Here is a 71,570-nt window from a genome sequence, read left to right as displayed (position 1 = left end):
AGGGAAGGTCTCTCGTTTTGTAATAGCCTAACGCTAGAGGATCACCTGTGTTGAATCATCAGGGTCATATCCTGCCTTCCTCAGTAGAATCCAGTGCATTGAGTTGATCATGAGACTGGACACCAGGAGGTGCTACTCAGCAGTCTGAATCACTCTGCAGGCTTGGGGGAAAGAGCATGTCTCCTTTGTGCCTCATCCTTCCCACCTGGGAAATGGGGAGAGTAGCACTTGTCTGTTTCATAACCAGGGGTTATAGGTCATTCATGGCCATCAGCTTGGGTTCCTGACTCATAGGGGTTTGTTTTAAGGATCATCCCATGTGTGTCCCAGCCCTACCACCCACCACCCACCTCCCAAGCACCAGATTCAGGTATCTAACTGGCAATATGAAAGGTGTTTTTCCAAAGCAACATTAGTTTATTTTTCAAAATTAGCAATTCATCACAATAAGCTGTAGTTTGGTCCAGCAGCTCAAACTTCACAGATCTTTCTGAGTTGTCTACAACCAGTGCTATTTTGCTAGAGAAAAAGGTGCTGGAACTCACAATGAACACCTCCCTTGTTCTCTTAGAATGGCAATGGCGCCCACCTGAGAGATGCTGGAAGTGACTTCCAGCTGAGAAAAAGCCCTGTCTACCACCATTTAATTTAATTGATCCTTATTAGTCATGTCCATTAATTTTAATGGGCTTGCTCGTGGCAAACATTGGCTACAATCCTGTTTTTTGAAGAGTTAAGTGCTGATGTCAGCCTCAGTCAGTGCCCTTTAGCCCTTCAGGTAGGAATTAGGTAGGAAGATGAGGCAGATAAGAAGAGGAACAATAATTGTCCATCCAGGAAACCATCAGAGGGCAACAGCCAGGCAAGGGGGAGTTGGGCCTCTTCTTTGCAGGGTGCTAGTTGTTGTTGTTTAGTTGTTTAGTCATGTCCGACTCTTCGTGACCCCATGGACCAGAGCACACCAGGCACTCCTGTCTTCTTTGATCTTCTTGCAGTCCATGGGACTCTCAAGAGTCTCCTCCAGCATCATAATTCAAAAGCGTCAATTCTTCGGCGATCAGCCTTCTTTATGGTCCCACTCTCACTAGGTGCTAGTAGGCAGAGGCAAAGGCCAGGTTTAGTGTTCCAACATGATATATGCTGAAGGGAGGTCTTGGGAGTCACTTAACAGCAAGAAGGAGAAGGAGAGGCAGAACTCCAAGTGAGCTGGGGATGATATATCCCCAGAGGCTTGAACACTGAGATACAGAAGATGGCTTTTTGCTGTCCTTTGAAGTAAATACTGCACTTATGGGAGAAGCAGCCAGAACCTCATAGCACGTGAATGCTCAGAAATCCCTCCATCTAGGTGCAGGTTGTATATATGTGTAAATAAAACCATGTATTACAAAGACTCACTGCAGATGGTGACAGCAGACACGAAATTAAAAGACGCCTCCTTCTTGGGAGGAAAGCAATGACAAACCTAGACAACATCTTAAAAAGCAGAGACATCACCTTGCCAACAAAGGTCCGAATAGTTAAAGCTATGGTTTCCCCAGTAGTGATGTATGGAAGTGAGAGCTGGACCATAAAGAAGGCTGATTGCCAAAGAATTGATGCTTTTGAATTATGGTGCTGGAGGAGACTCTTGAGAGTCCCATGGACTGCAAGAAGATCAGACCTCTCCATTCTGAAGGAAATCAGCCCTGAGTGCTCACTGGAAGGACAGATTGTGAAGCTGAGGCTCCAATACTTTGGCCACCTCATGAGAAGAGAAGACTCCCGGAAAAGACCCAGATGTTGGGAAAGATGGAGGGCACAAGGAGAAGGGGACGGCAGAGGACAAGATGGTTGGATAGTGTTCTCAAAGCTACCAGCATGAGTTTGACCAAACTGCGGGAGGCAGTGGAAGACAGGAGTGCCTGGTGTGCTCTGGTCCATGGGGTCACGAAGAGTCGGACATGACTAAACGACTAAACAGCAACAACAACAACATTACAAAGACACCACAGTCTCTGTTACACCTCATTCTCAAAAGGGAACACAGACCCTGGCAAGTGATTCTGCAACCCCTGGAATCTTGCACTGATCATGGAGCTTGGGGTTGCAAGTAGCAATACACACGCACATGCCTGCAGCACATTCATCTACAATCCTGTGTCAGGTAAAATGCACTTGTGCAACAAGTACTAATTAGCTAAACTTCTGCTAATTACAGGGAGGAGCTATGACCACCCCTCCCACGAGTGTTGGTGATTTCATCAGTGACAGCTCACACATTTCTTTCACGAGGGCCAGAAACTTGAGCAGTGAGTTTCTCAAGATTGCTGAATTCTAAGCTTGATATCAAATGCAGTGCTGCCCTGACCCGTTGCATGGGCAGAACAACTTCTGTGAGTCCCCTTATCTTGCAAGAAGCAAGCGGGTGCAAACTGAGAATGCGCTCAAGCTGCCTCCAATTTTGAACAACCCTGTGCAAAGTTAGAATCACAGATGGTGGGTTGGAGCACTGGTTTCGTAGCCTCAGTTATTAGTATTGAACCTGTTGGCTGATTTGAGAAACCTTGATTAATCACTGAGGATCATATTCAAGTAAGCTTCACTCAGAGTCAAGCCATTGAAAATTATGGACCAAACTTTGTCATGTTCATTAACTTCAATGGGTCCACTCTGAGTAGAACTTAGTTGGGATACTACTCTGTTTTAGTTGATTAACTGTTTCATTGATTAATCCTGTATCCCTTTTTACCTGTCAAAAACTACAAAAGGTCCAAAGTGAGGAGAGCATCCTTTGTTTATAAAAGATGGACACATAGCGGCACTTAAGTTGTGGGTCAAGACAACAGTGTTGTTAATTACAGGTGTGTGTGTGTGTGTGTGTGTGTGTGTGTGTGTGTGAGAGAGAGAGAGAGAGAGAGAGAGAGAGAGAGAGAGAGAGAGAGAATATAATGCTTCTTTTCATATGTCACCCAGTCACCCATCTCCCTGTGTTGCACAGTTATCCATGCACATGTGAGTGCAGGCATCATATTAGAAGAGGTTTCCTCTCTGCTAAAGGAAGAGGGAATGTCTTTTCTTGGAAGAGACTGTGCTGCGTGGGGTTCTGTGTATGTGTCACAGCCTGCATCCTCTCTCTTCAGATAGCACCCTCCACCCCCCACCCCCGCATTGCCTGTAGGTCTCACAACAAGCCTTGTCTATGAAGAAGCATTCTCTCTTCTAGGGGAATAAAGCCTCTAAGACAGGGCTTGTCGCCTGAATCTCTTTCAACTCACAATAGTCAATTAATTTTGTCATTAATTGATATGGTTCCATGTTTATTTTATGATTTTTTTTATTTATTTTTTTGCTAGGGGCTAACAGCTCTGCTTGCATTACTTCCCATGAACGTAGCCAGGATTTTTTTTGGGTGGGGGGACAGGCCTTTTGTTAGAGGGGGCAAAAAGGTAAAGGTAGAGGGACCCCTGACAGTTAAGTCCAGTTGCGGATGACTCTGGGGTTGCAGCGCTCATCTTGCTTTACTGGCTGAGGGAGCCGGCATTTATCCGCAGACAGTTTTTCTGGGTCATGTGGCCAGCATGAGTAATCCGCTTCTGGAGAAACCAGAGCAGCACACGGAAACACCATTTACCTTCCCACCAGAGTGGTACCAATTTATCTACTTGCACTTTGACATGCTTTCATACTGCTACGTTGGCAGGAGAAGGGACCCAGCAACGGGAGCTCACCTCATCGTGGGGATTCGAACCACGACCTTCTGATGGGCAAGCCCTAGGCTCTGTGGTTTAGACCACAGCGCCACTCGCGTCCCAATGAGAGAACCTCAGTTTGTATTTTTTTTGATTGGCAGGCAGCTGCCCCTCCCTGCCCCCCCTTGGCTGCACCCTATCTCTTTGCTATCCCCTCACACCTGGCCAGACCTTGCTCCCTTTACACCTTGCCCACTTCCTCACCTATTCCCCTATTGCTGGCTTGGCTTGGCCCAAGCTCCACCACCCAGCCTACCTTTAAAAGACCTGGAGGTGCTTCACAGAGTGGCTTGCTAAACGGGTGTGTGTAGTGCCCCCCTCACTCACCCTGCTGCAGGCATATTTAACAGAGGTTTGGAAGAGGCACATCTCAGCATGCAAACCACAGAGCATGATGGCACCTTAAATTTATATAGTAAGATAAGAATGTTTGTATACTGCAATTTCATTTATTTTTTAAAAATGTAGCTAACAACAATTAAAATAAGAGCAATGCAAAAATTAAGCAAGCCACCAGCTGACTGTTACAGAACAGTATGTTTTTCTTAATTGTCCTCATAATGGTCATATAAATCAAACCGAGTTGCTTCCTGGATTGTCGAATTAAAGTTTCAAAATGATTTAGTATTTGAATGTTATTGTAACAATTGACTTGCATTTTTATTGCTCTGTTGTCAGTCACTTTGAGCCTGTTTATAGGGAATGTAGCATTCAAATTTAAATAATAAATTAAAAGTTTCCCACATTCATCTTAATCATTTGGGGGGAGGGGTTTAAAAAATGTTTATAATTATCTGGGAGTGATTCTTAGCTGATCAAAACTTTTTAAAAATTGATGTTGTTGGACTACAACTCCCATCATTCCTGAGCTCTGGCCTTGCTGGCTAGGGGTGATGGGAGTTGTAGTTCAACAACATCTGGGGACCCACGGGTTGAGAAAGGCAGGCTAGCTGATGAGCCAGTTCCAACATGGCAGCTTTCATTCCTTTACGTGTCCCATGTCATGACACTGATAGATAGCAGACCGTTCAGAGCTGACTCAGGTGAAGAGATGACATAATCTGCCATCTCTTGTGGGTCACTGTCTTGTGGGTTGTGACATGGTAGGAGTGTGCCCTTTGTAACTGGGCCACACGGAGAAACAGGTTCCTCCTGCGTCACCTCACGAGAGCCCTCTGGCAAACACAGTTGTGAATTCTGGAAATAGACCCGATCATCCCTAGTTGTTATTCCATGCCTACTCCCAGTCCCAGTTAGTCCTACCTAAGGAAGAGCTACTGAAATTTATGGGCAACTAACTTAGGTTCATAGGAGATGGGTGACGCTGTGGGTTAAACCACAGAGCCTAGGACTTGCCGATCAGAAGGTTGGCGGTTCGAAACCCCACGACGGGGTGAGCTCCCGTTGCTCAATCCCTGCTCCTGCCAACCTAGCAGTTCAAAAGCACATCAAAGTGCAAGTAGATAAATAGGTACCACTCCAGTGGGAAGGTAAATGGTGTTTCCGTGCGCTGCTCTGCTTCGCCTGAAGTGGCTTAGTCATGCTGGCCACATGACCGGGAAACTGTATGCCGGCTCCCTCGGTCAATAAAGCGAGATGAGCGCCACAACCCCAGAGTCGGTCACGACTGGACCTAATGGTCAGGGGCCCCTTTACCTAACTTAGGTTCATGAATTCCAGTGGGTCTGCTTTGAGGAGGACCTAGTTGGGATACAAATCACAGCTGCTCTGGAAGACGAGGAGCCTTGGTGCAAAACCAAACCGTTCTTCCAATGTAGGCACAGAGAGCCTGAATTCAGATTGAAGTCATAGTCTCTCTGTGTGTCTGTGTGCATGAGAGAGAGAGGAGGAAGGATGAAAGCTCCCTACCACCTGGGACCTGATATACATTGGGGTTTGTCTACTCCCACTATTTGCCTTTTTAAAATTCCGTGCAATTGCCTTGCATACATTGGTGGAAAGGCAGGGTAGAAATCTATTTTTGTTATTAAGTAATATTAAGGTTGCTGCAGACCCATGACAGAGCCTTCTCAGTGGTGGCTCCCTGGTTGTGGAATATCCTGGCTAGTAAGATGTGCTTGTTTCCATTACAGTCATACCTTGGGTTAGATGTGCTTCAGGTTGAGCACTTTCGGGTTGCGCTCCGCGGCGCTTCTGGGCAATCTTCTGAGGGCCACATGCTAGGGTTTGGCAGAGCAAAAGGCAAAAGTGAGTGGAGCAAATTAATGCTAGGACCAATGGGTGTGGCCTAGCAAGAGTTCTGAGGGATACACAGACAGGCCTGGAAGACCACATCCAGCCCTTGCCCTGAGCTTCCCCACTGCTGCTCAATACTGTGCTACCTTTTCCCTGATCACCAGAAAGCTTTCACACAGCTGTTTCTTTCGGACATGTGCGTTTATTTTCACACTTTGGTCACAGCCGCATTAATTATGGTGTCCGTCTACATTCCAGCTGCTTGTGATGCTCCTCTCAGATGCCTTGTCATCGAGAGCAATCTTCAGGGGCCAGCCATAGACCTAATGTGCATATCTGCAAGTTTTTGCCTTGTGTGTTCAGTCAGATGATTATCAGCTACTTTCATCACTTGACGTGCAGAGGTGACTAAGGAGAAGAGGTGTGTAACCGTGCACTTGACAAAGAGCCTTGGCGGCTCAGGATTGATCCGCAAGGCTTCGGTCCTGCATTCCTGGACTTCCCCCTGCTTTGTTTGTGTTTTGTAAGGCAAACCTGCTTTGTCACCATTCCTGATCACTGCTCATGTAAAAAAAAAATATTCCTGGAATCATAAAATCAAAGGCTGTGAAATGTCTTCTCAGCAAAAAGGAAAGCACGCTGGTTGCGTCTTTTAAACAAGCACGCCTGAGTGTTGTAGAACAGCGGTGGGGAGCCCTCAAGGCCACGTCCCTCGCCACCCTTGTCCCACCCACTTTTACATCTGGCCCCGCACATCGCTGGATTGCAGCCCCCAGTCTATAAAAGTACAGTGGTGCCTCGCAAGACGAAAATAATTCGTTCCGCGAGTCTTTTCGTCTTGCGATGTTTTTTGTCTTGCGAAGCACAGTCCGTCGCAACTGCGCCTCTTCAAGCGGCTTTAGGAAAAAAGCGAACAAACTCGCAAGACATTTTTGTCTTGCGAAGCAAGCCCATAGGGAAATTCGTCTTGCGAAGCGACACAAAAACCGAAAAACCCTTTCGTCTTGCGCGTTTTTCGTTTTGCGAGGCATTCATCTTGCAGGGCACCACTGTATTCCATCCCTGTTGGATTGAGAGGCTATGTTTGTTCCCCCCATTATTGCATCTCTGCACTGCAGGGGGAATGTCACCGTCAAATAATCTATGCCTCACCCGAGATATAAGAAGAGGCAGTGCGATTTAGGGGTTGGACTGCTAGCCTATGTTTGCGAAGTCCTTGATTCACAGCCGCACTCACATGCAAAGTTTGCAGGTTGTATGTTGCTGAGCCAATCACTATCCTTCAGCCTAGCCTACCTTGGAGGACTGTGGTGAGAATAAAAGGTGTATGGGAATAAAAAATGTGGCGTGTGCACACCTTCCCACAGTCCCTCCCCCCACATTGTAATCCCTCAGCAAGAAGGAGGCAAAATTAAAATTAGTTGGCTCCGCCTATTCTCGGCTCTGGCTCCACTTCGTGTTGGCTGCCCTGCCTTCTGCCCTTATTAGTCCCATATAAAACTGCTGAGTCACCCGTCACTGAAAGCCCTCTTGAAAAATAAGTTCTGCAAAACTAAAAGCAAAAATGTTAGACAAACTTGTCTACATTTGACCAGGAGCTGATCCCATAGAGATGGAGCCACCACACCGAACCCCAGTTTGCAGAATTCTTAACAATACTGCTATGGAAGCGTACAGTTGCAGGGCAGGTGCTTATACAGTGGTACCTTGGGTTACAGTCACTTCAGGTTACAGACACTTTAGGTGACAGACTCCGCTAACCCAGAAATAGTACCTCGGTTTAAGAACTTTGCTTCAGGATGATAACAGAAATTGTGCTCTGATGGCGCAGCGGAAGGCCCCATTAGCTAAAGTGGTACTTCAGGTTAAGAACAGTTTCAGGTTAAGTATGGACCTCTAGAATGAATTAAGTTCTTAACCCAAGCTACCACTGTAGAGGCAAGTGGGACCTTCAGGTACCTGGCCCCCAAGTTGCAGTGGGCTTTAAAAATACTGTGCTGAAAACAAAACATTGAATTGAGCCCAGTAAAGTAGCAATTAAAACAAACAAATGTTTTGCATGCCTCTGTAAGTGTGCAAAAGGCAACGGGTTGTATATAAAGCTTGTTCTATGCCACGGAGAGCCATTGATAAATAATGGACATGGCCAACTTAGATCAGGGTCTACTCTGAGTAGAACTTAGTTGGAGACAACCCTAAGTTTGCAGTGGAAAGGGCAGTCAACAGTAGGCTATTTACACACACACAAACATCCCTACATTACCAGTTTGTTTCCAGGACAGGTTCAAGGATTTTGTGTTAATTCCAAAAGCCCTAAGCAACTTGGATCCAAAGTACATTATATATATATATATATATTCTACCTTCATTCTCTGATGGGGCACTTATGGGGTTCGCTACACTCCTCAGGGTTTGGTTGACCTTTACTAGGTGCCCTGTGGAACTCACTGCCACTAGACGTTGGGCAGGAACCGTCCCTGCCTTTTTTCAGACATCCTCTGAAAACTATTGTTTAGACCTGCCTTTGCTATATGAATTTCTCTTTTTAACCAACTGGAATCTACTGATTGTTTTTTGCTGTTTTTCAAAAAATTAATTTTACAGGTATTTATATATCGATTTTATTCTATTTTGTAACCTGCCTGGAGATTATAAAGGTGAGATTATAAATATTTAAATAAGATATAGACTATATAAATATAAACTTAGGGATGCTGCGGTAGTGGAATTCCTACATTGGCTGGGGGGTTGCTAGATGACCTCTGGATTCCTTCCAGCTCCCTGATTCTGTCTACCATGTGCCTAGCTGATCTCTTTTCAATCTTTGCTTCAGCTGGGTTCCACTTGGGAGAGCTATGAAAAAGGTCAGAGGGTGGGAAGTGAGAGAGGATGTCCTGACCCACAGGCCCAAAGGAGGTTTGATGCAAGGAAACGAAAGAAGGATGTCAAAACCACCAGAATGGCCAGTTTTGGGTGCTTTATTAATGAAAGGCGTAAACCTACAACACAGCCCTTTACAGACTCCAGAGGGATGCCAAAGCACCAAGCTGTCGCCATGACTTGTCTGCTAGGTGCCATTAAAGATCCAGGGAGGTAGCCGTGTTTGTCTGACGCAGTCTAAACAAATTAAAAAATTAAAAAAATGCCCAGTAGCACCTTAGAGACCAACTAAGTTTGTTCTGGGTATAAGCTTTCGTGTGCATGCACATTTAGGTGCTGTTAAGTTACTCATTAAAAGGTAAAGGGACCCCTGACCATTAGGTCCAGTCGTGGCCGACTCTGGGGTTGTGGCGCTCATCTCGCTTTATTGGCCGAGGGAACCGGCGTACAGCTTCCAGGTCATGTGGCCAGCATGACTAAGCCACTTCTGGCACACCAGAGTAGCGCAAAGAAACGCCATTTACCTCCCCCCCCCCCCGTCGCGGGGATTCGAACCGCCAACCTTCCGATCGGCAAGCCCTAGGCTCTGTGGTTTAGACCACAGTGCCACCCGCATCCCTTAAGTTACTCATTACTTATACAGAAAGGCTGGCATCATTAACCCACCCCTGGCTTAGAGGCCCATTCCCAGCCCTTCATCCATCTCCCAGATAAGGGAGTAGCTACTGGCTCCTCCCCCACTTACCTAAAACTAAGGTTTCAAAGCAGGTAAACGTATATGAGCTCATTCTTGCAGCTCTTGACTATTAAGATGGCATTTATAGGCCTTCTGGAACATTTTCACCATTTGGTTCTACACAGGGGACCACTTGCTTCTGTCAAAATTAAGTAATTTATCCATAGGAGGGGTGTGTTATTTCACCCACTCCTCGACTTACACCTTTTCACTGCAGTAAATGAAGAGAGAGAGACAGACAGAGAGAGAGAGAGAGAGAGAGAGAGAGAGAGAGAGAGAGAGAGAAAGCGAACGTGTACGCTTGGCTGCACTTCATGTGGCTAAACACTCTTGTTGCCGATAACCACCGGCCACTAAGTTCCTGGAACATGAATCAGTGCTTTGAGCTCAGGAGCCTGTCGTTAACCGTGACAGAGGAAACAGCTCTGGGATAATGTGCAGCAGGCTAGATTTTCTCTTTAATGGGGTTACCAATGGCTTGTGTGCCATCATGGCTTACTCTAGGGGCAGGAGAACCTTTTATTTTCAGGTGAAAAAGTGCACCTGTATAGCCACAGCTCTGGCATCACGATTGGCGTGTTTCCCTGCTCCCTGGTGTCCATTCCCACAGCCCTCGCGCATGGTTCCAGGTTTCGTGAAAACCTCCACATGTACAGCTGTATGCTCAAAAGCCCCCCTTCCCTGCAGTACTCTGCACTTTGCAAATGACATGAAAACCATGGCTGCTTGGTCTGGTTGCTTCCAAGCACTTCAAGTCTTTGTGAGTGCTATAAAGGTAAAGGTAAAGGGACCCCTGACCATTAGGTCCAGTCGTGGCCAACTCTGGGGTTGCGGCGCTCATCTCGCTTTACTGGCCGAGGGAGCCGGCGTACAGCTTCCAGGTCATGTGGCCAGCATGACTAAGCCGCTTCTGGCGAACCAGAGCAGCACATGCTTAAGCCATTCTAATGCTTAAGAAGTAATTTTAGAAATCACTCTAAGGCTGGGGATAACAAGGTAAAGGTAAAGGTACCCCTGACAGTTAAGTCCAGTTGCGGACAACTTTGGGGTTGCGGCACTCATCTCGCTTTACTGGCCAAGGGAGCTGACGTTTGTCTGCAGACAGTTTTTCTGGTTCCCGCCAGCGTGGTACCTATTTATCTACTTGTACTTTGACATGCTTTTGAATTGCTAGATTGGCAGGAGCAGGGATCGAGCAATGGGAGCTCACCCCGTCACGGGGATTTGAACCGCCGACCTTCTGATCGGCAAGCCCAAGGCTCAGTGGTTTAGACCACAGCGCCACCCGCATCCCCTAGGCTGGGGATATGCTGGTTCAAATGCCCATTCACAGCAGGAATTAAGCTTGCTAGGGTGCTTTGGGACCTGTTATGCAAGCCTAATCTACCTCACAGGGTTATTGTGACAATAAAATGCAGTTGGCTAGGGGCAGGTGGACAACAGCGACCCTATACCCTAATCCTGAGGGCCAGTGTGGTGTAGTGGTTAAGAGCGGTGGACTCGTAATCTGGTGAACCGGGTTTGCTTCTCCGCTCCTCCACATGCAGCTGCTGGGTGACCTTGGGCTAGTCACACTTCTTTGAAGTCTCTCAGCCCTACTCACCTCACAGAGTGTTTGTTGTGGGGGAGGAAGGGAAAGGAGAATGTTAGCCGCTTTGAGACTCCTTAGGGGAGTGATAAAGCGGGATATCAAATCCAAACTCCTTCTTCCTGAGCTCTTTTGCAGAGATGGAAGCATAGCAGCAGCAGCAACAGATGCCAATGTATGTGGCTTTTTAATGTGTTTTTTGATATCTGATATGTTTTAGGCACACACACGACACACCCCATAGGGAACTGCATAGTTCAATGGGTGGAGCAAATGGTCTGCATTCAGACGACCCCAGGGTCACTCTCCAGGAGGGGCTGGGATAACACTTCTGCCAGTCAGCAAGTCAATACTCGGCTAGATGGACTAGGACTCAGAATAAAGCAACTTCCTTGGTTCCTTTGTTTTGCCCACAGAAAGTGTAAGACCCAAAATCCCATTTGGATCCTACAATAACTTACAGAAGGAAATACTCCTTGTTCCTTCCCATGGGCATCCAAAAAGTATAAAACAATGCAGCTGCATAAGGGCATGAATAATTCCCAAAATATTATTACAAACGAGCCTCTTAAATATGTAAAAGTATGCGTTCAATGAGAGGCGTGAACTTGCTTTTGCTGGGTTATCTCATTTATACCAGGTCTAACTTGAGACAAACAAACTCTCATCTCCTCAACACAAACAAACCTTTCTGTTTTCTGATCCTTAATATTTGTCAGAATTGAAAATCCCTGTTCCCAACAATGCATCATGGAGAACTATAGAAGAATAGCCAATGCTCTTGGAAAGAGGCATGGGTACTGCTTCCATACTACATGGGAATCTTTAATGTTTCTTTGATTGTCCCTGAATCTTCCTGCCACACTTACCATCCTCTCCTTCCACACCAGTGTGGGGCACTGCACCCTTAAAAACCACTATAAGTTTATAGTATAGAGAAACTTCCAGCTCTGAATGGCTGGAATGTAGTCTATTGTAGAAAGGGAAGAGGCACATTCATTGGCCTGCCCACTTTTGCCCTTGACCCTGCCCATCCATGGGCATATGGCCCCTGGAAGGTAGCTCACAAATGAATTTGGCCCTCGGACTGAAAAAAGCCCCCACCCCCAATGCACAGGATACTGACTAGAGGGACCGATGGTGTGGCTCAGTACTAAGGTGCCCCCAACCCCCCCCCCCGCAGGAGACTGGGCGAGATAGGATGGCAGACTTTACTTCTGTTAACTGGTTAATTCTGTGGTTTTCTGAAGCTGTGCAGGGGTGATGATTGAGAGATTCAGCAGGTATCTTTTGCACTGGACTGGCGATAGACTGCCTCCGAGCCGGGAGGCTCTATCCTCAGCTCTTCTGTCTGGAAGATAAACCTGCACAGCGTCTTATGAATGCGGCTGATCCTGATGAGACCCAAACATAGACCCAACTTCCAAGATAAACCCATCATCTCATCTCGCGGGGATGAAATCCAAACGCGTAAATAGCGGCGGCGCGGGGTTAGTGTTTCCTTGACTGGCTGCCTCTGAAGCTGAATGCCAGGATTAAGGAAGGCAGGAGGAGAGGAGGCGGGGCCACGGGATGGCCCTTTAAGGGGCCGGCCATGCGCAGGCCGTCCCCTGAGCAAGCAGGTAGAGAGCGAACGAGAGACGAGCTGCGCCTTCCGCAGTTTTGCCCGGAGAGGCGGAGAGAGCAGAGCGGAGCGTAAAAGCGCAGCAGGCATCAGCCGCCGCCGACCGTCGTCCCGAAGCAGGAAAAAAAGAGGAGCCCGTAGCGACAGCAAGAGCGCAAGGCCTCCATCGTCCGACCCCTTCCAGCTCCGGCTCGGCTATGGGGAAGATCCAGCTCTTCGAGATCCGCCTGGGCGACAGCCGCGTCGTCTACAGCCCCGGCGAGCCTCTGACTGGCACGGTCACCGTCCGCCTGGCTGGAGCGCTCCAGTACCGCGGTGAGCGAGCAAGTAGGGAGGGAGCGGGAAGGGAGGGGGACTCCGTTTCCCACGTCCGTTCCACTACCCTCTCCACGTCTTCCTATTCCCATTAACCCTCTGCGCGAAGCCTGCTTGCGAATAGGTGCAGGGGTGCACAGCTGTCGGGACACTTTTTTTGGGTGGTGGGACCTTTCCACTTGTCGTCCACCTTCTTTCACTCTCTAAGCCCCTTTGCAATTAGGCGCCGAGGCTCACAGTCGCACCGTGTAGCGCCAGGATTACTTTCTTCTTCCCACTTTATTTCGTGGGAGAGAAAGAGGAGTGGCTTTGATGTGCGCGCAGCGGGGGGAAGTTTAATTACGGTTGAGGAAAATATCCTCTGTCTATGCTCAGGGACTGTGTATTGTATCTTTGCCTGGTTTGAGCAGCGAGACTTGATTCTGGGGCGTTGAAGGAGGCCTTAATGTCAAATAAGCCACACCCCACAACTACCTGTCTGAAATGATAACTTTTTTCCTGTTGTCTGTGGCTCTGTCTCCCTCTGCCCCATGTCTTTGCTGCCATGTAGGTATATTTCTCTCTGTGTCTCTTCTGCAGGTCTATGGTGGTAAAAATCTTAACCCCATCCAGATCCACTGAAGTGGTGGGATGAATCTTAAAATACTTTAGGACCTACATTTTTATTATTGTAAGTTGTTTTAAACTGTTGTTGACATTTTGTTTTAGTGTTATAACCTGCTCTGGGACCCTAGGGTTAAAGGCAGGTAATAAATTAATAATAGTAATAGCCACACACAAGGAACCCCCCCCCCCCAATTGTCTGGCTAACTCTTCAGCATTCTTTCGGAAAGGAGTGCCCCAGAGGCTTAACTCCTGAGTGAGTGGTCAGGTCTGGTAAAACCGCTTTCTGTATGCTTTGCCTTGTGACATGATTGTGTTAGGAGCTTCTGAACATGTGGAGAGTGCTTCAAGTTCTTAGTGCTTGAGTAATCTTAAGCATCTGAGCTCAATGGGCTCATTGCTTCCAGATTTGGTGGAGTAGGAGAGTGACAGGCACCCCAGAACTCTCTTAGTAGAACTTAAGTGTGTTCAGCACAGTTAGGGAGTTTGTGTGAACTGGGGTGGGGAGTGGTCTTCTGGAAGGGAACAGTGTTCTGTTGGGTTTAAGGCGGGGTGGGCAGGAGACAACCTGTGGCTCTTCAGATGTCACTGAAGTCCAACTCCCACCAGTGCCAACCAGCATGGCTATTAGTAGAGGATTATGGGAGCTGTGGCTCAGCAACATCTGCAGTGCCACAGGTTTCCCCACATGTATAAGAAGCAACCCTGAGCATTCTGAAATATTGGTTGCAGGGGAGACAACTTTTTCTATATTCAGCTGAGCCAGAATGAATCAAATATACCAAAAGTCCAAGTTGCATCCATCCTTGTTGATGGTTGACTGAGGCCACAATCCTGTGCATGCTTACCTGAGAGTAAGCCCTACTGAGCATAAAACAACTTGTTGTAGACATGTATATCATTGCTCTATCTGTGGCATAAACTCCGGACAAACCTTTTTCTGCACGAGGAGAAAAAGGCTGGGTGAGATATATTATTACATTGACTTCTTGAATTTTATGGCTTCCCACCAACCTTGCATGGTAGGTGGGTGACTGGCCCATAGTGACTAGGTGAGTTTTGTTGAGTGAGGACTTGAACCCAAAGCTCCCTAGCTCTGATCCAATGCTCTTAGCCACTACCCCAGAGGTCGCCAATGTGCCCGCCAGATGTTGCTGAAGTGCAACTCAACCGTGACCATTGGCTGCACTTGACTGGGCCTGATGGGAGCTGGAAGTCTGGAAACATCTGGCAGGCACCAGTACACCACTAGCTATACCTGCACTATTAGCCGCATGAATAGCCTCTGGAGGCAGAGTGACTTGCTGTGCCCTTTGCGTGGATGCGCATAATGTGTGAAATGTATGTAGCATTGACATCTGGAAATTGGAACATATGGTGCACTTGGATAAGCAGGTTAGGCTTGGGTGTTGTGTGGCCAGGTGGTGGTTGGGGAAGGTGCAGAGCAGAGCTTTCCAAACTTTTCATGTTGGCGACGCACTTTTTAAGACATGCATCATTTCACGACACAGTAATTCAGTTTTACTAGCAAACCAGAGGTTAAACTAACCCCTTCCCAGCCCTTGAAGGGAGTGTGGGGAACGTTTGCGTGACACACCTACGCACTGCAGCCTGACACATTAATGTGTCGCGACACACGGTTTGGAAAGCTCTGGCACAGAGGAACCTGGATAAAACAGATGCCTACATTGGGAGTGGATTTGGAAGTAGATTTCCTTCAACTGTGCAGATCTGCAAGGTAGGGATTGAAGCTTCCAGTTTTCTTGTTTTCAACCTGTCCCAATGAGATATAATGCCATGATATTCATCAGCAGGTAGGGAAACTTCTTCCAGCCTGAGGTCCGCATTCCTTTCCTAGGCAGTGTTCCAAGGGTTGCATGACAATGGCGGGCACAACCAGAACCCAAAAGTAAACGGAACAATGGCTTGTACAGTAGGATATAGTACACCAAAACCAAGATCAAGTTCAGTCTATAATTTTTATTATGATGACCCACCCTTTAGCAGCAGGTCCCAGGGCAGGTTACAATAAGTTAAAATTCAGCATTAAAAGCAGTGAAAACAGACTGCAGTCACAGGAATGGAGTGAGCCTTGAAGTCACATAGTTCAGGTTTGCGTATACGCACAACCCTCCATTCTTCAGTCACACAGAAGCACTCAAGGAGGACACAAAGTGGGAGTGGAAAGGGGTGTGGTCTGAGAAGAGGGGTGTGGCTTGCAGAGGAGTGGCCTAGGAAGAGACCCAAGGGCCACATCTGGTACTGGCCCCCTTCCTGATACTTGTAGTGCAATTCTTGAGCGCTCAAAGTGATTTTCTTATATCTCCAGTTGTTCTCACAGTAGCCCTCTCAGGTAGGCTGATGATATTAACCACATAGTGCACCTTGTGTAGGTTGGACTTGAGTTGTTATTATGTTGTTATTATTTATTAAGCTTATATACCACCCTCTACCCATGCTTCACAAGATAAAATCACAATATAAAAACGCAAAATGCATAATCAAAATAAGGCAGCTCAGTGAAGTCCCTGTTGGAGGTGAGGTTCCAATGGGGAGGGGTACTTCTTCATCATACACAGCAAATACTTCCACATGCTTACTGGGGGAGTAAGTCCCCCTGGGGCTTAGTAAATTGACTTGGTATAGCTCAACCTCAGCATGTTTACTCACAAGTAAGCCCCTCTAAGTTCAGTGGGAATTCCTAGCAGGTGTACTTCAGGCTGCAACCCTAATATCTCTTGGCCACCTTTGTTAGAACTTTTATTGCAAAATATAACCTATATTTCTTCTGAGTATGCCTAGTATCTGAAATGGTAAGTATCATTGCAATGGCCCTGCAAAGAAGTAGGATAGACTGAGAGGTGGTGATTTGCCCAAGGCCACCCACTGAACTTCAAAGCTGAGTGGGCATTTGGACCTGGTGTGACACTCTAACCGGAATGGCCCATGGTCAGAGAGGATGAGAATTTTAGTGCAAGAGCCAGCTGTGCTGTGGTCTGTTGTCAGAGACCTGTTGCTATTTCTGCAGCAAGGTCCCTGCTTCCAGCATTCTAGAGCCGCTCTATCAGCATGAAAGGGGGGCTTTTTAGCCACTGTGTACTCCAAATAAGGATGCAGGTGGCCCTGGGATGCAGGTAGTGCTGAGGTCTAAACCACATAGCCTAGGGCTTGCCTATCAGAAGGTCAGCGGTTCGAATCCCCGCGATGGGGTGAGCTCCCGTTGCTCAGTCCCTGCTCCTGCCAACCTAGCAGTTTGAAAGCACATCAAAGTGCAAGTAGATAAATAGGTACCACTCTGGCAGGAAGGTAAATGGCGTTTCCGTGCGCTGCTCTAGTTCGCCAAAAGCAGCTTAGTCATGCTGGCCACATGTCCCGGAAGCTGTACACTGGCTTCCTAGGCCAGTAAAGCGAGATGAGTGCCGCAACCCCAGAGTCGTCAGCGACTGGACCTAACAGTCAGGGGTCCCTTTACCCCTTACTCCAAATCTAAGTATTTAGGATTACTGAAAACACAAGGAGCTCCATTTTCAAGAGCATGGCATGCAAGCTCTTTTAGGTACAATGAAACTCCACAGGAATCACAGTTCAAGTCATTCTGAAAGAAGATATTGGATTACATGCCTACTGCCCCAGGAAATTATTTTCTATGAAACATTCCAAAATTACACCAAGCTTAACTCTGCATTGTCATGCAAGGCACTGTCAAGAATACTGCCCTATGCCAATCATAGTGTACATAGTGTATTTAGAAATGTATAAGGCGCTGGGGGTATAAACCCCACACTATGTTTTGGGCAACCAGAAACCAGACACTTGCAGAGCTAGGATAGTGTTTTCCCTTAGATGTCCCAGTGTTGTCTCTAGGTCAACACTAATTTCTTTCCAGGGTAGGGAACCTTTTCCAGCCTGGGTTCCCTTCTGGGAAAGCTTCCAAAGGTCAGTAGTGGGTGGGGTCAGAGGTAAAAGTGGGTGGAGCAACTAATGTAAATCATTTAACGCACAGTAGCCAAAATTCTACACTCACTTGCATACCCTTCTCCATCCTTCATCCAGACAAGGAAGAGGCATGATAAGAATTCGGGGACATACAGTGGACGCTCGGGTTGCGAAAGTGATCCATGCAGGAGGCACATTTTCAACCCGCAGCATTCGCAACTCCCAGCGTCGCATCTGCGCACGTGCAGGTCGTGACTCGGTGCTTCTGCACATGCGCAAAGCATGATTTAGTGCTTCTGCACATGTGCAAGCGCCAAAACCCAGAAGTAACCTGTTCTGGTACTTCTGGGTTTGGCGCGATGCGCAATCTGAAGTGTCTGTAACCCAAGGTATGACTGTATTCCAGCCAGGCAAAAACACTGAAGAAAAGGGATGAGGCATGTGACCTAGGGAAAGTTCTGAGGACCAGATAGAGAGGTATAGAGGACCACAATGGGATTCTGGGTCTCTCTGTTCCTTATCCCTAATGGTTCTTGGGTCTGAAAAGGTTGAAGACTCCTGCAGGATACATTCTTGGTTGTGTCTTTGTAGGATAGGATGCTGTTCAAAGCTACGGGACAAGGATAACTGTGACTTTAAAGATGAATGGGAACCCTTTACAAAGTATTTGAAGACGCAACAAAGAGAACTGGACTCCTTGGCAGGTTTTGAATAAACATTCACAAACTTTTTATTGATAATAATCAGCTAAATAGTTTGAGGATCTATACAACTTTGTAACATGCAGAAAACAGCATTTTTAGAGAAATCAAAGACTGGAACTGAGGGAAACCAGGGGGTGGGGGCAGGTGGGTTCTGTGGGGGGAGGGAGGAAAAAGGGGGGATAAGGATGATATGTTTCTGGATAATATGTTTTGTTTTAATTTTGAATAATTATTTCTTTTTTAAAAAAAGGATGTTGTTCAAAGCTTAGGGTGCATCCCTCCTCTTCCTTACTTTTAAGTGTGTTTTGGGGTCACCCCAGATTTAATAGCATAGAACTAACAAACACGTTCTGCCTGAAGATCGTTCTTCTGCGTTGCACATGGGACAGGTCCTCAATCATGGAGGTGTATTGGCTATGGGATAGTTAGGTCATACAAGCATCAACTTTTAAAAATGTATTCTTGTTATTTCTGAAATACATGCAACAGGCAAACATAGACAACAGCAATCATACTATGGCTGATCCCTAAATCGGGATGCATGGATAAAATAACAGTCTTGAAAGGTATCAGACATGTATATTCATTTCTTAAAGAATTCAGTCCATAAGGTGACTTGAAGGCAATTCTCTATAGTTAACAGATAAAACAGTGCTATTATATATATAGCAAAAAACCAAAACCACCATATCCTCTTGAGTTTTCCTATAAACAAGTGGAAAATCTGTGGCTCATCAGGTGCACAAGAATATTAAGATTTGATTGGTAATTTTGCTGATAATTTTATAGTTTATATTCCTTTTGTAAATTGATTTGAGATATTATTTATTTATTTATTTATTCATTTATTTATTTTTACAACCAAGTGGCATATAATTGTATGAAACAAACAAACCAAAAATCCACATTGCTGGGGGAATACCTTGAGTTTTCCAGAACTCTTCATCAGGTGTGATCAAGGTTGGGGAGCCTCAGTTCCCGGGGCCAATTGTGGCATTTCCAAACCTTTCTGTTTGGCCCTGGGATGCACCCCAGGGCATCATCATCATCATCATACCCCACCCAACTGATTCAGTTGCCCCAGCCACTCTTGGGGGCTGTGGAGATGCCTTATGCTTTTCTGGAAGGAGGATGGTGAAAGTATATATTTAGCTGGTGGGGAAGCCATCACTGTCTGCATCTTGGGTTAAGAACATAAAAATAGTCCGGATGGATCAGGTCAAAGGTCCACTTAGTTCAGCCACCTGTTCTCACAGTGGCCAACCAGATGCCCCAATGGGAAGCCTGCAAGCCACACCTGAGGGAAACAGCAACGTGATTCCCTGCAACTGGCATTTAGAGGTATATACCGTATTTACCAGGGGAACGCGGGTGGTGCTGTGGTCTAAACCACTAAGCCTCTTGGGCTTGCTGATCAGAAGGTCAGCAGTTCAAATCCCGGCGACGGGGTGAGCTCCCGTTGCTCAGTCCCTGCTCCTGCCAACCTAGCAGTTCGAAATCACGTCAAAGTGCAAGTAGATAAATAGGTACCGCTCCGGCGGGAAGGTAAACGGCATTTCCAGGCACTGCTCTGGTATCAGTGTTCCGTTGTGCCAGAAGCGGCTTAGTCATGCTGGCCACTTGACTTGGAAAAATGGTCTTCGGACAAACGCCAGCTCCCTCGGCCTGTAAAGCGAGATGAGCGCCGCAACCCCAGAGTCGTCTATGACTGCACTTAACCGTCAGTGGTCTTTTACCTGTACCTTTTTACCATATTTACACAAATCTAATGCACTATTGAATCTAATGCACACCTCAGTTTTCAAAGCCTTGAAACCAAAAAAATATTTGCTGGCGAATGTAAATGCGTCCTCAAATCTAATGCACACCCTAATTTTCACGACATAATTTGGCCAAAAAAGGTGTGCATTACATTTGAGTAAATATGGTATACTGCCTCCTGTACAGGAATTGGTCCACAGCCATCAGGAATAGTAGCCATTATCCTCCTCCATGGGTTTGTGTAACCCCCCCCACCCCCAATCCTTTGCTAAAGCCATCTTAAGTTGATGGCAATCACCTACATTCTGTGGCAGCAAATTTCCAGTGTATAATTCTGTGTTGTGTGAAATATTTCCTTTTGTTTGCCCTGGATCTTCCAATATTCAACTTCATTGGATTAGTGCAGGTTCTAATACAATGAAAAAGGTAGGGGGAGAAATGTAACTCTGTCCAGTTTTATGTACCTCTCCTTACTACCTTTGTCTCCTTACTACCTTTTTATACAGACTAAAAAAGCCCCAACTGTTCCTCGATTGGGAGTTCCTCTCACCCAGTGATTATCTTGGCTGCCCTTTTCTGAATCTTTTTTTCCAGCCTTACAATGTCCTCCTTGAGATTCAGTGACCACAGCTGTACACAGGATTCAAAGTGTGGTTGCACCATAGATTTGTATGATGGTGTTACAATATTAGCAGTTCCTTTTCAATCCTAACGATCCCTTACATCGAAATTGTCTTTTCAGCAGTGGCAGTACACAGGACCAGCATTTCTGCCAAGCCACCCACCGTAATGCCATAGCCCCAATATATTTCCTGGTGAGTCACACTGCCCTTTGCAGACCCTATCAGTGTATATTTGAAACTGGGGTGTATTCCCCCCCCCCCCCAGCATTGCTCCATGCTTCCTGACATTGCATTGCATTTACCTCTTAATGCCCATTCACCCAGTCTGGAGAGATCCTTTTGGAGCTCAACACCAGGACAGTTACATATATGTTGGAAAGCACAGGTCTCAATACTGATGCCTTACCCCACTTCTTAACATCCCTTCTTTCTAGGCACCATTAACCATGCTGGTTGGGAACTGGGAGTCAGATAAAATAGAGGGGCCCTTGATATGGCCGGCTGTAATGACAGATAAGCCTTTCTCAGTAGTCACACTCAAAGTAGAATTTATTTCCCTTTTGAGTTTGGATGGCTTCCTCTTTAACTGCCTTCCAAAGGCTAGTGAAGGCAGTATTAGTAGTAGATTTTGCCCAGCCGGGCATATCACCATCTTTTTATCTTAGAGTTTTGTTTGTAATCAGTTTTGCCTACTCGTGTTCTGTATTGTATGGTTTTAAAAAATACGTGTGTGTGTGTATATATACGTGTTTGCTTTTATAATGATGCTGTGAGTTTAACTGTTATAAGCTACCCTAAGTGATGCATCTGCATTAACAGGGTAAAATTTTACATAGATACACATATATTGCATTTATATCCCACTTTTCCTCCAATGAGCTCAAGGTGGCATACATGATTCATCACAACCCTGGGGGGGGGGGGTAGGTTAGGCTGAGAGACAGCCACTCACAAGAGGTTACCCAGTGATCTTCAGCATGGCTGAGTGGTGATTTGAACCCTGGTCTCCCAGTTCCCAGCAGGGGCCTGTAACCACCATACCACTGGCTAATAAATAGGTAAATACCCTTGGGGTGTTTCCGTACCACAAATCTACATGAGTTGTTCTGCCTGGCTTTGCATCTGGCCCACCCACAATTGGCATATGGCTCCTGAAAGGTTTCCTAGAAGGGCATGTTGCCACAGACCGAAAAAAGTTCCCCATGCTCTTGATTTGGAGCAATATGAATGGGCTTCTGAGTTCTCAACTGGCTAACGAGAACCAAGGAACCTTTATAAAGCAGGCTGCCAACTGAGGCAGGGAGCCAGGACCACCCTCCTCTCCTACACAGGGATGGCCTTGGACAAATGCAGATGCCTTGAAGTTGGGAAGGGACTGTTGATTCAGCAGCTCCTGGAACATCTTGGTCTTTTCTCTGGCTGGGGGCTGCAAAAACAAGGGAGCGGGCTGGCTTGCCTCTTTCAGCATGCTATGTTCTGTTTCTCTCTCTAGGATCAGAGCTGTGAATATTAACACTTTGGGTGGTGTGGTGGTGAGAGAAATTCTCTTGGGTAGGCTTGGTGAGAAATCGCCAAAGCAGGCAAGAGAAGCCCTCACCTCATACCCTGGCTTCAGATTTTTGCATTCAGTTTGCATTTCTGCCCTGCTTTGTAGCGTAGACAGAGATGGCAGGCTAGGCCTGAGGTCATGCATGGGTGTCACAGCGCAGGGGGCTGAACCCCTGTCCCAACCCAGCATGGTTCACTCCTCTTGTCGCAGCAGCTAAGGCAGTGTCTGGTTGGCTAGGGTGAGGTTTGCCAAGTTGCCTTGGTGGTGGTGTGTGTGTATATATGAAGGTGTTTTGGAAAGAACACCCAAACAACTGCCAACTTTTTGGGAGTCGGAATGCTGGAATTGCTTTTATAAATAGCTTTTTAACGCTGCCTGTGGCAATTATTCTGGAGTAAGAGCTAGCAAAGGGACACGGGTGGCACTGTGGGTTAAACATCAGAGCCCAGGGCTTGCTGATCAGAAGGTCGGTGGTTCGAATCCCTGCGACGGGGTGAGCTCCAGTTTCTCTATCCCTGCTCCTGCCAACCTAGCAGTTCGAAAGCACACCAGTGCAAATAGATAAATAGGTACCACTCTGGCAGGAAGGTAAACGGCGCTTCCGTGCGCTGCTCTGGTTCGCCAGAAGCGGCTTAGTCATGCTGGCCACATGACCCGGAAGTTGTACACCGGCTCCCTCAGCCAATAAAGCAAGATGAGCGCCGCAACCCCAGAGTCGGTCATGACTGGACCTAATGGTCAGGGGTCCCTTTACCTTTACCTTTAAAAGCTAGCAAGAAATTGGTAGCAGGTTCCAATTTTAATACCTCACCTCTTCTCCCCATGATCCCTTGAGCTGGAACAAAGGCCTTATGTCAAGTCAGACGACTGGCCCCTCTAGGTCCCTCTATACCAGGGGTCTGCAACCTTTAAGACAAAAAGAGCCACTTGAACCCGTTTCCGAATAATAAAAAAAACTGGGAGCCACAAAACTCATCATTATTAAAATAACTTTTTAAAAACTTTTTTATTATTTCTTTGTTTGACCCCTCAGAATTACTCCTCCTCATAGAAATAAACGTTAAATTAACATGTTACCTTTTTTGTGTGTGTGTTCTTCACTCCCTTTCAAAACAGTGACCAGCGTACATGCCCCTTACAATGTAGCGGGCAGGCAGGAAGGTGATGTTGGGACGGTGCGTGACTAACGCACGCACCGCCCCCATGCGACGTCACAGCCAGTACAGCGCCCGCCACAGTGGGGAGTGTTGGGGTGCACAATGCGCCTCCTCCCCTCGCTAGTATCCGCCCCGGAGCCACGGCAAAGGTGTAAAAGAGCCACATGCGGCTCTGGAGCCGCGGGTTGCAGACCCCTGCTCTATACTGACTGCCATCAGCTTTCCAGGATTTCAGACAAGAGGTTTCTCCCCACCCTATCTGGAGATCCCAGGGATGCCGGGGGGGGGGGGAATGAGTGTTTAGACCCCTGGGCTCTCACTTGTGGGTTGCCGCAGGGTTCTGTCCTCTCCCCCATGCTTTTCAACATCTACATGAAGCCGCTGGGGGGTTTGGACTGGGTGTCCATCAGTACGCAGATGATACCCAGCTCTACCTCTCTTTCAAATCAGAACCAGTGAAAGTCCTGTGTGAGTGTCTGGAGGCGGTTGGAGGATGGATGGCGGCTAATGGATTGATGTTGAATCCTGACAAGACAGAAGTACTGTTCTTGGGGGACAGGGGGCGGGCTGGTGTGGAGGACTCCCTGGTCCTGAATGGGATAACTGTGCCCCTGAAAGACCAGGTACGCAGCCTGGGAGTCATTTTGGACTCGCAGTTGTTCATGGAGGTGCAGGTCAATTCTGTGTCCAGGGCAGCTGTTTATCAGCTCCATCTGGTACATAGGCTGAGACCCTACCTGCCCGCAGACTGTCTCGCCAGAGTGGTGTATGTTCTAGTTATCTCCTGCTTGGGCTACTTCAATGTGCTCTGTGTGGGGCTACCTTTCAAGATGACCCAGAAACTGCAACTAATCCAGAATGCGGCAGCTAGACTGGTGACTGGGGGTGGCCGCCGAGACCACATAACACTGGTCTTGAAAGACCTACACTGGCTCCCAGTATGTTTCCGAGCACAATTCAAAGTGTTGGTGCTGACCTTTAAAGCCCTAAACGGCCTCGGCCCAGTATATCTGAAGGAGCGTCTCCATCCCCATCGTTCTGCCCGGACAATGAGGTCCGGCTCCGAGGGCCTTCTGGCGGTTCCCTCATTGCAGGAAGCAAAGCTACAGGGAACCAGGCAGAGGGCCTTCTCTGTAGTGGCACCCACCCTGTGGAACGCCCTCCCATCAGATGTCAAAGAGATAAAGAACTACCTGACATTTAGAAGACATCTGAAGGCAGCCCTGTTCGGGGAAGTTTTTAATGTGTGACATTTTAATGTATTTTTAATCTTTGTTGGAAGCCGCCCAGAGTGGCTGGGGAAACCCAGACAGATGGGCAGGGTACAAATAATAAATTATTATATTATTATTATATTGAACCTGGGATCTTCTCGATGCAAAGCAGATGATTTGTTACTGAGCTGCAGTTTAGGAAGGTTGTTGGCAAACTGGAAGGTGTGCAAGATGATAAAAAATCTGGAAACCAAGCCTTATGAGGAAAAGTTGAAGGAGCTGCGTATGTTTTGCCTGGAAAAGGGAGAGACAGAGGAATTATGATAGCCGTCTTCCAATGTCCCAAGGGCTTTCACATGGAAGATGGAGCAAGCTTGTTTTCTCCTGCTCTGGAGGGTAGGACTCAAACCAGTGGCATCAAGTTACAAGAAAAGAGATTCCAACTAAACATCAGGAAAAGCTTTCTGATAGTAAGAGCTGTTCGGCAGTGGAGGGTCTTCCTCAGGAGGTTGTGGACTCTCCTTCCTTGGAGGTTTTTAAGCAGAGGTTGGATGGTCGTCTGTCATGGATGCTTTAGCTGAGATTCCTGCACTGCAGGGGGTTGGACTAAATATTCCTCAGGGTCCCTTCCAACTCTACAATTCTATGATTCTAAGACTTTTGCTGCAGAAAGGTTTGTGGTTCTCTGCGCCTAACCCCAAAAGAAATCAATGGCTAGGACATTTGGGTAGTCGGTGGAGAATTAGTTTGATGTCCCAGGATGTGGAAACTTGTTGAAAACTGCATTTAAATGGGGGGGGGGGCAGCACTCAAACCTATGACTTGCTCCACGTGCATTCTAAAGTAATGTTGTACCACATGCTCTATTCCTGATTGTGTGGGTCCGCTTGGTTGTGCATCATCTGAACACGGTGCTAAGCTGATGGGGCAGCAACACTTAAACATTCTGACGGTGGGGGAGGAATTTGTGATGACTTCACTCATGTTTACCATTGGTGACTCATGAACATGCATGATGTGTGAATTGGACCTTGGAACCTGTGGCAGAAGAGTGACTCAGCTGCACCAAAGTTTCCAAAGGTGCTTACAGGTGTGGACGTTGAACAGTGTCCCAATTATTGCTGCTCTCCTTTAAGCTGTGAGTGGAATAGCTACTCTAGTTCCATATTTCTTTAATTCAAATAACAGCCTTCCCCTCATTAATTTTACTGGACAAGTCAACAGCTATTGCTAATTCACGTTCAGTTACACCTATATTTTCAGTTTGACTTGTGTTATGTTGTGTACCAGCATTCTCTGGTACTAACAACCAGTCCTTTTTTTCTGGGGGTTCTCGAGGGTATGTAGTACCAGCACCTCCCCCCCCCCATGTTACAAGTGCCACACTTACTGTAACAACTTCATGGTACCAGCACCTTTTTCCCCTTAAAACAAAAACAAAAATACCACTGCCAACAATGGTACCCAACTAATGATTCCCCACCCCCACCCCCAGCTGCACTATACATTTAAATCACTGAACAGGTGAATATGCTCGTGATGTCTTGCAGAAAAAAGGGAGCCTGGCAATTCTGTGTTGAGTACCCAGTGTAGAAGTAAACCTAGATTGTGGGTGGAGAACCTCAGTCCCAAGGGCAAAATGCAGCCCTCAAGGCCTCTCTGTTTGGTCCTTGGAACTCACACCTCACCAACCTGGCTTTGCAACCTGAGAGCTCTTTTGCCTGTCTGGAATGTGTCCTTGAATGCTGTGCTTGCTTGCCTGGGTGGAGATAAAGAGGTGTGTGTGCATGCATTTGCATAGAAAGTAGCCGACTGTACAAAGGTGAAATTTACATCCCTTGCTCAACCCATTTTTATCTCTGACCCCACCCGCCCTCAGGCACTGAAAAAAAGACTTGAAAAGGTTCTCCAAATCACCAGTCATCACAATTGGGGCAGGATAAGAAACTGCACTCCAGCCTAGCTACATGAACAGGCCTATGAGTGTGTACAAAACGGTTTCCTTCAGACTTGCAAGATAATCATGGGTGGCTGGGGAGCTTGATCTGTCCTGGTGCTAGGAACTGATAATAGGAGTAGATGGGTGTGTGTGGCGGGGGTGTGTGTCTCTGTAGAGCAGTGGCTCCCAAACATTTTTGGGCCACCGCTTCTTTGGTTCCACAAACTCATCCCCAGTGTCCTCTACCCTATAAAAAGCATTGTTCAGAATAGCAGCTTGCATGACCCACTAAAGAAGATAGCAACACAGGAAAATACTGTGTTTTTTGCTCTATAAGACACACTTTTCCCCTCCTAAAAAGTAAGGGGAAATGTGTGTGCGTCTTATGGAGTGAATGCAGGTTGCGCGGCTAAGCTAGAAGCCAGAACAGTGAGAGGGAGCGCTGTTCTAGCTTCTGGCTTAGCCGCGTGAAACCTCCTCAGGGCACAGGGAGCCTTCATCTCACCGGCCTGAGGAGGCTTCACACGGCTCTTGCTGGCGGTGCCCCTCTGTCCCTTCCCCCACCACCTGGAAAAGGGATGGGCTGCCCTTCTCCCTCCTTGGGGAAAAGCCTGCAAGTGCCATACACACTCTCTACATGGCTCGTGAAAGGGAGCGCTGAGCAGAGCCTGAGATGCATACAGGCTCTACTCAACGCGCCCTTTAAAGATTTTTTTTTTCTTGCATCCCCCCCTCTAAAAACTTGGTGCATCTTATGGTCAGGTGCATCTTATGGAGCGAGAAATACGGTACTCGACAATAACCAATAATCGGAGATTTATTCAAAATTCAATTAAAATGATTCAGTTTAATTAACTCAACAAAACTGATGGACTTGACTCAGTCATACCAGCTTTTCAAAGCCTGATAATCACTTACACCTCCAGTGCCCTCTTGCTGCCCCCTTGCCTTTTAGCTCCCCACCCCACAAGGTAATCCTACTGTCCCCCATGGGACAGTACCACCCCTTTCGGGAACCAATGCTTTTAGACCTTTGTGACTTCTAATGTCATGTTGGATTAGTGTTTTGTTGTTAAAGCTGCACAATGGTGTCAGTGGAGCCGTGGTGTCTTGCAGTGTTGGTCCTGCTGTTTGAAGATAATCTCTCTCCCATTTGCTCAGTGGATTCTGAAAGGTGGGGGGAGCTTAGGCAGAGAAAGAGAAGCCAAATATCGAAGCTGGTCAGCAGATCTGTTCTGTGATTGTGCCCTGTCCCTTGTGCTCAGCTTCAGTTTGCTGAGATTTGAAGTGGGTGAGTGTGGAATCATAAGCTTCTGGCTGCTCATTGCAATCTCACAAAACCCCTCCAGTGTCTTGTGAATGCTGGTCATCCAAAGAGAAATGAGTTGATTAAAATTGAGGAATAGCAACTTAATATTGAGGCGTTGCAGGACTAGACAATTTATTCTGTCAAAGAAGTGGCAGGTATCTAGGGAACTAAGAATGCATTAGATTAATCAGCTCCAGTCTACCAAAGCTGGTGCCACAATAAATTGCTGTGTGTTTTTAAGAGTGTTTTATGGGTCCTCATTGTTAAGCTGCCATTTCTCATGTTTTTATCTACTCTCGTTTGACTGTGCTTAAAATTTATTTCATTCATATAAACTGACACATGCCACTGTCCTGGACCCTTGTATCTTATTGATAACCAATTGTTGTTAAGAACATAAGTAGAGACCCTGCTGGATCAAAGCAGTGCCCATCTAGTCCAGCATCCTGTTCTCACAGTGGCCTGATGCTTATTATGGGAAGCCCACAGACAGGACCTGAGTGCAACAACCAGTACTTGTGATTCTCAGCAACCTTGGTAGTTGTGATGATTTAGAGTTCCATTCTGTTAAGTATCTGGTGAAGACCTTCCTCTTTCAGTGAGCCTTTTAAGTAGATGTTTTCCCCAGTCTTTAACTGTACTGGAACTGTGTTTAGATTAATAATAAAAACAATTTGTTACCTGCCCTTCACCCTAAAGTCTCAGGGCGGGTTATAGCATTAAAACACAATATTAAAAATTGTTTTCAAACAACTTACAATCACAAATGTTGCATGATATAAACTTAACTTATATAGGGTGATAACTTATACACTACAGGGGTGCCCAAGCTTTTTCAAAGAGGGCCAGATTTGATGAAGTGAACATGTGTGAGGGCCGACCAAAGTTGAGTTTTTTTTTTTTTTTACAATTCTACCCTAAAGTTGTTGAGCTTTTTCTAGGATTTAACCCCAAAGCTGTTGAGCTGTTTTTTAGGATTGAAGCTGTTGACCTTTTTTGTTTTTGTTTACAATGCTGAGCCTTTTTTAGGATTTTACACCAGGACATATACTGCCTGTTATGCAGGGTGTCTTTTGGGATGGTACCCAATCTTAATTCTACTCAGAGTAGACCCACTGAAACCAATGGACCAAAATTAGCCATGCCCATTAGGAATGACTTGGATACAACTCTTGGAACTAGCACTCTTGAGAGGACTTTTTGAAAAAGCCTTTGGGGACAGCCCCAGAACAGATTGTTTGGGGATCAGACCTGAGTAGCGCATCAAACGCTTGATCGGTTCTCTTATCTGGCATAGAATTGGTATAAAGTTGCTCCGCTCCCTGTTTGGTTTTGCACAATGAGCTCTGGCTCTCTGTGATCCCCCCTGTGCCTGCGTTCCAAAGACAGCTGCAAACTAGACCTTCAATCAGCATTTTCCATCCCTCTAACATTGTCCTCTTGCTTGGGGAGGGATGGAGTGTCTGCTGCACTGGCTTTGCCCCAGAGGCACCACACAGTTCCCTGTAGCCATTGCACACAATCCAGAGCAGCCTGCTCCACTGCTTTGTGTTGCAGGCTGGTATGAAGTGCATTACTCATTTTGGAATGAAGTGCCTAGGAGGGAGACTTTCAGAGGGTTTGCTGTGGTAAGTCTGTTGTTGCCAAAAAAAAGAAAGAAAAGAAAAAAAGGTCACACAGCACCTTTTTATGAACTAACAGGTGTTGTGGCATAATGTTTGTGGAGTAGAACCCATGTCATCAGATGTATGTCTGCAGCACTGGAGGCTGCTTCATTAAGGCGAATGGGGCACTGCCCCACATCCTCAGTCCTCCCTGAGTCACCCCTTGCCTGCCTGCCATTCTTACTTACAAACTAGCTCAGGGGGTGGCCAGCTTCCTTCTCCTCCTGAGGGCTCATCCAGACTTCTGCTTCTCCTGCCACATTCTCCCAAGGAAGACCCCATCTTTACTGCTGATTTGGAGCAAACATCAGTTGGGTTTTCCACAGATTCGTGTTTGCTCCAATTCAGTGCTTAAGGAGCAAGATTTCCAGGGAAAGCAGTGGAGCAAACAGAAAACTGCTGGGACCTGTTCCTTCTAGAACTAGAACAAGCGGAAGTGTGGAAGAGTGTTAGTCCTGGTAGAACTCAGCAGGGAGGAAGATGGGGACAAAGCTAGGATTGGTTGGCTCATTGACTCTGGGTCCTCCTATCATTGGTTCTGGCGCCAACAACTTTTGGGCTCCTTGCTTTCCACCCTACCAGTCTAGTAGCCACCAACTCATACTGCACCCTATCTACCAGGGAGTTTCTCTTCCTCCCCTCTTCCTGTTCCTTTATTTGCCTTGGGTGGGGGGTGCACTTTGTTTGATACCACTTTAAACAGTCATGACTCCCTACCCCCCAAACATCTGGGAGCTGGAGTTTAAGGATGCTGAAAGAAGACCACCATTATTTGAAAGAAGCCATGACTGTTTAAAGTGGTGTCATAGTGCTTTAAACATATTGTGTGAATGTGGCCTTAGCAGTGTTTGATGACAGAGGAGTAGAACCAGCTTGCAGGTGAGGGTAACCCTTCCTGTCAGAATAACATCTGCAGGGGAGCAGCAGGGTCACAGTATGGCTGTGGCTCTTCAAGTTTGCTTTCTGGTTAGCACACAGACAGGCGGGTGGTCTGGTTCTGGGCTCCAAGCCAGCCATGCCCTCTTGTACTTATAGCCATTTGAGGTGGTGGGACGTCGTCAAAAACTCGAAGGGTCTCTGTGTCTGTTGCTAAGGAACTGTAGAGTTGACTGTGGCAGTCCTTTCTCTTTGAAAGGCTGCGTGTCCCGCCCCCCACCCCCCATTTCTGTCAACCCTAATCTCATGCCTACCCTACAGGACTCAAGGCTTGCTGTTTTGATCATGCATGTAACCCACCGCTCTGGTGAGCAGCAGCAGCAGCAGCAAATTGATTTGGCAAACCATCTTGAGCCAGGTTGGGCCGCCTGGCACATTTCCAGGTGGCCCGTGTGTTTGTTCCTCCTCCTATTTGCCTGAATGCCGAATAAAACCCCATTGGGTTAAAAATAATGGGTGAGTTCATGCACCTTGTGCTGGTGCTGGCTTTCCATCATCTTGGAAGGGGTGGGTGATGTAGAGCCATTGCTGCCCACAACCCAGATGCTCTTTTTAGTGCTGGAAGTGAACGAACATCGCTAGCTGAGCAGGAAATGGGTGGGTTGGCAGCTGGGTGGAAGATTTATTGGAAGCCCCTTATAAGTTGCAGCAGGATAGAAATACATAAAGTAATACACAAGCAGAATTAAAATGAAAAACAAAAACTCCCATTTGAGAGGCAGTGTGATGTAGTGGTTAGGCTGAGTATTGGAGCTCAGCAGCGTAGCGTGGGTTGTCAGCACCCGGGGCAAGGCAAGTAATTTGCGCCCCCTAACCCAGGGCAAGGCAAGTTATTTGCGCCCCCTAAACCCTAACCTGCCGCCGCTGCCAGTTTCTTCTTGCTGCTGCCTGGGCTGGGGTATTTACGGTAAGGTAGCCACGGCGGCGGCAGCGGGTCCGTGTCAGGTGATCTGAGGCGAGTTGCCGCTGCCGCCCAATCGACGCCGCTTGCCCAGAGGAGGAGGGCAGAGAGGCGTGGAAAATGCAACATGGCCCAGCAGCTGCAGCAGCAGCAGCGGCGGCTGGGCTGTGAGGAGGGGCTGCCTGGCACGCCGGGACTGCAGTGAGCGCTGAGAGCCGCTGCCTGCCGAACGCCTTCAGCCCGGACGTGCACACAGCTCGTTGGTTCCGCGAGACATGGGGCTCTGCTACAGCCTGTGCCCGAGGCTCTTCGGCGACTCCGGAGGCGGCGAACGCGCCCCCCCCAGATGTTGCGCCCGGTGCGGCTGCCCCCCCTGCACCCACCACGCTACGCCACTGTTGGAGCTTAACTAATGGAGGTGGCTGAGAACGAAATGGGATAACCCAGTGATTTCCAACCAGTATGCTGTGGCACCCCAGGGTGCCTTGAATGATGGTCAGAGGTGCCATGGGCAACACTGGCCTCTGCCACTCTTACCTTCCCTCCCTGCTCTGATGCCCTCTCATGTCTCTGCTTCCAAAGGGCCTGCACAGCTGTTAGTTGCAGCAGCCCTGGCTACAAGCTCCCTGGGTGAATAGTACCTCTGGGGATGGTCAGGGTGTGCTTCCCAGGCCCCTGTGGGGCGGTGTGAGGAGGCACCTCTCTTTGGGTTGGGGAGGGCAGCTCAAATATCAGGGGTGGCAGCAGTGCCTGCCCAGAGGACTCCCAGGGAGAGGGGAGAGGAGGCTGAGGGAACACCCCACAAGGGAGGGTGTTCGAAAAGGGGTGAGCAGCTGCAGGTAAAGGGTGCTATAACTGGGCTCCTGAGCCCCACAGGGGTGCCACAGAAAGCATGTAGTTAGTCAAGGAAGCCGTGGACTCAAAAAAGTTGAAACCCCATGGGATAACCCCACGGCTCCTTGTAAGAAGGATGACAACGCGACTTCAAAACATTCTCTCTTTTTCGTTGCTTTCAGTACCATTGACCATGGTATTCTTATGGAGCAGCTGTACGAGTTAGGAGTAGGTGGAACTGCTTTATGCTGGTTCTGGTCTTACTTGTCTGGTTGTTTCCAGAGGGTGATGCTTGGGGAATGTTCTTCGGCCCCGTGGAGCCTTCAGTGTGGGGTACAATTTTATTCATGCTGTTTAACATCTATATGAAACCACTGAGTGGGGTTATTCGGAGGTTTAGAGTGTGTTGTCAGCAGTATGCTAATGACACACAGCTCTACTTCCACTTTACCTCTGCAGGTGAGACAGTGGATGTGCTGGATCATTGTCTTGCCTCGGTAATGGACTGGATGAGAGCCAACAAACTGAAACTCAGCCCAGATAAGACTGGAATAGCGGGTGGTTCACTAGACAGGATGGAAGGGAGGTTGCCTGCTCTTGATGGGGTTACACTCCCTCTGAAGGAGCAGGTACATAGCTTGGATCTATTGTTGTCTCTTGGCTCAGGTGACCTCAGTGGTGTAAAGTGCCTTCAATGAGCTTTGGCTAGTGGTCCAGCTGTGCCCCTATCTAGGGTGGGATAGCCTAACTTCTCTTTTCTATGCTCTGGTAACCTCTAGGCTGGATTGCTGCAACGCAATATACAGGGGGCTGCCTCTGAAGATGGTTTGGGAACTTCAGCTGGTGCAGAATTCGGTGGCTAGGTTGCTCACCAGGGCAAGATGATTTGAGCATATAATGCTAATCCTGGCCCAATTGCACTGGCTGCCAATTAGTTTTGGGGCCCAATTCAAAGTGCGGGTTATGACCTATGAAGCCTGAAATGTGGCCCCTCTCCACATAGAAACCTACCTGGATCCTGCAATCATCCCCTGAGACCCTTCTTTGTGTGCCTTTTCCACAAGAGGTCCGGAGTACTGGCAACACAACAATGGGCCTTTTCTGTGGTGGTTCCCCGTTTGTGGAATGCTCTCCCCAGGTGGCTTGCCTGGCACCTTCCTTACATATCCAAGCACAATTCAAAGTGTTGGTGCTGACCTTTAAAGCCCTAAACAGCCTCGGCCCAGTACACCTGAAGGAGCATCTCCACCCCCATCGTTCTGCCCAAACGCAGAGGGCCTTCTGGTGGTTCCCTCGCTGCGAGAAGCAAAGCTACAGGGAACCAGGCAGAGGGCCTTCTTGGTAGTGGCGCCCACCAGCCCTGTGGAAAGCCCTCCCATCAGATGTCAAAGAGATAAACAACTACCTGACATTTAGAAGACATCTGAATGCAGCCCTGTTTAGGGAAGTTTTTAATGTGTGACATTTTAATGTATTCTTAATCTCTGTTGGAGAGATGGGCCAGATGGGCGAGGTACAAATAATCATCATAAAAAATAATAATTATAATTATTAATCTGTAGGTGCCAGACAAAACAATTCCTCTTTCCCCATGCCTTTGGCTAATTAAATAATCTATGGACATTTAAACTGTATTGGGAGGTGTTCTTGTTTTTGTTTGTAACTATGCTATGTATTTTTGTGTTTTTATATTTAAACTATCCTGTGATCCTCGAATGAAGGGCAGTATAAAAATTTAATTAATTTAACAAACAAAGAAAGAAATAATGAGGTGTATGGGTTGTTAGGCAGCGTTCAAAATTATCCTGCATCTCTAACTAAGAAAGATCAGGTACTGAGAAAGACTTCTGCCTGAGATTCTGGGCAGCTGCTGGATGAACCAACTATGGTATGTGGCAACCCTCTGTGGTACTAGGAGACTCTGGTAATCAGTTCCAGTTCTCTTTTTTAAAAATCTCCTTTTGTGACTGGATCGAAATGTCCTGGCGCCACCCTCGGTGCCTGGCACCTCCACTTGCCTGCCTGCAATCAGCTGGTCTGTCGAGCACAGCGGTAGCAAAAGACCTTGTGCCTTTTGCCGTCGCGCTACCCCCACCAAACCTCTGATTTGCCTGGCAGCATAAATGAATAAATAAATTGCTGCTACCCTGCAGACCCCCTGATTAGCCCAGCAGCAAGTTAAATAAACAAATCCCCTTTCCCCCCGCTGCCGGGTGAATCATGTTTTTTTGTGCAGTAGTGCCATAGCAAAAGACATGGCAAAATCAACAGACCACCTGATTCACCCAGCAGCATTGGGGGGGGGGGGGCGTGTCTGCACGGCTGCCTGTAGTGCAAAAGAAGAAAAAAAGACATTTTGTTTTGGCGCCAGCAACCTAGGTCCCATGAGCCCATGGCTCCTACCAGTCCTATCCCAGTTTCTAACACTGGTGTTAGGGGAGGGGTAGTATCTCTGGTGGAGAACAAATTGTGCTTCTTCTGGGGCAGTTTGCCCACCTTTGGTCCCCACTCTGCACTCAGCTCTCACCTGGGGCTCCTGGAAGCTGTCAGCTTGTAGCAACAGCCACACCCTAGGAAATGGCTTTGACTGGCTGGCTAAACCAGGTGAGGGCAGCCGATGGGTCTGAAATCCTTGGTGAGTTAGGGTCTTCCTGCACACATGAAGACAGGCTCTGGAAGATTGAGTGGACAAAAAGACCAAGAGTGGCTCCAATGGTCAGGAAGGCAGTTTCTGCATGTGCTGTAGAGCAGGGGGTCACCAAACTTTTTCAGCAGGGGGTCAGTCCACTGTCCCTCAGTCCTTGTGGGGGCCGAACTATATTTTTTGGGGGAGAGAGTGAACGAATTCCTATGCCCCACAAATAACCCAGAGATGCATTTTAAATAAAAGCACACATTCTACTCATGTAAAAACACACTGACTCCTGGACCGATTAGAAGGCAATTGGGCCGGATCCAGCCCCCGGGCCTTAGTTTGCCTACCCATGCTGTAGAGAAGTGGTTCTTAACCTGTGGGTCCCCAGATGTTGTTGGACTACAACTCCCATAATCCCTGAGCTCTGGCCATGCTTGCTGGGGCCGATGGGAGTTGTAGTTCAACAACATCTGGGGACCCACAGGTTGAGAAAGGCTGCTGTAGAGGGAAGTGTGGGGCAGATGGGGCTCACCAACCTGGGAAGGTAGCCCCACTAGGAGAAGGAAAACTCTGATTCTAAACTTCTGCTGCCTTGCAGGAGAAGATTGGGTGGTTGGGTGGAGCCTTGTATACCTCCTTCTGGCAACTCTGCAGCCAAGCTGCTGCCAAATGTATCGCTCTGCTTTCCTTTGGACCACATCAGTGAGGCTGAGAGGGGTGTCTTGTCATCTTGGCAGCCCAAGACCTCCATACACACTGCCCAGGCTTGCATTCCAGGGAGGTCATTTGAGTGCTGCTAATGCAGAGGTTTGGTTTCATGCCCAAAGGCAGACTCTATCATCTCTCAAGACAGTTGCAAACAATAATTATGGATGTGATTTTTTTTTTAAAAAAAGCATAATTTCTTCATAACTGATTTCTGTGTTGTTTTCTTCCTGCTTTCACTTCCTTGCAATGAGGGTGTAGCTTGGCATACATTTCCTGGCTATGTGGGTGAAGAGCTGCAGCTCAGTGAACTTGGCATGCAGTAGGTCTCGATTTTAATCCCCGACATCTCCAGGAAGTGCTAGGAATGCCCTCTTTCTGAAGCCCCAGAGAGAACTGTTGCCAGTCAGTGTATACACTACTGAGCTGATGGGCCAAGGGCCTCACTCTGTGTTAGGCAGCTTCCTATCCTTTTTAGTTGACATGGCTTTCACTGAAAGCAGTGGGTATCTAACTTAAAAGCTGATTTAATTCACTGGGACTTTGGAGCTGGTTTGCAGACTTAGTTTGGAGCACAATTGGTGGCTTAGATACCTACCTTGCTTAACTGAAACTCTGTACTAAGCTTTGTCTGCAATGGGTGGCATTATTGACAGATGGCTGTCTGGTCCAGCGGAGGATTCTGTCAGCAGCACTGCAGTGGGAAGCCATTTTTTTGCCTATTCCCTCTGTCCCCAGTCATGCTGTTCTGCCCTACCACCCATCTGCAGCAGATTTTGGAGGGTGCAGGGGCACGTGGACAAAATATCCCCGTGGTACTGACAGAACCCTCTATTGGGTCAACAAGCTGCCAGGACACTGTGAAGGACATTGCTATTGGATATGTGCTAAAAACTGCTTGGTTCAACCCTCCCAGCCTACCCCCGCCAAGAATAGCATAAGAGAGAAAGGCGTTGCTAGGAGACGTACCTAAATCATAAATTGGGTGATTGCTTTATAGAGAAAAAATACCGTATTCTAATATTTGGGTTGCAAGTACAGTGCGTGTTTGTTTGTGTGTGAGAAAGAGAAAGGGAGGGAGGGGGGGAAGAGAGAATCTCTTCCAGTGCCAAGTCTGTAAGTTCATCATTTGGGGCAGGACACAAGAAGAACATTTTGGGCAATATGGAACTTCTTCATTCTGTCCCACTCTTAACATGGCATACAGACATGGTATTAGGGTAGGGTGGCCCAGCATGAAGCCCGTGGGGACTTTATTGGTGGCCCTTGGCAACATTTGATGGCCCACTGCCCTCACACTGCCTTCCCACTGCCTGGTTATTGAGATGCTGGGCTTTGGGAAGGAGGCATGAGGGCTCTAGGACTGTGCCAGAGCCTCATGCCTCCTTCCCGAAACCCGCTGCCTCACTTACTCAGCTTTGGGAAGGCAACACAAGGGCTGGAGGGGTATCAAATCTTGACCTCACTCCTGTCCCACTTCACAAGGCAGTTATTGTGGCCCACTTGGTATGAAAAGTTGGACAGCTCTGTATTAGAGGAATCTTGGGTATATTTGTACCACTGCTTTAAAACACCGAGAACACCCTGTCACGGCTCGGTGCCAGCAACATCTGGACTTCTAACAGAGCATAGTTAGGGAGCCACAAGGTTCCTCGACTTCAAAGAATTGATTGCCTTACTCAGCACTGGGCAGCTTCCTAAGTTGATATGCTGATAAATACTGATACTCTTTATTTTGGCTTGCCAAGAAAGCTAATATTTTCTCCTCTTCTTCTCTTCTCCTTTCCAGCTATCAAGGTGAGCTGTGTGGGTTCCTGTGGGGTCTCCAGCAAAATAAATGACACTGCGTGGACTGTGGAGGAGCAGTACTTCAATACAACCCTTTCAATGGCTGATAAAGGTATGATTGGAGGAGAAAACTCTGGATGTAGATGGGTCTGGTTGTTGAAACAGTACAAGTCCTTGCTGCCACACAACTGTCTCCTGAAGAGGTCTCAGACTCTTTTCCTGGTAGCTGGTAAAAGTCAAAGCACAGCTATGCATAAGTCTCTAACTCTGCCTTTGGAGTGTCAGACTAGGACCCTACTTGGCTATGAAGCTCGGTGGGTGACCTTGGGCCAGTCACTACCTCTGAGCCTCACCTACCTCACAGGGTTGTTGTGAGGATTAAATGAGGAGGGGGGAAACCAGTAAGGCCAGCTTTGAGCTCCTTGGAGAGAAGAGGGGTAGATATGCAATGGGTCAATTGGATAACTACAGTCTGTTTTCCCCCTACTCTAGTATTATGAGGCCATTGTGCTTCTCCCCTTATATTGAGTCAAACCATTGGCCCTTTCGCCTTTTATTAGAAGATGCTATAAAACCAGGTGTCTGCTTGGCAGGGGGGAAGAGCTTAACAAGCGGAAAATGCTCTCCTTGCCTTTCCCCTTCTAGTTGCCACCTGCCTTGCATCTTGCAGGGCATCCTGCATACAGCATTGGCAGGTGACCTTGGTTTGCAGGTGGGTTGGTAATGGGAGTGGGCAGGTCCCAAACTATGTGGGATTTTACAGCAGGTGCAAGAAGCATATGGTCCTCCAGGTGTTGCTGAACTTTGACTCCTGTCATCCCTGGCCACACTGACCATGCTTGCTGGAGCTGGTGTGAGTTGCAGTTCAACAAACTCTTGGAAGGCCAGAGGTTCCCCACACCTCCTTTAGAGATGAGCACCAGAACCTTGGGACTGGAAATGGATTGGAAGCCAGAGGAACTATTGAGCATTGGCAAGGTTCTGTATTTAAGAGGGTCTTCCTCTGGTGCCCATGAATCTCTTGAGTCCCCTACTCCCCTGTGTCCTCTTGGTCATGAGTGATAGCCCTTGAGGTGTTTCACTTGCACCCACTCCCCACCTACTATCCTCTTGGGTATTGCTTTTTAACTTCACAGTACCAGCACCTTTTTCTTCCAAATGTTAAAAGTGTAGCACTTGCTGTAACAGCTTCGTGGTGAATACTGACACCTTTTCTTCTTTTTTTAAAGCACTGGTTTTGAGGGGCATTACCTCTCCACCACCACACTTGAGAAGTGCATATTATTATTATTATTATTATTAATTATTATTATTTCATTTATACCCCACCCTTCCCGGTTTAAAAATCGGGCTCAGGGCGGCTAACAGCAAATATAAAACAATGATTGAAAATAGCATAAAATACAACATAAAATGCAACATCAATATCAATAAAATTCAAAAATTCTGGGGTCATTTTGGGCAGGGGGGGAACCCAGGCAGTAGACATCAAATGATCACCAGGGCTAACTGGCCAAGTTGGTCCTACTAGGGCCAGCAAGGAGACCAGGGAAGAATTTAAATGTGGGGTCCCAAAAAGGGTTTCTTCATAGAAGAGAAAAGGGAATAGAGGATCAGGCTACCGTAATTCAGATTGAAGGCCAGGCAGAATAGCTCTGTCTTACATGCCCTGCAGAAGGAGATCAGGTCCTGAGCTGAAGGAGGAAGTGGAGAGAGTGACACCCTTTCCCACTTCCACTTTCGGCTCTATATGCTTTTCAAGGCTCAGATTAATTCCACTGGGTATACAGCTTTTAACAAGAACTCTTGGAAAAAGCAAAACGTTTGTGTGCTTTAAATTTAAAATCCCTTATAATACTGTGCTTTAATGCTGTAACCTGTGCTGGGACCTTAGGGTGAAGGGTCATACCTTGGATGAATACGCTTTAGGTTAAGCATTTTCGGATTGTGCTCCACGGCAACCCAGAAGTAACAGAACGTGTTACTTCCAGGTTTCGCCGCTCGTGCATGCACAGACACTCAAAATGACGTCACGCTCATGCGCAGAAGCGGCAAAACGTGACCCGCATGCACGCTGTTGCACAGTTGCATGTTACATTCACTTCAGGATGTGAACGGGGCTCCGGAACGGATCCCGTTTGCATCCAGAGGTACCACTGTAATCATTTGTCTCTTGCTAGTTCAGAGAAGCAGAGAGAAAGGTAGCTGGGCTGGTGGCACCTACAGAACTTTCCCAAAGCCCCAAATGCGCTCAAGTGGGCCTTGGAGGGTTGGTGGTCCCTGCTGTACTAACTGCAGTTCCCCTGCTACCTTCAAGGGCAGCCCCATGTACAATGTAAGGCAGTATCATATTAAAGAGAACCAGTGTGCTCCCAGCAATAATGCAAGTTCTCCTTCTTGCATACATCCTGTCCATCAGAAGGAAGGGCATTTAACTAGTACAAAAAAAAAAATCGCTTTTCTGGGCACAATGGCTTCCTCCCTGGTGGGAACAGCATCTTTCTTTGGGGGCTGCCTCCTCTTGAAAAGAGCCCCTGCCCACCTGAAAGATTCCTGTTAATGAGCCACTTGGCACAGATCCATGGTGTAAGGTGGATGGGGGACCTGGCCACGTTCCAGAGACTCTCTAGGGTTGAATGATCGGCGCCTTCCACTGGCTGGCAAACAGGTTGCAAAGGGCACAGATTAATTTTGAGCATCGAAACTAGTTGGTGAAAAACAGCAGCAGCCACTGCTGCACAGTGGTGCTTTGTTAGTCAATGTACACTGGAGGGGAGGGGAAGGGTGTGTAAGAGAAGAGGAATTTCAAATGACGCACTGAAAAAAATGGGAAATGTGGCCGAAGGGAGCAGCCAGACTCGCTTGGCAACTTCTGCTTGACTGCGGACTTTGAAGCAAGGTGAGGGGAAGCTACTTGTACACCCTGAGCCAAAGTGTTGCTCCAGCTTCGATCCTCAAGCCCCACAAGATGGTGTTCCTTTGCTGCTGCAGGTGGCCTTGGGATCTTGCTTAGAGCCCTGTTTTTTTTTTTTGTGTGTGTGTGTGTGTGTGTGAGAGAGAGAGAGAGAGAGAGAGAACAAACTTCAGGTTGTTGCTTTCACTAGGAGGTTCCTCTTCTGCCTTTAAATGCCCAGAGCAAAACGGAAAAAACCAGCTGAGGATTTCATCCCTCCAAGTGTTTTGGCAAGTTCTGCAGCAGACGTGTACTCCAGTCTGAATCTGGATTGCTGGGCTATGACTCTTTAAAGGGCACTGGTTCTTAAGAAGCTATAGGACATCTTTCTGCTGATAATTTGTCAGCATGCTGCCTCTGAACGTGGGGGTTCTACCTGGCTATTGTTTGCCAAAAGCTATTGATTAGACATCTCGTGTATGGATTTGTCCAACTCCTTTTGTGTCTATCACACCTTGTGACACCAAGTTCCTCTATAAATTTCTAGTTTAATGAAGCAATTTATTTTGCTTTCCCTGAATTTACCTGGTCTTTAGGTTTTCATTAGGTAACCTCTAAGTGCTAGTATTATAGCGAAAAACAGCCTCTGTGGCCACTGTCTTCTGGTTTCGTAGGGAAAACATGCCGTGGTGCTCACAAACTACTAGATAATTTGGAGCGTTGTTGCTTACGAGAGGAGGTAAGTTTAGATGAAAATGTAGGTGGTTTATCTTAACCAGGCTTAGTGGTTACATTAGAGCAGTGTTTCCCAACCTTGTGCCTCCAGCTGTTTTTGAACTACAACTCCCATCATCCCTGACTAGCAAGACCAGTGGCAAGGGATGCTGGGAATTGTAGTCCAAAAACAGCTGGAGGCACAAGGTTGGGAAACACTGCATTAGAGGGAGTGGATGGCACTTTGCTCTGAGCCTCTTGGGCTTGATGATTGGAAAGTCAGCAGTTCAAATCCCCCAAACCAGGTGAGCTCCTGTTGCTCTGTCCCAGCTTCTGCCAACCTAGCAGTTTGAAAGCACATCAGTGCAAGTAGATAAATAGGTACCACTGTGGTGGGAAGGTAAACGGCATTTCTGTGCACTCTGGCTTCCGTCACAGAGTCCTGTTGCACCAGAATTGGTTTAGTCATGCTGGCCGCATGACCTGGAAAGCTGTCTGTGGACAAAGGCCAGCTCCCTCAGCCTGAAGCGAGATGAGCACTGCATCCCATAGCTGCCTTTGACTGGACTTAAACATCCAGGAGTCCTTTACCTTTTTTCTTTTTCTTTTACACCTTTAATGGTTACATTAGTCCTATCTTTACTGCAGTTCTGCTAATTGACATCAGGACCTGGGTGGGAGCCCAGATCAGTGTTAACCAGGCATAGGCAAACTCGGCCCTCCAGATGTTTTTGAGACTACAACTCCCATGATCCCTAGCTAACAGAACTGATAGTCAGGGATGGTGGGAAATGTAGTCCCAAAACATCTGGAGGGCCGAATTTGCCTATGCCTGGTGTTAACCATTGTTAACTTGATGGAACAAGTAGCCAGGGATAACTAGCCAGTTAGGCAAACAGAGGGAATTGGATATGTGAGTAGGGGGAAAGTATGTGCAATCACGTGACCCTCTTAACCACATTTAAGACACATCCCTAGCACAGCCTCATTTGCAGAGCTAAAGGAACCTTTGGCCCTCTAGATGTTGATGGGCTATAGCTCCCATGATCCCTAACAATTGGCCACGATGGCTGGAGCTGATGGGAAATGGAGTCCAAGTACTGTACTAGTTTTATGGGAAAGCAATGCAGTTGATGGGTCCCGGAGAGGCAAAGACCGCATAGACTGGTGTAGGTGTAATTGTTCTTTTTAACATTTTAAATGTGGTTTTTGTTATATGGTTTTATGTTTTATTTGAGATATACAGTGGTACATCTACTTACGTGCCCCTCTTGTTATGTATCCTTTGGGATACGCACGTGGCAAACTCGGATGTATATTTCCAGGTTTTGCCGCATGCGCAGAAGCGCTCTACCACGCCGTGCGCATGCACAGAACAGGCACCTCCACTTGCAGAAACCGTGGGATCTGACTGGAGTTCCCATCCACAACTGGAGGTACTGCTGTATATGATGATGTTGCACTAGATAGATAGATAGATAGATAGATAGATAGATGATAGATAGATATAGATAGATGATAGATAGATATAGATAGATGATAGATAGATAGATAGATAGATAGATAGATAGATAGATAGATAGATAGATGATAGATAGATGATAGATAGATAGATAGATAGATAGATAGATAGATAGATATAGATAGATATAGATAGATAGATGATAGATGATAGTAAGCCAATAAGACCAATATTAACTTTTAAGTATGCTCAAGACCACACACCCTCCCCTCTCGTACAGAGATCCCTCCCCAACCTCCAATTGACTACACAATTTTGGGGACCTGTCAAATAAAATGGGCCATGTTTGCATGGGGCGGTATGCCAAACCTTGGCTATGGGCAAAAGTGCAACCCTGCTGGCTGCTAGAGAAGGGCTCTCTCCTGCTTTCTCCTCCTTCTCTGTTGAATGCAGAACTGCAGCTCAGACTAGGATTATTTGGGACCAAGAGATGGTGATGACATACAGGAACAGGAGGTGCAAGGCTCTGGAGCTCCCTGCTTGCTTCCACTGGGTGTTATACAATATATGTATAAACAATTATTTGGTATGGAACTACCTGCTGCAAGGTTCAATGACCATAGGCTTAGATGGCTCTCAAATGGGATTAGAGAAGATACCTGGTCAACAGCTTTTGGCAATTGAGGATTGGAATTAAGGTCCCCCAAGCGCAACCAGCAACTGCGGGACAAAACTTGGTTACAGAATGTGGCACCTAAACCATGACCTTGAGATTGGATGACACATTAAGTCAAACCTTGAACACAGTTAAAAAAGCATTTGCTAACCATCACCCACCACCCAGTCCCTGGAGTCCTTCCCATTCTGGCCTGAAGGGGCTGCACTCTCCCACTTCATCTCATCAGATTTATTTTGGAGCCCCTCCTGTCAGTTTTTTCTCTGCCATTTTTTCCATCTGGTTACCAATACGCACCTGGAATGTGGCTTGGTGAAACAACTGAATTTGTCCATTTTGGGTGTAGCAGAACCACAGATACATGGCCCCATAAACCTCCTTGAAGGTCACTTCCCTGACTTGCTCTGTACACTGCAATGGTTTCGTCTTGGGCTTTTGAATTGGACTGCGGGAGGAGTTTGCAATACCCCCCCCCTTTCTTATCCACTTCTTCCTACCTGTATGTGATGACACCAGAACACTCTGTCGGCCATTCCCTTGCCATGTAACTTCCTCATGACCCGCCTGGGGGTGGGGAATAAAAGTAAAGGTAAAGGTACCCCTGACCGTTAGGTCCAGTCGCGGATGACTCTGGGGTTGCGACGCTCATCTCACTCTATAGGCTGAGGGAGCTGGCGTTTGTCCGCAGAAGGCTTCCAGGTCATGTGGCCAGCATGACTAAGCCACTTCTGGCAAACCAGAGCAGCACACAGAAACACCGTTTACCTTCCCGCCAGAGCGGTACCTATTTATCTACTTGCACTTTGACGTTCTTTCGAACTGCTAGGTGGGCAGGAGCTGAGACTGAACAACGGAAGCTCACCCCGTCATGGGGATTTGAACCGCTGACCTTCTGATCGGCAAGCCCTATTTCCTCCCCTGCCCTCACCCACCCTCCATGCACAAGTGGCCACCCTCCAAGGGATTGTTCCCCACTCCTTAACTTTAGTTTTTGGGGACTGCACCGCTGGTTCTTCTTTAATTTTCTTTAAAAGGTTGCTGTTTTCTTCCCTACTTTTTGTTTTTTTTTTAACGCTTGGTAATTTTGTATTTTTATGGTGAGGTGTTTTTAGTTGCTTTTGAAGCTGCTCTAGTTGCTTTTAATGTGCAGGGTCTAAAAATATTGTTTTTATTTTATGAGAAGTGCTTCCTTTGATGATGCTGTTGTGATCCTTTCTGGGTGGTTATGAGGCTGCTGGTACTTATTGCTACTAATACCGATAATGATCATACATAATAACAGCAATAATTTAAAAAAGAGAATTGGAATTGATTACCAAAGTCTCCTGGGATCATGGGGGAGCTGCCACATACCAGTAGTTGGTTCATCCAGCCCTGACTGGCAGCAGCTCTCTGGCAGAAGCCTTTCTCAGTACCTGATCTTTCTTAGTTAAAGATGCCGTGGGCTGAACCTTCTGCCACTGAGCTCTGGTCCCTGACTGTTCTCAAACTTTATTTTATTTACTTATTTCATAATTTTTTTTACTAATACTGTACTTGATTGCAAGACAAAAACAAAAGAACCTCAAAGCTGTTTACAAAAAAACAAGAAAACCAGTTTTGTTGATTTTTTTTTTTAAACCAACTCAGTTAGAAACAAGAAAATTTAAACTTGCAAAAATGGTTAAAACCAGATTAAAATACAGGTCAGCATTCTACATGTCTGGGTAAAGGTAAAGGTAAAGGGACCCCTGACCGTTAGGTCCAGTTGTCGCCGACTCTGGGGTTGTGGCGCTCATCTCACTTTCTTGGCTGAGGGAGCCAGTGCACAGCTTCTGGGTCATGTGGCCAGCATGACTAAGCCACTTCTGGCAAACCAGAGCAACGCACAAAAATGCCGTTTACCTTCCCACCAGAGCGGTACCTATTTATCTACTTGCACTTTTGTGCTTTCAAACTGCTAGGTTGGCAGGAGCAGGGACCAAGCAACAGAAGCTCACCCCATTGTGGGGATTCGAATCACCGACCTTCTGATCAGCAAGTCCTAGGCTCTGTGGTCTAACCCACATGTCTGGGTAAGCTTGCCTATACAGAAATGTTTTTAGCAGGCACCGAAAAGAGTATGGTGGAAGTCTATGCTTGATGTAAATAGGCAGGGAGTTCCAAAGTGCAGGTGCTGCCACACTAAAAGATTGATTTCCTACAAATGCGGAATGAGCGTTACGTGGCACCTGCCTGCTCTGCAGAATGGAGCGGTTGGACAGGCCTTTATGGGGTAAGGTGATTTTTCAGGTAAACTGGTCCCAAGTTAATGGGAACTTGGTAGTTCTGGGCGCACCTGGATCTCCTTAGTTCCTGTAACACATTTCACAGAGTCTTTGGGGAAGCAACGCTGACCCACTGGCTGGGTAGTCTGTCTGCACTCCAGAAAGCAAGCCAAAAAGGGCCCTTCCTTCTTCCATGCCTTCAGACAGCAAGCTGAAGCCACGTGTGCAGATACAAGCCTGGCTATGTCTAATCCCCTGTGTGTGAATTCCCATCTTTCCTCTGACATCACCTCCATTTGCAACCAGGTGGAATTGTTCGTGCGTCACATAAACCTCTCAACAGCAGCTTACTACATGCACAAGAGCTGAGTCACCAGATGGACTCAGACCACAGAGGTCCATCAGCAGACCTTCTCGGAGGTCCAGAGAGGCCTGTGCCACTTCCAGCTTTCAATGCCCCTGGCCATTTTTTTAAAAAAGTATTGATGACTCACGGGGGTGGGGGGAAGAATGCATGTCTCTTACTAAATCACAACTATACTTTGCTGAAATTTGGAGCTTTAAGCTGAAAGAGTGCATCACGTTTGGGCTGATGTGTATAAATATATAACAAATGTCTAAACTTGTGACTCTGGCTCAAAGGCCCTCCTGGCTCTCCCTACCTCACTCCCACCTCCTCTAATTGGCACCTGGATCTAGAACAGGATGCAGGCCTGACCCAACAGGTGGTTCTTGGTTTCTTGTATAAACAGGTGGGTCTTCACATGTGAAACTGGGTAGAAGTCTCCCTCCCTCCCTCCCTCGTGTCAAAAGTAAGATTGGCTGGGTTGGTAGCAGAGGGAGTTTTGTATTGGAGCCATTTGCTCCACACACAGCTATCCCTTTTGACTTTGTTGCATCGTCATTTGTGCCAAGTTTCTGTGTGTGTGTGTGTGTGTGTGTGTGTGTGTGTGTGTGTACCTAATGACACACACCATACACTACCAAATTGGTTTCCAGTAAGGTTCAACTAAGCCTTTGGTTTATTGAATCGTGGAATGGAGAATGTAAGACTGCTTCTTTGCAACCCTTGATTCTGTCATGCCACTTTCCTCAAAGAACCCTGAGAACCATAGTTCTGAAAGTTGTCAAGAGAACCCTATTCACCTCACCAGTTGTTTTCCCCCTGAAAAATAAGGTGGGGGAACTCACCACAAAGTTGCTTGGTTAGTTTATTGTGGGGCCAGTCATCGTGCCGCCCCCCCCTCCCTGGGCAGTGGCTAAATGTAAGATATGAATAATAAACTCAAGCAGACAATGGTTTGGATTAGAAATAGCCACAACTTACTGATTATTGATATAAGTGGATTTTTGGCTTTGGGAGTATATCCATTCCGGCCCCTGGCCCCATACAAAAAATAATTATTATTTAATTTTTAAAAGGTAAGGGGGAAAGGTTACCTCAAGTTTAAAAATAAATAAATTGCATCTTTCAGAGGTACAATTTCAGGATAGGTCATCACACTCAGTCCCTCTTCCCAAGGAACCGTGAGAACTTTAGCTCTGTGGTGGAGATACAGAGTCTCCAGTCAATTCTTGGGACCTTTAATGAGCTATACTTCCCAGGATTCTTTAGGGAAGCCATGACTGTGTGATACAGGAGTGTCGCAGTGGATACGACCAGCTTGCTTTTGCTTCAAATGATAAGCTTTCTATCTCATTCTCCTTTTCCACCTTTGGATGTAGAAGCCAAAACAGGTTTGAATATATGCAGTCTTAACTGGTTAGTGGGCAAATGACTAGTGAATAGGAAGACTGGAAGCTGCCTTATACTGAATCAGACCATTGGTCCATAAAGCTCAGTATTGTCTTCATTGACTGGCAGAAGCTCTCCAGGGTTTCAGACAGGGGACATTCTCAGCCCTGCTTGTTGTTGTTTAGTCGTGTCTGACTCTTCATGACCCCATGGACCAGAGCACGCCAGGCACTCCTGTCTTCCACTGCCTCCCGCAGTTTGGTCAAACTCATGCTGGTACTTCGAGAACACCGTCCAACCATCTCGCCCTCTGTCATCCCCTTCTCCTTGTGCCCTCCATCTTTCCCAACATCAGGGTCTTTTCCAGGGAGTCTTCTCTTCTCATGAGGTGGCCAAAGTATTAGAGCCTCAGCTTCAGGATCTGTCCTTCCAGTGAGCCCTCAGGGCTGATTTCCTTCAGAATGGATAGGTTTGCTCTTCTTGCAGTCCGTGGGACTCTCAAGAGTCTCCTCCAGCACCATAATTCAAAAGCATCAATTCTTCGGTGATCAGCCTTCTTTATGGTCCAGCTCTCACTTCCATACATCACTACTGGGAAAACCATAGCTTTTACTATACGGACCTTTGTTGGCAAGGTGATGTCTCAGCCCTACTAGCATCATGTAAATATATGGCAAAGGATTAAGCAGTGGTTCCCCAATGCAAGCTTGGGTTAAAAGTGGGTCCTGGGGCTGAAACAGTTGGGACAAGCCTGCTCTGTACTGAGCTAGAAGGAACATAATAAGCTGCTTTGTTCCCAAGTGGGTGTTCCAAGCCCCTTGACTGTTGCTCCACGGAATGCAGTTCCTCTTCTCTAGCAGACAGGATCTGGCCACTCTTGGCTCCTTGCAGCTCCCAAACAGCCTCCCTCACAGAAAATGATGAAGTTACCTTTGCTGCTCATGTTTCGAGTGTCTCTTCTCCTATGAAACCAGATCGCCTCCTCCAAAGCATCCAACCTGTGCCTTGTTATTATATTCTAGAGAACAATTTAGCAGTGTGGCCAGTGAGGCAGGTAGCAGCCACCTGGATGGGATGGGAAAGGTGCAGAGATATGCTTGCATTCAAAGCCATGGAAACTTGGCCTCTATCCCACAGACTTATCTGCACCTCAGAGGTGAGAGGGCGAAGGAGGTAGCGCTGGGGGAGAGGGTTCTTACTTATATCAGGGTCTTGTTTATATTTCTTGCTTATATTTCAACCTTCAGGTTCGAAAGAGGCCAAATATTTCTGTTGCCATTTCAAAAGGTGGATAGCAAGTTTTTGTGTTTTGTTACAACTATTAGTAGCTTACTATTAGTGTGCATTTTACTATTAGTATTTTAACAAAATATAGATTCCGCTTAACTGCGCATAAGTCCTCTAAGCAGTTTACAAAGTATATCAACATTGGAATTGTCAGCAAAAAAACAAGTCTTAAGAAGAGCAGAACGAGTAAACTCAACAATTAAAAGTATGCGTTATAAGGTAAAAATACGGATTAAAATATATGTCAACTTCACATGACTGGGGAGGCGTGCATAAACAGAAGTGTTTTTAGCAGGCACACAAAACAAGACAGCAAAGGTACTGGCCTTGTGTCAGTGGTAATCGGGCAACAATCAAACCAAAGACTTAAAAGAGTGGGAAAGTGTGGAAGAATATATTATAAAACATTGTTCCCAAATCAAACCCTTGATATGTATTGACTAAATTTCACGAAGTAAAAATTCAGATAGATATGTTATTTATTGTGTGTAAATGAGATAACAAAGGTAATCAGCACAACTGAAAAGAAAAATAGAATAGAAAAAGCTGCAGTGTGGTTGTGGGAAGTCACGGGTGAAGAAATGTGGATATTATTTGGATATGTTTTACACTTAACATAAGTTAAAGTATAGATTGGAATATGTAAATGTATAATGAAAGAAAATCAAATAAAAAGCATCACAGGAAAAAAATGTCAATGGGCAGAGAATTCGGAGCTTAGGATTTTTGGCTTGTTATTTTATTGGTTAATCACGTTATTGGGGGGAGAGATGTTTCAGTGACACTTAATAATGAAATAAATTAAAATGGATAAAATTAATTAAAAGCCAAATTAAAATGATATACAACACAAAATCCCCCCCAACCCCCAACTCTCATCCAACTGTACATACAATAAAAAGAACAAGCCTTATCCCTGCCACACTCCCAACAATTAAAGGAAAACAAAGCTGGGAGACCTTTGACCCCTCTCGATGCTGATGGACTCCAGTTCTTATCAGCCCCAAGTTTTAGAGTTGATGGGAGTTATAGGTCAGAGTTTCCCCAGCCTTTGTGTGTGTTTTGAGTTGGCATCTGTCTGTCTCAGGAGACAATGGAGGAGTGCATCTTCGGGGGTCAAACTGTTGGAGAGTTGCAGCGCCTGCTGTGGCTGTAGAGACCGAAATGGGAGAGACATGTTCTGTTGCAGCTGGGGCAGGTGAAAGTGGCTGGTTGTGCTGCTGCAGATGCATCATGGCGTTTATTCTCTCTGCTGTCCTCCCTGTGGTCATTTCTCCTCTGCTCACTGCTGTGGATACCCAACCTGATTGATTGTCTCCAGGCACTGTGGTAATCTGCAAGGAATTCCCACTATAACTATTGAGGCTGTGTACACACCACACGGGACGCGGGTGGCGCTGTGGGTAAAACCTCAGTGCCTAGGACTTGCCGATCGCATGGTCGGCGGTTCGAATCCCCGTGGCGGGGTGAGCTCCCGTCATTTGGTCCCAGCTCCTGCCCACCTAGCACGCTGGCTCCCGGTTTCTTAAGCGAGATGAGCACGAAACCCCAGAGTCGGTCACGACTGGCCTGTACGGGCAGGGGTACCTTTACCTTTACCTTTACACACCACACATTAAAACAGATTCCTGGGAACTGTAGTTTACGGTTACTGGGAATACTGGCATGTTCAGTTTTTTTAAACAATCTTTAAAACCTCTTCTTTCCTGATCTTGCTGGCTGGTGAAATCTGTGCAAGTACAGTGGTACCTCAGGTTAAGTACTTAATTCGTTCCGGAGGTCCGTTCTTAACCTGAAACTGTTCTTAACCTGAAGACCACTTTAGCTAATGGGGCCTCCCGCTACCGCCGGAGCACGATTTCTGTTCTCATCCTGAAGCAAAGTTCTTAACCCGAGGTAATATTTCTGGGTTAGCGGAGTCTGTAACCTGAGGTACCACTGTATCTCAATTACCTCAACAATAAATTAGTGTGTAACTTGACGAAAAACCAACAAATCATCCTTCAAAATATTTGTTGCTTTTATTGTTTGTGCCTGGAGCAGGAGGGGCTCAACCGGAAAATCTTGCTCTAAGCCTTGCTTACACTGGCAGACCATCAATATATACTGCTCAGTTTTCTTTTCTTTCTAAATGAAAGCTCCATAAGGCTTTCTGCAGAAATAAGGCATGACGCTCTCCAAGAAGTTTCCTAGCTGTCTCTCCACTGAGTTCAGTGCTCCCACCTAAGCCCCTGCCTGTCTCCCTCCCTGGACAAAGGGGACAATGGGAGGGGGGCATTTACAGGTGGAATCTGACCTAGCAGCCTCTAGGCATAATGACTTTCTCTCAGAGGTATTTTTAGCTGTGAACAAATTTCAGGAAAAGCTTTTGTGTGGGGAGACACTGAGCCCTTTGTTCAGGCTTCTGGGAATGAAGTAAGCCCTGAATGGTTTTTAGAGTTTTATACACTGAACTCCTGTCTGCCATGATCAAGACTTTTTTTTATTTTTAATGGGGAGAAATGGCATTTTGAGCAAATCTTGGAGGAAAAAAGGGCTTGTTTCTCTGATCAAGACTTCTTGGACCAAGGTAACTTGAGGAGAGTCAAGGTGACTTGGGAAGAGTCTAGCCCAATAGTATCTGCTTGAGTTTTGAACTTCTTTCTGAGGCCCTGGGGGTCAAATCAACCCCCAGCCTTTGTGCTTGATGCCCTTAGCTGGAGACGCCAGGGGGTTGACAGTGATGCTTTATGCATACAATGCCAGGGGCTTTTACCCACTGAGCTATGGGCTTCTTTACAGTCATACCTCGGATTACAGATGCTTCAGGTTGTGTTTTTTCGGCATGCGGACCGCCAAAACCTGGAAGTACCGGAACAGGTTACTTCCGGGTTTCGGCGGTCGCGCATGTGCAGAAGCTCTAAATCACGCTTTGCGCATGCACAGACGCACCGAATCACAACCCGCACATGCGCAGACGTGCCACTGCGGGTTGCGAATGTGCATACCACATGGATCACGTTCGCAACCCGAGTGTCCACTGTACATGGATCCAGCATTTCCTGCTGCTTGCTCAAATTACTTTTATAACCGTTTTACAACAACCCTCTAGGGTAGGTAATTGTCATTATCTCCCCCCCCCCCCATAACACAGACAAGAAGCCTGAAAGTGTCTTTGCTGCAGACTTCCTAGTGAGGACACAGCAGGAGTGGGGTTCAAACCTCAACCTCCGAGAACAACACCAACCTAGTATTGCTGTTGGCGTCTAGCACAGCACACTTTAGAATGTGTGAAGAACTTGGCAGGCATTCATTCATCTTTGCAACAACCCTCTTGTAAGGCAGGCTTGCATTCCCTTGTACTGCGTGCAAACCTTGGCCCATCACCCCAAGGCATCTCTCAAATGCATCACTCCCTGGGCTCATCCAAACTTCCACTTGTCCTACGCTTTCCAGGCATGAGCCTGGGTGGTTTTTCATTCTGCTGCTTTTTAACCCACTGATTAACACTGAATCAACATAAATGCACAGAAAACCCGACTGATGTTTGTGCAGTGGGACAAGCAGAATTGTGGATGAGCCCTCTGTCTGCTTAACTCTCCTTGACTGTGAAGTTGCCTAAAGTCACTAACCAGCAAGTCTCTTTTTAAGTAACAACTCTCTGTGTTTGAGAGCTTCTGCTTGGAGTATTGTGAGTGCTGTCAATTGCATCTTTTCCTCTTCCCCCTCTGGGGTGGGGATTAGGCTTTTGCTTGCTCTGTAAACAGAATTGCACAGTAGACTGTAGACACCAAGTTTTATTCTGTTCTCTCAACAATCAAGGGAAATATTTTGTTGGGGAGTGGGGAGAGAGAGAGAGATTTTGTTGGGCTCAGTATGCAAATAATGGGTTGTGGAGAGAAGGTAGTTGTCCTGCTGCAAGCATTGACCTCTGCCACAGCAAGGAGATGTTAAACTTCCTTGTGCAAGGCTCACACTAAATGCCAGAAGAGAACAAAGATACAGTGTTGGGGAGGGGAGGGGAGGGAAGCAGAGCCTCTAATGTTGCTTCAGCAACAGCCAGCCTTATACTGGGCCCTATATAGGAGCAAGCAGTTCTTCTTAAGTTGTATAACTTGGGTTAAGTGCTTAATTTGTTCCAGAGGTCCGTTCTTGACCTGAAGCTGTTCTTAATCTGAAGCACCACTTTAGCTAGTGGGGCCTCCCGCTGCCACCACACCACCGGAGCACGATTTCTGTTCTCATCCTGAAGCAAAGTTCTTAACCCAAGGTACTATTTCTGGGTTAGCGGACTCTGTAACCTGTAACCTGAAGCATATGTAACCCGAGGTACCAATGTACTCTACTTTCACATAAAGGTACTTCTTTAGTTAAATAGGGGCCACCAGTGTCCTATTTACGTATAAGCTAAACAAGCTGTAGCTTAGGGCCTCACTCTCTTGCCCCCCCCCAAAAAAAGTTTAAAGGAAAAAACAAACTGGATGTACATTTCCAAAATACAGTGTTACCTCAGGTTACATACGCTTCAGGTTGCATATGCTTCAGGTTACAGACTCCGCTAACCCAGAAATAGTGCTTCAGGTTAAGAACTTTGCTTCAGGATGAGAACAGAAATTGTGCTCCGGCGGCACGGCGGCAGCGGGAGGCCCCATTAGCTAAAGTGGTGCTTCAGGTTAAGAACAGTTTCAGGTTAAGAACGCACCTCCGGAATGAATTAAGTACTTAACCTGAGGTACCACTGTATAAGATGAAAAACAAATAAAATAAAACCTACATATAGCAACAGTGTTTTGTGTTCTGTAGGCTCCTGTGATGTAAGTAATGGGCCCCCGCCTGCTAGCCTGCTCCCTAAAATATCACATATAAAGGGCCCCATTACCTTCAGTAGCTTAGGGCCTCATCGAACCTAAATCCAGCCCTGGGGACCACCCTGTTCTAGCAGTCTTTGCTCAGCTGACCGCCTTCACATGCTTTAAAAAAATCTTAGCAGTTTATTTTTTCCTTTTACAGTTGTATGGGATTTGCATTCCCCAGTGGTTACAAATTTGGAGTCATGCTGGGATGCATTTAGCACAGCGCTGCAGCTGTTTCCTCAAAAAGTTGCACAGGGGTCAAGGGGTGGCTTCCCCTTTTGGATGTGTTCCTCTATACACCTTTCGGAGGAAGAGTCATTGGTGCCATCAAGGAAGGCCTCTGGGCTGGATGTACAGAGTTGCAGGAGGGCCCCCAGACACAGCAAGGCTTCAGCAACACAGGAAACTGCCTTATACTGCATCAAGCTATTGGCACATGTGGCTCATTATTGTCTACACTGGCTGGCAGCAGCTCCTCCGGGGTTTCAGGCAGGGATCTCACCCAATCCTACTTGGAGATGCAGGGATTGAACCTCAGACCTTCTGCATGCAAAGCATGATGCTCTACCTGTGAACTATGGCTCTTCCAGCTGTGAAGCAATACGCATTACAGTGGTACCTCGGGTTACATACACTTCAGGTTACAGACTCTTCAGGTTACAGGCTCCGCTAACCCCGAAATAGTACCTTGGCTTAAGAACTTTGCTTCAGGATGAGAACAGAAATCGTGCAGCAGCGGCGCGGCGGCAGCTGGAAGCTCCATTAGCTAAAGTGGTACCTCAGGTTACGAACAGTTTTAGGTTAAGAATGGACCTCTGGAACGAATTACGTACTTAACTCAAGGTACCACTGTACAGTTAATTTTTCCAAGTGTGCCAGAACTAGACAGTAGGTGACTGCAGCGAGCTTAATTTATATAGGGTGAGTCTTTTAAAAGAGGCCCCATGGAACATGTGTACTCTGTATCCACAGGACCTCTTTTAAAGCACTCACCCTGTATTTGTACCTGTTGGTGAAAAGCTACTTCTGATCCCCCTAGTGGCTAGGCAGGGTATAATATTTCAGCCTAGTTTGTAGGACAGAAGAGCCTGAAGCTGAGCACACTAGGGTAGCCAAAATTGTTGGATAACAGCTCCCATCCTCCCATCATGGGATTCTTGGCCATTGGGCATCCTGTGTGGGGCTGATGGGAGTTGGAGGGATGAAAAATCCACCCATGCCTGAAGGCCTTTCAGCTTCCTGCCCAGTCTCGTAAAGGTAAAGGGACCCCTGACCCATTAGGTCCAGTCGTGACCGACTCTGGGGTTGCGGTGCTCATCTCGCTTTATTGGCCGAGGGAGCCGGCGTACAGCTTCCGGGTCATGTGGCCAGCAGGACTAAGCAGCTTCTGGCGAACCAGAGCAGCGCACAGAAACGCCGTTTACCTTCCCACCGGAGCGGTACCTATTTATCTACTTGCATTTTGACGTGCTTTCGAACTGCTATGTTGGCAGGAGCTGGGACCGAGCAACGGGAGCTCACCCCGTCATGGGGATTCGAACCGCCGACCTTCTGATCGGCAAATCCAAGGCTCTGTGGTTTAACCCACAGCGCCACCCACATCCCGCCCAGTCTTATAGTCCCTTGCTATACATCGAAAGCTGCGTGTGGAGTACTATTTGTACCCACATGAACCAGAAGGAAGGGGTTGGGGTCAGTGGGCATCATAAGACTTGGCAGCTTGTCTGCCATATCATAAATCTTTGCACCTGGAAGGCTCACACCTCCCAGGACATCCTGCTACCTCCACACACTGCTGCCTCTGCCCCCCTCGCAGGGAGTCCCTTACCACCACCACTCATCTCCTCCTCCTCTGAGGAACGGCAGAAATGGTTCTGTAAACTGTGCCTTCCACAGACATTTTGGTGTATTCTGAGGTCTGCAACTACTGTCCTTGCTCCTCTGGCCCAGAATCAGTGTCCAAGGTGAGGGCATGGAATCAGCCTTGCAGCTCCAGTAATACATGGATCCTGGCAGTCTTGCATCCGCATGTCATGTTCCTCCAGGGGTTCGTCTCCTGCATGGGGAGATCTTCCACCTCCCTAGGGGGACGTCATCTGCATCACTGCTCCAGGAGAGTCCACTCTGCTCTATCAAGGAATTCCTCCGCTTGGCCAGTAGCTCAAAGTGTGGCTAAGTGAGCTCAGGTTGCTGTGCCTTCTCGTTCAGCAAGGCAACTGAGGGTAGTTTTGCACCTTCTTGGGCAAGAAGACAAACATGGCACAGGTGTTGCTGGTCACTGCAGCAGCTCCCTCACCACCCACGTCTCTTGGTCCTGGGTACCCCCTGAGGCAGCACTTGGGACCTTCCCCTCAAACCACCCTCACAAATGCCCCTGTTTACAAGTTCATATCATAATATCACACAATAATGATATTATACAACCATATTTTGCAGCCATATCATTAAATCATGCAACCACAAGATCACATTATCATACAATTGTAAGATCTTGTGGGACTGAGTCAGTTGTAAAGTCTGTCTGGTTGCCATTCTCAGTTTAAATGGGAATAAACTCCGTTAAACATATTAGGACTTAGTTTGCATTTCCTCTGATGTATGCAAATTGTGTGTAATTTTGTCTAAAATTTGCACTTTTGCAGCCAGTTTCCCCTCATATAGTATAGGTTATTATATTGCTTTCATCAGTATTTTTATGCACACTTTCCCCAAGTATATACTCTCTTTTTTTACATACTTTTAAAAATTGGAGATCCGCCCTGCAAAATTTGGAGGGGCGTGAATTTCAAATGATAGATGCATTGGGTTCATCTGCTGCCTTTGGGAAGTGTTAATTGGGTAGAGTCACAATGAAATGGGAACTGATTCAGTTTCTCACATGTCTTCATTTGCATCCCAAGCTATGAAGATCTACAAGCAACATTTAGAGTGTACTTGTATTACTAAAGGGTATGCTGGTGACAGCATTTGTCCTAATATTTTTTTAAAAAAAAATTTTTGAACAGTGAGAAATACATTTTTAGTTGGTGTTCTTTTTATTTTTTTAACTGAGCTTCCTTCACCCTCGTCGTATGAAATCAAACATTTTCATGTGAGATGTTGAAGGCCTGTGGATTATTAATTAACTTGTAGTAGCAACTAGTAAATTTCCTACAGTCATACCTCATGTTACGTCCGCTTCATATTACGTTCTTTCAGGTTACGTCCCGCAGTGACCCGGAAGTACCGGAAAGGGTTACTTCCGGGTTTTGCCGCTCCCACATGCACAGAAGCGCTAAATTGCACTTTGCGCATGCACACAAGCACCAAATCGCATTGTGCACCTGCGCAGATACGGCGCTTCAGGTTGCGCTCTTTTCATGTTGCGAACGGGCCTCCGGAACGGATCCCGTTCGCAACCAGAAGTACCATTGTACTCTATGTAAGAGGCAGAACGTAAAAACAGACCTGCAGCTGGATGAGGCCAGGGGCCCATCTGGTCCAACATTCTATTCCTACAGTGGCCAACTAGAAACCTCAATAGGGAGCCCACAGGCAGGACTTGAGCCCAACAGCCCCTCTCCCCACCCCCTTGTGATTCCCAGCATCTGCCACTCAGAGGCGGACTGCCTCCAACAGCGGAGGTGAAACAGAGGCATTGTGGCCAGCAGCCTGTTCCTCCATGAATATATTTAACGCTCTTTTGAAGCCATCCAGGTTGGTGGCCCAAATTTGATTAGGGTTGATAATCTAATCAAAATCCATCTTACGGGAGACTTGTAAGCAGGACCCAAGTGCCACCCGACTATTCAGAAAATGAAGAAATGGGACAGATTCCGTCATACAGGTGCTGTTACAGCTAATGTCTTGAAAGGTAAAGGTAAAGGGACCCCTGACCATTAGGTTCAGTCATGGACGACTCTGGGGTTGCGGCACTCATCTTGCTTTATTGACCAAGGGAGCCGGCGTGCAGCTTCCGGGTCATGTGGCCAGCAGGACTAAGCCGCTTCTGGTAAATCAGACCAGCGCCCGGAAATGCCGTTTACCTTCCCGCTGGAGTGGTACCTATTTATCTACTTGCACTTTGACATGCTTTTGAACTGCTAGGTTGGCAGGAGCTGGGAAGAGCAACGGGAGCTCACCCTGTCGCGGGGATTCAAACCACCAACCTTCTGATCAGCAAGCCCTAGGCTCTGTGGTTTAACCCACAGTGCCACCCGCGTCCCATCTCATATATGTATTGCAATATTAATATATATAAAAAAAGTCTCCTGTAATGGGGCATCTGGTTGGCCACTGTGAGTTCAGGATGCTGGACTAGAAGGGTCTTTAGCCTGATCCAGCCACAGAGTTCTTTTTACATACTACCCCCACCCTCTCTGAATAACACTTCCTGGGATTGCAAGTGCAGAGGGTGCTCAGGTCCTGCCTCTGGGCTTCCCACAGGTATCTTGTTTGTCAAGGTGAGAACAGGATGCTGTACTGGATGGGCCACTAGCCTGACCCATGCTCTTATTTCGTTCTGTCTCCTTTGTTGGAGGCAGTATATGCCTCTGGATAGAAGCTGCTGGGAATTACTAGTGGAGAAATGCAGTGGCGTAGCATGGGGGGCAGGGGAGGCAGCCGCACCGGGCGCAACATCTGGGGGGGCACGCTCGCACTCGCAGCTCTCTGCCCCTACCACGGGTTAGGGGGAGCAAATTACTTGCCTTGCCCCGGGTGCTGACAACCCACGCTACGCCACTGGAGAAATGGTGTTTGCATTCAGGCCCTCCTTTTGAGCTTTTCACTGAGGCCACCTGGCTGGCCACTGTGAGGCCAGGATGTGGGTCTAGATGGGCATGTGGCCTGTTTCTTCTTAAGTCCTGTTTTACAGTTCCCTGCTGGCTTCTTCTTTTACCTACACTTATTCTGCATTTATATTTTGCAGGGGTCCTGGCAGCTGGGGAGCACACATTCCCTTTCCAGTTCCTGCTTCCAGGTACAGTGAATTTATTCTTTTGCTCTCTTGTTCCCATTGATTTACAGGACTGCGACTGAACAGTGACTTCAGACTTCCGATAACCTCGGTTTTAATGTCCTGTGAGCACAATCACAGGGTTGCCTGGGGTGTCATTCAAGTGCTTAACTGCTGTCAGATATTGCTATTATTATTGGTAATTTTATTTGGATTTCTTACCTGCCTTTCACCCTAACTTACCATGGCAGGCTGTAATGATTTAAAATACACTGTTAAAACAGCTTACAACTAAGTTAAAAATCATAGGAGTGTGGTGGGTCTCAGTTGCATCAGCGGACAGAAAAGAGAGGTTTATTTTCAGCATACGACAAAAACTATTCAACAAAGGTGTCAGATGCACCTCTGTGGGGTGGGAATTCCAAAACCTGTGCAAGAGCTAGCCATGGTTTTGTGTCAAGTGAATGAATGTGACTGAGGTGTTGTTCTAACAACCCCAGTCTGCTTTCAGGAAGCCCCCACCTGTCTACCTTGCTGCTTAGAGCCCAGTCCAGTAGCTGTCAGATTGCGCAGCCGCCTCCTCCATCTCAATGTTTCCTTTGTAGAGGGAGGAGGAGGAGGATGGGGACAGAACTAGAATGGGTTGGCCCTTCCTCCTCTTTGGCAGCAACTCCTGTTGGGCTCCCTGTCTTATTTATTGGTTTATTTATTAAATATATATATATGACCCTTCATCTGAGTTCACATGGTCACTAGTCATACACACTAATGGTTCACTGTGCTTTTTAGGCACAGTTCTGTGCTTTTCCAGTCTGTGTCGTAGCATTTCTATTTTAATTTTTTCCTCCTCAGCCGCTTTCCTCACGGAAACCCACTCTTTAAGGCCCTTGGCAACTTGCAGAAAAGCCCAAATTGTCATTTGTTCCAATTCGGCATTAAAGATCAGGTTTTCTTGGGGAAAGGGGTGGGGTTGGGGAAAGTACTCTAGTGCAGTCCAGGAAATGTGGGTCTGTTGCCCAGAAAGCACGGGGCAAGTGTGAATGAGCCCTACAGCTGAATATGTGGAACAGAAGCTGATCTGCAGTGCTCTCCCCCCCCCCAAAAAATTTGCACCTATCAGGGTCTTCAGGTTCAAATCATGCACTCCATTCTCTCACTTAATTTTTAAAATTGGTTGTTTCTATAGAAAACCGTGAAACATTAAACAAGAACGTTATTCCCCTCCCCCAAAACCCCCTGCTTATTCATCATAGTTTTGTTTGTTTTTTTGTTTGTTTTAATTGAATGACTGAGCTTTGACTTTGTGGATGTGCATAAGAGCATCTTCTCTGTCAGGAAGCTCACTGGGTGGATTTTGGGCTGGCCACACCTTTCCTGCCTAGCCTACCTGCAGAGTTGTTAAGCTGGTGTCCATGGGGGTGTTTCCAGTTTGTATTGAGGGTTTCTTTGTTTAAAGGAAGCTGGGGATATAAAGAATAAACAGTTAACTAAAATAACTAGGAACTTCTAAATCAGGTTTGAAAAAGAGAGTTTAAAAATGCTTAGAAAGAGGGGTAGTTGAAGAACATGTCTGTCTGGGGCTGTTCATAGTCCATGCAAACACCAAATTGAAAACAGACTTTGATGCAAAGCACAGAACTGAACATTCCTAAGAATATTTACATTCTGAAATTTGATATCTATACTAATTATGGATTGTATGGATTTCATCATGCTGTTTCTGGAACATCAATTTTATCTTGTCCCTTTTTTAAAAAAAAAATACCGTTTTTGTACTATGTATGCTCCAATTTTATTCTGTAATGTACATTGCTTAGAGAGCTATGATTGCAGGTGATTCATGAATATTTTAAACAAATAAAAACAATTGGCATCCGTAAGGCAGCTTACAATATCCGCCTGCTTTTCCTTTTTTAAAAAAAGAAAGCAACAATTTTCTAGTCCTTATGACCTGCACAACCTACAGCCCACTTGCAGCTCCCCCAAGGACGGCCTGCAAAAAATGTAAAAGAAAGTAAAGATGTAATGAGTGCTTTTCCGTGTGCCACTTGAACTGCCTTCTGCTATTGTGCCCAATGTTTTTCTTCTAGGGAAAAAAGGTGTTGGTACTGCATACCTCTGAGTACCCCCAGAATAAAAGCGCTGATTGTGCCCATTATGTAATTTGGTGGATGGGTTGCCACTGAACATTCTCTCCTGTTTGTCACATAACCCACGGCAACCAGCCATTGCCAATCTATCTCTAGTCCTAGAGGAGTGGGAGTCATATCTTTCCGCTGTGTTTTTGGTCATTACTGGCATTGGACAGGGACCAACGCAGCTGACACCCGCTATGCGGTGAGCGGCAGCAACATGAGGGCTTCTTACCCCACTCTTGCTGCACAGCAGCCCACCAAGTTAATTTATATTAACTGAAATCTCCCTTTTTAATAATATGGTTTATTTGCAAAACAGTTTAATCATTAATTATAACTTTACTTGGAAATTGGTCCGAAGAAGTTTAGCCTGTTTTAATTTTGGCCCCTACCTACTGCCAAGTTGTGCAGGTCTGCCTTATGGTCAGGGCCGGCTCAGCCGTGAGGTGAAGTGAGGTGACTGCCTCAGGTGGCAAGATCCACCAGGGCAGCAGATCCTGATGTCAATCTTTCCTCCCACCCCCACCTTATTCCTGATGTAGATCTTCCCTCACCATTTCTTCCCTGGTGGGGAGGGAGGTGCCATTTTGGGGTCTGCCTCAGGTGCCAAAATGTCTTGGTTTAGCCGTGCTTATGGTTGTAAACTGCCCCACATCACCCTCCTCCCCAAAACCATCAGAAATCAAGAAGATGTACGGTTTTGGTTTTACTTCTAATGTTTGCAAAACATATGCATGTCAAAACCTTTTCCTAGAGTAGATTTTGGCAAAATATTTTTTGGCAAAATATTTTTGTTGTTCTTTTCTAGTGCAAGTCATAAGAAAGTGTGTTTGTGTGGGTGTTTTAAAGGTGGGGGGAAGTACATTATATGCCATATCTTGTCTCTTTTCTCTTTGGAAAACAGCTTCAGCTCCTACATCCTTCGAGGGTCCCTTTGGGAAGGTCTTGCACCAGGTCAAAGCTGTGATAGAGACACCACGGTTTTCCAAGGATCACAAATGCAGCAAGATATTCTATGTCCTCTGCCCGCTGAACCTGAATGATATCCCTGAGATTGAGGTAAGGGTTGGTGGGAAGGAAGGAAGGTGGTAGGCAGCCCCATACCTTGCTTTTCAATCCCAAGGGACAGTTCATTAAACCACTTTGGGAATTCCGTGAAGGGAATAGGAATCTCCTCGCCATCTTCAGCAACCTTAAACTATAGTTCACAGGTTTCTTAGAGGAGAAGCCAGTGATGGTTCAAAGTGGCCTCATAGTGCTTTAAATGAATAGTGCAGGTGGGGCCTAACTCAGTGGCAGGCAGGCTGTGTTTTCCCTTCTCATCCTAGTGTTCCTTTTCTGCAGCAGCCAAACACAACGTCGATCACAAAGAAGTTCAGCTACAAGCTCGTGAAAACTGGCAACGTGGTCCTGACAGCCACTACAGACCTCAAGGGCTACGTTGTAGGGCAAGTCATCCAGTTGCGGACAGACATTGAGAACAAATCAGGCCGGGACACCAGCACCATTGTAGCCAGCCTCATCCAGGTAACCGGGCTAGGCTTTTGATAGTGTATTTTAGGTGCTCAGCTTTGCTTGAGGGGCACTTGTTCATTTTTTGTTCCCTTGCAGCAGATGCAATCTTAGGAACATAGGAGGCTGTCTTTATGAAGAATTAGGATTAGCTGTTGATGAATCCAAGGCAAAACTATAGGGTTGTATTCAACTCAGTTCTTCTCAGAACAATAGGCCCATTTTTTTATTAGATGTACTTGGAGTAGGTCTGGATTGTTGTTGTTGTTTAGTCGTGTCCAGCTCTTTGTGACCCCATGGACCAGAGCACGCCAGGCACTCCTGTCTTCCACTGCCTCCCTCAGTTTGGTCAGACTCATGCTGGTAGCTTCGAGAACACTATTCAGCCATCTCGTCCTCTGTCATCCCCTTCTCCTTGTGCCCTCCATCTTTCCCAACATCAGGGTCTTTTCCAGGGAGTCTTCTCTTCTCATGAGGTGGCCAAAGTATTGGAGCCTCAACTTCAGGATCTGTCCTTCCAGTGAGCACTTAGGGCTGATCTCCTTAAGAGTGGAGAGGTTTGATCTTCTTACTGTCCATGGGACTCTCAAGAGTCTCCTCCAGCACCATAATTCAAAAGCATCCATTCTCCGGCGATCAGCCTTCTTTATGGTCCAACTCTCAGTTCCATACATGACTATTGTGAAAACCATAGCTTTAACTATACAGACCTTATTTTCCCCTTCTCTTCTCCCCAACCCAGAAAGTTGCCTACAAATCCAAGCGGTGGATCTATGACCTGAGGACCATAGCGGAAGTGGAGGGTTCTCCCGTGAAGGCCTGGAAGCATGCAGAATGGAGAGAGCAGATTCTCGTCCCAGCACTGCCTCAGTCCATCCTGCAAGGCTGCAGCCTCATCCATATTGACTACTACATCCAGGTAAGGTCCAGGTTCTGCTGAGGATTAGGAGCACAGGTTGTGGGTACCAATATAGCAGAGTCGGCAGGGGGGCTTTTTCAGCCCGAGGGCCACATTTCCTCCTGGGCAGCCTCTTGAGGGCCAGAAGCAAAAGTGGGTGAGTTAACAGGGAAACAGGTGTATCAAGCAGCACATATATTTTGTAAATAATAAAAAAACACCTTCCAGGTACCAACATCCCTAGGGAGGGATGAAATGTAGACCTGAGGGCTAGACAGAGAGGTCTGGAGAGCCATATTCAGCCACTGGGACTGACACTTCCACACCCCTGATGTATGGGTCCTTGGTGTGACCCCACAGGACTGCTCCTTATAGAGTCATAGAGTTGGAAGGGCTCTAAGGGCCGTCCAGTCCAAACCCCTGCAATGTCCTCATGCTTGCTGTCATATTGTTGTCTCCCTGCCCCTAGGTTTCCCTGAAATCTCCTGAGGTTTCTGTTGCTCTCCCGATCTACATTGGCAACATCGCTGTGAACAGGATCCCCCTCAACCCGACCCGCTCGGTCCCTCACGTCCCGTCGCCCGTGATCCCGAGTGCACCGCCGGTGGACGAGGAGGCTGCCGGTGGCTATCACCCCATGGACAACATTTCCATCCCCACCAAGAGCCACTCCCAGCAGCAGCCTTTCAGCTATGCACCAGGCTTGAGCTTCCCGGAAGCAAGGCTGGACTCTGAGCAGGGCAGCTCGCCCAACCACCCCACACTCTGCCTCTCGACAGGAGCGACGATCCCTTACTATGCCGAGGGGACGGTGGTTCCGGTTCCCACAGCCAGCTCCCTCATCCTGCCTCCGGAGTATAGCACCTGGGGTTACCCATACGGTAAGATCCTGCCTACCCTCAGATAGGATTCCCTGGCTGGGGCAGAGACCCCAGGGGTTGTGCTGTTGCCCACATGGGCAGCAGTGTGTGATGCCTGTAGGGACTGGTGGGGCAGAAGGGCAGGGAGGCCGTCAGCCAGTGGCACCAGAGCAGATGACAAAGCCAGTATATTCTATCTTTGTCTCCTCCTCTCTGCTGAGTTCTGAAGGGCAACACCAAGACTAAAAAGGAAGGCCCACAGCACTGTGGCAAAGCACCTGCTTTGCATGCAGAAGATCCCATGTTCAGTTCCCAGCATCTCCCAGAAAGAACGGGAGAGTCTCTTTCCTGGGGAATTTGCAACTAGGCAGCCTCAACAGCACTGAACTGAATGGACCACTGGCAGCTTGTTATGTTCCTCAGGCTGCAGACGGTTAGAGCTCATGGACCACTGATCTGTGGACCATAAGAACATCAGAAGGCCAGTGGCCCATCTAGTCCAGCATCCCATTCTCGCAGTGCCCAACCAGATGCCTGCAGGACCTGAGCTCCAGAGGCCTCTCCCCTTGTGCAGGTTGCAGCAACTGGTACTCAGAATCATTGCTGCCATGGAGGATAGCCAACATGGCTAGTAGACACCATTAAATTTACTCCTCTGTTAATTGGTCTAATCCTCTTTTGAAGCCTTGCAAGTTGGTGGCCATCACTGCCTCCTGTGAAGTTAAGTTCCGAAGAATGACTAGGGACTGACTGTGTGACCACAATTTGAAAACCTCTGAACTAGATGGCTTTCAACTTCTCTATCTCTTTTGCTTCCTTCCAGAGGCACCCCCTTCATATGAACAAAGTTGCAGCAGCGCAACCTCCAGCCTGAGCAATGGCAACTAGCCACGAGCTCACAACCTGATGTCTGGCATGCCAAGCTGGGAGAAAGGACAGTACAAAACATTGCCTGGAGGGGGCGCTCTCTCCCCCAGCAATAGTTCCCTGGGCCATGGCTGCCTTGCACAACAATCTCTTTCCTTGTGCTGTACAGTTCATCATCTTACTTGCTGCTTTATAATCCGAACACCCGTGATGCCTTATCTGAAATGTGGGAGTCATCGTGTATGGAAAGATAGAGGTGTGTGCAGATCAGTGTGTGTGTGAGAGAGAGTGAGTGAGAGTGAAAGAGAGAGAGAGAGAGAGAGAATGAACGAACGAACAAATGAATGAATGAATGAATGTACATATGTATATATTTTGAGTGCCACCCCATATCTGTTGTGTGCTAACCAGAAAAGGTGTGTGGGTGTAGACAAATTGCTTCTCTGCTGGGCATCCCGTGATTTAAGCCCAGTGCGCCCTTTTGCACTAGCTTGCCCTCTAGTGAACAGTACAGGCAGTGCAGGAAGAGCTGCTACCAACATTCCTTCTGATGTAGGGCAACTGGCATTTCCCTGCCATTTTTTTTAAAAAAATGTGGCATAGCACATCTGATTTTTACTCTGGGTGCTTGTAGTAGTTCCTTTTTTGGCTCTTGAGTGCTTGTAGTAGCTACCATTTTCCCTCTCTCTGCCACCCCTGTAATCCACAGACTGGAGACAACTGACAATCACAATTCTAGCCTAACTCTACCTCTTGACTTTGCTTCTCCCAGGAAGTGAGTCCAGATGGAGGAGGGGAAGGAGGAGAGCTTTTTGGAAAAGAAAAGAAAAACATACAGTTTGTTAAGCAGAATTCCAAATAGTTGGGAGCTTTGGGTAGTGATGCACTTGATCCATTGGATAACATTGGGTGGGAACAGGTCTCGTGCTGTGCTCCACAGTGAGTGCCTCTGCAGCTTTGCAGCTCATGGCCAGTGGAGGTGGGAGGCTGGTTGGCTATATTCCTTCTGGAGTTTCTTGCCTCCTCCTTCAAATAGAGAGTTCTGCCTGCTTACTAGCATAGCAGTTTTAAAAGTGGACTAGCTGTTGCCCAGAGAGGCTCCCGGCCTCTGCAATCTCAATGTTACAGAACAGCCAATGTCAAAGTACTTTTAAAGCAGGGCTTCTGACACACTGTGTGTGTCTGTGGGTTTGTGGGGGGGGGGTGTTATTTTTTCCATGGCTATTTACCACGTTGGGCGTTAGGTTTTTCTGTGTGTGCAAGTCTGATCTGCTAAGCACCACCTCTGGAGTCGTGAAGCCTTTTTCCTTTCTCTCGGCCAGCCTTTCTTCATGAACTCCTTCAAGTTTGCTGGGTAGATGATCCAGCAACATGGACATGCAAACGTTCACATTCCCAGCACCACGTGGTTTTTATAGGACAATTGATCCTCTTCCACGACCCTTTTTATTTGTGTCTTTTTCCAATCAGCTTTGTTTAAATGGTGAAACTTTGAAAACACAGATTTTAAATGTATTTAATAAATTATTCTGAGACCTTGAATGTAAAAATGTATTCTTTGCTTCACTCGCACGCCCCCCCCCCCCGCGGTACTCCTCTCAGCAGCTCTGATTGAATCAGGAGTTGGTCCTCTAAGTGCTGTTCCGAACAACTGCCGGCCTCATCCTGCCTGTGTGTGACAAAGAGTTTTCCAGCAATGGAGGGCCAGAGGTTCCCCATCTCTGGATTTAACCATAAATGTAAAGCAGGAGTCATCCTGCTTGTCTTGGCTTATTTTGCAAATCCCCCTGTTTCTGAAGGGATGCAGGTGGTGCTGTGGGTTAAATCACAGAGCCTAGGACTTGCTGATCAGAAGGTCGGCGGTTCGAATCCCCACGACGGGGTGAGCTCCCGTTGCTCAGTCCCTGCTCCTGCTAACCTAGCAGTTTGAAAGCACATTAAAGTGCAAGTTGATAAATTGGTTACCACTCTGGCAGGAAGGTAAACACAATTTCTGTGTGCTGCTCTGGTTCACCAGAAACAGCTTAGTCATGCTGTATGCCGGCTGCCTCGGCCAATAAAGCGAGATGAGCACTGCAACCCCAAAGTTGTCCGCAACTGGACCTAATGGTCAGGGGTCCCTTTACCTTTTACTGTTTCTGAAACACAAGAATGCTGGTGCTAATGTAGTCAAATCAGCAACACCCACCAAGAGGGGGTGTATCAACAGGAGGTATGAGAAGTACCAAAAGTTGGCAGCCAGTGTAGGGTGGAGAGGAGAGAGAGACAGAGAATCTAGGAGACCTGGGTATGTTCAATGGACACTTGAGTGTCTGTAATGCGAATATGATGGGAAATGATTCAGGATAGATAATGGAATGGAGCAGCTGGAAATTATGGAGAGGGAGCCCTTGAAATACTGCTGTTTCATTGCAAGCCCTCACCTGTCTTTAATTTGCAGTGAAGTAATTCATTTGTTGTATTTCATTTAATGAAAAGGCATATACACTCCTTGAATGTAGGAAAACCTTGAAACAGTTTGGAACATAAAAATTATTGCTTAAAAAGGAGCATTGTTTTCAAGACAAACAAAAACAAAAGATGATTGAAATCAACAGATAAAACCAAACTCAGCCTTCATTTGCTACAGTGCTGAATGGCAATCCTGTACCACCCAGTTTCACAAACTGTACAATTTCAGCTGAGGCATAAAGCCAAGATGTGCATGTCTTATCCACATCAGATATAAAGCTTGTGCCGGAAGACTTGATTTGCTTGTGAGGGATCTTCTGGTATCTCTTCCCTGCCATCGTCTCTTCTGCCAGTGTTGTGACATTTCCAAAAGCCAGTTCTTCGTCTCCAAACCAGACGCCTACCAGTCACAGCTGTCTGTCTGTCTTGCCCTGAAGGGACATGGAGGGCATCCTTCAAATATTCATAGGAAGTACCGTATAAGAGGCAGGGCTGGCTGATGTTCAGAGAAAACCAGGCAGCAGCTGGATGGCTGGATGGTCTTGGCTTCTGCTTCCTGTAGTGGGAAGTGCTGAGAAGTCTTGTGTCAGCCATTTCCTCTCCTGGTTTTAATCAAGTGGATTCTGTAAAAGCGAGGCCATATTACACACATATCTGGCATCTCTGAGCTGGGGTCGCTGCTAACACTTTCCCTGGCATTCGCATTAATAAATATTAATAGTCTAGCTTGGTGATTTGAGCAGTGTTGGGTAGCTGGGTGTAGTGGCCATATATTTCACAATGTCCCTGATCTGAAGGAGGGTGAGGAGAACTTTATCATAATGGGAGCCACATGCCAGTCTTGGGCAGGGCCACAACAATGGGTCTACATTACCTTTGTAAACCATAGGCTAATTTCTACATAAACAGAGAGAGAGAGCCCTCTCTGTACCCCAAACAGGCAACCAAGAGGTGTTGTCAGAGTTTAAGGATACATTCCAGCCAGGTAAATACCCTCTAGGAGGGTGTGAAGCGAGGGTGGTGAAGGCATGGCTGGGATGCCACATTTGGCCTCTGCTCTGGATGTGAGTGGTGCTGTGGTCTAAACCACAGAGCCTAGGACTTGCTGATCAGAAGGTAGGTGGTTCGAATCCCCATGACGGGGTGAGCTCCCGTTGCTCAGTCCCAGCTCCTGCAAACCTAGCAGTTCGAAAGCATGTTAAAGTGCAAGTAGATAAATAGGTACCACTCCGGCGGGAAGGAAAACAGGGTTTCTGTGCGCTGCTCTGGTTCATCAGAAGCAGCTTAGTCAAGCTGGCCACATGACCCGGAAGCTGTACACAGGCTCCCTTGGCCAGTAAAGCAAGATGAACACCACAACAACAGTTAGCCGCGACTGGACCAAACGGTCAGGATCCCTTTACCTTTACCTGGAGCATTCTGGGAAATTAAAATGGCCATGTAGTGCTGTTTAGTATTCAGGAGGCAAGCTCTGGAGGGGTTCCACTCAAAGCGCACTTTGCTCACCTCAGACTTAGATACAAATCCTGCACAAAAGCATATTGTATTGCCCCTGCTTCTGGAAACTGCTACACCGCTGGCTTCTACCTGTGCACATTCCTATGTGCACTCTATTATCTAGGCTCCTAATGATGCCCAGGTAGCCTTTTTCTTAAAATGCACCTTCTAAGTCTTCCACTTGTCAATGCACTGTGTTTTCTGATATCTCTCAGTGCTAAATCACTACCGTGTGTGTGTGTGTCCGTGTGTGCCTCCATGTGTGCCTCTTATGAATGCCTTTTAAAACATTTTGTCAGCTGTGGTGCTCCTAGCAGCAATCCCCCAGCTAGGTTCTACCCATCTCCAAGCCTAACTTCAGCCCTTGAAGGTGGCAGATTCATCCTGACCCTAGTATATGTGCAATGATTTAATCTACAATGATAAAAGATGAAAGCCCAGTTCAGTGTCTTTGGGGGTTTTTTTTGGGGGGGGGGAGTTCACAATTGGATAAGATCAATTAGCAGAGCACCAAGATCACACCAAAGACTAATCTAAGAGAGGATCCTCTTTCCACTGCAGTGGTAAACCAGATACCCCTGGAAAGCCCATGGCCAGGACAATGGGAAGGATGTCCAAAGTCCATTTGGGGGGCCTAATCCCCCCAAAAAAGCTCAGCAACATTGGGCTAAAATCCTAAAAAAATACCTTCAACAACTTCAAACCTAAAAAAAAGGTCAACAACTTTGGTTGGCCCTTTGGTGCTTCACTTCATCAAATCTGGCCCTCTTTCCAAAAAGTTTGGACACCAGTGCCTAAGCCACTTAAGCTGGTGGTTCTCACAACCTGGGACTTCTATACTTTAAATGAACAGTGTGACAAATTCCTTCTGTCTGTCCTGAATCACCCATCATTCAGCTTCATCAGATGGCCTTGGGTTCTTGAGTTCTTACAGAAAGAAAACACCATCACCCTATCTCTCCACAACATGTGTAAAACTCTACATCATGTATCTCCTTTAAGTTAAATTAACATATTTAAAAGTACAAAAAAAAGTTGGTAGTTTTAGCTAACGTGGCTGAAAGCAGGAGCTTGGAGGCATGGCGGAGAGACTCATCAGGTGCAGAAGAAAATATAAAAGGTTGCCTCCTTTGTTACAGGACTCCCACCTAGAGGAGGCAAAGAAAGTGACCATACACAGAGCATCCTCTTTATGAAGTTGAAGAACTCTGTGCTTGTCTAGCAAAACATGCACTTGTGATTTTGGCTGCAAACCCCACAACTTCTGCATGCAAACCAAGTGTACTACAGTACCACTGAACTGTGGCCATATCCTTGAATCTATTAAAACCGAATTGAGCAGCTGAAGACCAGTGTTCTAGGATCATATGTGGCTATGCACTGCTGGAAACAGAACACTAAGCTGGAATGGATCTTCATTCTCATCTAGGAAATCAGTTCCCGTGACCTGGAAACCAAGCGTGTCAATATCTTTGGGCTCAGTCATGTACCAGCAAATTCAGGATGTGCAATTACAGTTAAATTGGGAGCTCTTGTACAGCACACCTGCTGCCTCTGAAGATCAGACTTTTTCTGATGAGGAAACAGGTGGGGAAATGATGCAAAAGTCCTCTAACCTCCCTGCAAACAATTCAGAGGGTTGTAGTCTACTAAGTTATACTCAGAGTAGCCCCTATGAAGCTAAAGGATCTAAGTTAGGTGCATCCATTATTTTCAGTGGGTCTACCCTGAGCAGGACAAGTAATTGGCTCAACCAAGAGCTACCAGCCCATGTCATCTTATCTCCCTGCAAACAAATCAGGAATACAATAAACAGGACATCCTACAGCCCCCCACCCAAGATGATGCGGTCAATCCAGGGTATCCTTGTATGTTGCCCACTGCACCCTAAGTAAAGCGTCCTGGTGGGTGGGAGCTGGGCAGCTTGGTGGAAGCATATATCTCTTACCAATGGATTTTGCAGTCGGGAAAGACTCTTATTTTGGCAGCAGCTTTGGGATGGGCCGTTCTGCAAAGCCACCATTGGATGGCAGCAGCGTATTGGTTTTTTTCCTCCTGCTTGCCTGCAAAGGGTTGGGCTGGACGGCCTACTTCAGCTAAGAGCCAAGGTCTGCAGCCTGGTGCCTTTTGTGGGGGACTCATGGTTTTGCCAAGAGATCTAAGGCGGGATCTCAACACCCTTCTCCCCTACCTCTGGGGTGTGCAGTGTTTGTTCCCCGAATAACCTCTTAGGCATCCCCTGTTGGATAAACCCAAGGCAGTCAGCCACAGAGGCCACCATGCCTGCGATGCAGAGCTATGATGGGCAATGGGTGATCATGGCTGCACCAGTGGCTTCTTTGGGTTATATAATTTTTAACATCATAATCGAGTTTGGCAATTTTATCTGCTTAGCAATGTTGCTACGTCCCTATTTTGCATTTAAAAAATTAACATTTAACATAATTTTTTTAAACATGTTTTGATTTAGTTTTGTTCAATAGGTTTTACATATTAGTATTTTAAACTCAAAATGGAAAGTTCCAGTGGCTGATGCAAACATCTACCAATCTATCTAATTTATTTATTTATTTATTATCTCTTCTTTATTCTTCCTTGTGCACACCACCTAAAATCAAACTCCACTTTGGCTAACACAATCTGACGAATGCCATTTCATGCCTGATTTTATGCTGCTCAATATCATTATATTCCCCTCCCCCCCCTTATTGTCACCATCACCATTCGTTTATTTTGGCTGTTGGACCAACAATAAGACTACAAATAAACCAATGAAATATTAAATGCAGGACAAATACTAGAAAATGTACGGTATTTTGTTAAAAAGGGGCGGTGGCGGCTGCATACCATACATTTAAAGCACATTCCCTTCCCTAGGAAGCCTGGGAACTGTAGTTCACAGTGCTACAATTCTCAGCAGCCTTAGCAAATGGCCAGTAGTTTCTAGGATTGTTCCTTGGGAGTATTGGGGGTGTCCTTTAAATGTGTGTGATGCCATAGTGACAGCCATAGCTCAGTTATATAAAAAAAGGTAAAGGTACCCCTGCCCGTACGGGCCAGTCTTGACAGACTCTGGGGTTGTGCGCCCATCTCACTCAAGAGGCCAGGGGCCAGCGCTGTCCGGAGACACTTCCGGGTCACGTGGCCAGTGTGACATCGCTGCTCTGGCGAGCCAGAGCCGCACACGGAAACGCCGTTTACCTTCCTGCTGGTAAGCGGTCCCTATTTATCTACTTGCACC

General features: G+C 46.9%; 1 protein-coding gene across 2 annotated transcripts; it reads left to right on the top strand.

Annotated features, from left to right (window-relative positions):
- The first annotated feature begins 12,652 nt into the window (after positions 1 to 12,652).
- On the top strand, positions 12,653 to 65,923 carry ARRDC1 (arrestin domain containing 1). 2 transcript variants are annotated; one of them, XM_083721837.1, is made up of 8 exons: positions 12,653 to 13,070; positions 37,330 to 37,440; positions 58,083 to 58,133; positions 61,149 to 61,303; positions 61,592 to 61,771; positions 62,499 to 62,675; positions 63,124 to 63,535; positions 64,338 to 65,923. In XM_083721837.1, the coding sequence occupies exons 1-8, from the start codon at positions 12,953 to 12,955 to the stop codon at positions 64,400 to 64,402; spliced, it is 1,269 nt and encodes a 422-aa protein (XP_083577963.1). In that variant the 5' UTR covers positions 12,653 to 12,952; the 3' UTR covers positions 64,403 to 65,923. The 2 variants fall into 2 exon arrangements, with proteins under 2 accessions (XP_083577963.1, XP_083577962.1); XM_083721836.1 differs by having other exon boundaries at positions 12,656 to 13,070; positions 61,589 to 61,771.
- Positions 65,924 to 71,570: the final 5,647 nt, after the last annotated feature.

The sequence above is a fragment of the Podarcis gaigeae genome (genome assembly GCF_964106915.1).
Source record: "Podarcis gaigeae genome assembly, chromosome: Z".
In the NCBI taxonomy this organism is placed as follows: domain Eukaryota; kingdom Metazoa; phylum Chordata; class Lepidosauria; order Squamata; family Lacertidae; genus Podarcis; species Podarcis gaigeae.
Note: the sequence above shows the minus strand (reverse complement) of the source record. Positions and strands in the feature narration are given on the sequence as shown.

Bases quoted from the DNA above. Each gene is read 5' to 3' on its own strand.
- ARRDC1 (XM_083721836.1), top strand. From the start codon at position 12,953: ATGGGGAAGATCCAGCTCTTCGAGATCCGCCTGGGCGACAGCCGCGTC. The intron at 37,441-58,082 runs GTATGATTGGAG...TATATTTTGCAG, and splicing joins CCTTTCAATGGCTGATAAAG to GGGTCCTGGCAGCTGGGGAG. The intron at 63,536-64,337 runs GTAAGATCCTGC...GCTTCCTTCCAG, and splicing joins CACCTGGGGTTACCCATACG to AGGCACCCCCTTCATATGAA.